The sequence below is a fragment of the Struthio camelus genome, unplaced genomic scaffold (assembly GCF_040807025.1).
Source record: "Struthio camelus isolate bStrCam1 unplaced genomic scaffold, bStrCam1.hap1 HAP1_SCAFFOLD_48, whole genome shotgun sequence".
NCBI classification, from domain to species: Eukaryota; Metazoa; Chordata; class Aves; order Struthioniformes; family Struthionidae; genus Struthio; species Struthio camelus.
The window spans coordinates 883849-953116 of record NW_027182705.1 but is presented as its reverse complement, the minus strand read 5'-3'; the positions used below and the strand labels follow the sequence as shown (position 1 = coordinate 953116).

Genomic DNA, 69268 nt, shown 5'->3' with positions numbered 1-69268 from the left:
AGCTGTGTTGCCATGTGGTGCTAGGAAATGCAACCTAGGATTTCACTGACCATGAGGGGAACGAAAAGAGTGTGTGGCTAGGTGCTTATGGAGTCCTTTAAGACATCACTGTAACACAGCTGTGTGTCTTTGCAGCTGGTTCTCTAAGGGAAGCAGGTGGGACTTGGGGCACAGGAGCTGTAACGCTCAGCTACAGAGGCGAGGGGAAAAGGGTTCGATGTTAACAAGAGCGAAGTAGGTCCCCAGGGGCTGATGGGAGAGCTGGCCGGGCTGGGGAGGGGAGGAGGAAGGTTGTCCACACATGTCCCGTACCAGAAATCCTGCCTTTCCTACACATCCAGGTGTCATCAGGAGACCCTCTGAATCAGGAGGAATCCAGCAATGTGGATAACAGGGATTCTCCAAGCTGAAACAAGAAGAAAACTGTGAAAGACAACATCTGATATTTTTTGTTGTTGCTGATGGAAATGTTCCTCTTGTAAGTGCCCTCCTGAGAGCTCTCCACTTAGCCTCACCAGAACTGAGAGCTGACGAAAATGCTGGGGAGTGGCCTGGCTTGTGAGGGCTTCTGGCCTTTGAATCCCCCCTCGAGTGTATGTGGTGCTGAGTCCATGAACCTCAGACACTGAGAGGGAACTGAGAAGAAACACTCAAGAAGGTCAAGTCAGAATTAAGTCCCAAGTTTCGGGGAGTGTTAATGGGTCCCCCTGAGGACCATTCCCAACAAAGCCTCCCCAGGGGCGGATGAGAGCAGAAAGGTGGAGGCACTTGTTGCAGGTTGGCAAAGGAAATGTGCAGGTGGCTGTGACACCAAGTCACCCTTGCTGTGTGTTATCCTACAGCATGGGCCAGCACTGACACCCAGCCCCTGGGTGGGGTGGTGCTTTCGCTCCGACTTGGCTCAGGGCTCTTTGTGGGGGGCAGGGTGAGGGTGGGGGTGTGCAAGGCTGCCTGCAGGATGGGACAGCACCTCCTGGGCTCTGTGGCGGGGTGGGGAGGTAATGAGGACCTGGGGCCGTCAGAAACACAGTGTCTCCTTGGCCTCAGTGGCAGACACCTGCCAAAGCCAAGAGCACCAAGACCTCCGTCCTGTCGGAGGCTTTCAGCCTTGGCAGTGCCCTCGGTCGTCTCCACCCCAGGCTGCCCTCTGCTGTCCCACTCCTGCGTCTGTGTCCCTGCAGCCTGTAGACACCCAACCTGCTTCCCCACTGTGCTCTCCCCCAGCCATCTCACCACCCTTACTGATGGCTCTCTGCCCTCGCTTGCTTTTCATCCAAACACAAAGCCAGGGGCTCCCCACACCTCTGGGTGTCCTGTTGAACCACAGCACAAGTGACATTCCAGTTCCCAAAAGTTCAGCCTGAACTTCTCATAATCCATTTATCTTTCATATCTTTCCTCTTTCTCCTTCTCTTGCTATTTCCTAAAACCAAGAAACTCTCCATCACCTCTGAAACCACCCTTCACGCACTCACAGGCTCCTACTGGAATGCCCTTAGTCTCCCCTGCACCAGGCTAAAGAAGGCCACATCCCTCAGCCTCTCCACAAAGGCCTTGTGCCTCAGGACCCTTCCCCCATCTTGGGAGACCTCCCCTGGACCCTCTCCAAGTCCTCCCCTTTCCTCCACCACTGGGCAGCCCACACTCGGGCACACTCTTCCAGATGTGGCCACACCTGTGCTGAGTCAACAGGGATGAGAACTGCCCTTGCCTGGGGGGCCACGGTCTTCCTGAAGCAGCCCCATATGCAGCTGCCCTGAGTTGTGGTCAACATGCACTGCTGGCTCCTCTGGCATCCCTTGTCATGTCCAGGCCCTACTCCTCAGGGTCACTCCTCTGACGGTCAGCTCTCAGCCTGTCCTGATGCACAGCGTTTTCTCCTCCTCCGATGCAGGACTGGCCACTTTTCCTTGCACAACTCCATGAGGTTTGTGTTGGACAAAACCCCAAGTTCTCAAGGCCCCTCTGGACTCGAGCTCCTTTGTGTCAGCTCTTAATGTGTGTGTGCAGATGGCTCGTCCTGTCTTGCAGTGCCTCTCACAGGATAACAGCAGGAGGCATTGCAGGACACTGCGTATAATAAAAGGAGGTACCAGTGTAAAGGAACTTCTGGCCAAGGTAGAAATGAGCATGGGAACACTCTCAGAAAAGCCAAAGGAGGGTAGAAAGTAAGCATGACCAGGGCCAATGAAGAAAGGAGAAATAGGGGTGATTGTTTGCATGGGAGGGGATCAGAATGGTAAAAGAGAAGACCTCGTCAGGTGGAAAAGAACAAATAATGCAACAAAAGGTGAAGCAGAAGAAATATTGGGACTCTCTGGGGATACCTGCAAAGCCACCCTGAATCTGAATGACTCCGAGTGGAGCAGGACAAGAAACATGCAGTGGATCTGCTCCTACTTTTGTCTAACGCACTGCCATGGTCATGGTGAAACTGAATCTTTTCCCTGTGGTCAGCAAGGAAAGACGTGAGATGGAAGGAAATGCAGAATCCTTCAGGCTGGAAGGGGCCTCAGGAGGTCTCTAGCTGAACCTCCTTCCCACAGCAGGGTCAACTGTCAGATCCTAGCAGGTTGCTCAGGGCTTCATTCATTTAGGAGTTAAAAACTTCTGAGGCTGGAGATGGCACAGCGTCTCTGGGCAACCTGCCCCAGTGCTTCACTGTCTGCAGGGGTAAAAGGTGTTTTCTTCTCTCCAGCCTGAACCACTCTTGTTTCAGCTAGTGCCCATTGGGCCTCCTCCTCCCATTGCGCACAACAGTGAAGGGCCTGCCTCCATCTTCGTGATGACCTCCTGGTGGCTATGGGCAGGCTGTTATTTGATCTCCCCAAAGCCTCCTCTTCTCCAGGCTGAACCAACCCAGCTCCCTCAGCCTCCCATAGGGACAAAGTCAACCTTAGTAATGTGTGCCTCGGATGTTTAAGGCTCTTCCAGTCCTTCTGCATTTTACTGGATCTGCTAAGGACCTTAGGCACATTCCAGTGCAATCACCCTCATGCCATGACTTTCCACATGTGTCACACTCATTGGGCATCGTGTTGTCATGTGCAGGTGTTATATACGGTGAGGAGGGCGTGTTCTGGACAAGAGGTCCCTTATAATTAAGCTTTGAAAACCTTTCAGGCCTAAGAAGCAACCTCACACCACTGGGAGGGGCTGGCTCTGGGGATGCCATATCTGGTGCTAACTCACGTGCAGAAAAGGAATTCATGACTGTAAGAGTCGCCGGGGCTATCATCAGGGATGATAGAGTTATCAGAACCATTCAGGTTGGAAGGCACCTTGAGAGGTTTCTAGGCCAACCTCTTGCTTCCATCGGGAACACCACTGAATTCACATCGAGTTTCACAGGGCTTTGTCCAACAGTGTCCTGAAAGCCTCCCAGAATAGAGAATCCACAACCTCTCTGAACCCTTCTTGATTGCTCTCACTGATTTTTCTCCCTTATATCCAATTTTAGCTGCACTTGTGCCAGCTTGTAACCATTGCCTCTCATTGTCCGGCCATGAATCTCTGCACAAACCTCATTCTTTATCAGTGGTAACCTCGAGTTGGGAAGCTGCGAGGGGTTCTCCCCAAAGCCTTTCCTTCTCCAGGCTGAGCAAGGCCCATTCCCTCAGCCTCTCCTCCCAGGGCAAGTGCTCCGGCCCCCAACCCCCTTGGAGGCCTGACACTCAACTCACTCCATGTCATCAACAGCGTTCTTCTACAGGGGGCCTCAATGGATGCAGGATCTAGATGTGCTCTAACGAGTGCTGAGTGGAGGGGGATGATCACTTCCCTCAGTCTGCTGGCTTTGCTCTTTTTCAGGCAGCCCAGGACACTGGGGCCTCCACTGCTGCCAGGGAACACTGCTGCCTCACATCCAGCTCGCTGCCCACAAGGACTCTCAGTCCTTTTTTGCAGAGCTGATGCCCATGCGGGCACTCCCCAGCCCACATCACTGCAGGGTGTTGGTGGACCCCAGGGGCAGGACCTGGCACTTGTTTCGTTTTGCATTTCACAGTGTTCTGGCAGCCCGTTCCTCCTACCTGCTGAGGTCCCTCTGAAGGGCAGCCCTCAAGCTCATGACTCTTTTCCTGACTAGCTGTCATCTGCCAATGTGAGGAGAGCTGTGTCCTCCACTTGCCAGTGGCTTCCGGGTAAAGCCTGACCCATTCACAAAAACCCTCTGAGCTCCATCATCCAACCAGCTTTTTACCCAGCTGGCTGTCTACACAGCCTATTCTAATGCCTTCCTTGGGTACAAGAATATAGTGTGAGGCAGTGGCAAACTCCTCACTAAAATCATGGTGAATGACATCCACTACTCTCCTCTCCTCCACAAGTACAGCTCTTTTATCAGAGAAGGCAATCAGCTTGCCGAAGAATGAGTTATCTTCAGTACATCCATGCTGACTGTTCCCAGGCACCTTCTTCTCCCTCATGTGCCCACCAAGTGTGATGTGAGAAGATTCATTCCATGACAGCATTCCTTGTCAAAGTGTGGCTGAAGGGCCTGCAGCTCCTTGCGGTGTCCTTGTGGCCTTTTTGCAAGATGGGCACAACATATTCCTTTTTCTGCTCATTGGGACCTCCACAACATTTCCAAGATGATAGCGGGTGGCCTTGTTGTGAGAGCAGCCAGCCCTCTCCCTGGCCTCAGATGCAGCCCATCCAGTCTCTTAGACTCGTGTGGGTTGAGTTCTTGCAAGTCATCCCTCACTCTTCCCTCTTCCACTGCTGCTAGGTTTTTTCCTGCTGGAGTTGTGACTCTAGGCACAGCAGCCTGGCAGACCTTGTTGGTGAAGACTGAAGCCCAGAAGGCCCTGAGCTCCTCAGGCCTACCTGTGTCTGCTCTTCCTAGATTCCCTGACCAATCCAGCAGTGAGCCCACATTTCACTTTTCATTCTTTCACTGCTCCTCTGCTCCTCAGAGCACAGGCCAGGGTCTGTGCTCTGCTGCTATCCCTCCTCACTCCCTTCAGCATCCAGAATGCTACTTTTCATGGCCACCGCAGGCAAGGCAGACACTGACTATCCCGTCCCCGAGCAGTTCCTCCCTCCTGGAAATTCCCACATACAAAGAAGCATCACGAGTCTTGGCCCACTGTGCCTTTGTGCAAAGAAGTTGTCCCTGATGCCCTCCAGAAACCTCCTGGCCTGCTTGCACTCTGCTCTTGGCCCTGCCATTCAATGTCAGTGGGATTAAAGTCCCCTCCCTAAGAACAAGGGCCTAGGATCCTCAGAGGTGCTCACATTGCTTAAAGGAGTCTGCAGCCACCTCCTCACCCTGACTGGGTGGTCCATAACTCCCATTGGGATGTCACCCTGGTCACCCACAAGCTCTCACCCAAACCCTTGCCTTGATGGGTGAGGAGCTCCACACACCCAAGCTGCCCCCTTCACACAGAGGGCATCCCCCTTCCTCACCTTCCCCCTTGGTCTCTCCTGAAGAACTTGTCCCCTAACATCAGGGCTCTCCTATCATGCAAGAGATCCCACCACATCTCCGTTATTCTAGTAATGTTTCAGTCAGATTAGGCATGGTGAAACCTGTTCCCAAGGGCCAAGGACAGTGTGTGTGCGATGGCCCCACTGCAGAGCAGAGACGTGCTGGTAGACACTGCAGGGGGCAATGTAATGGTGAAAGGAGGTTCCCACTGGGAGAGCAAACGCTGCAGTGCCCAAGGCCAGGGAGAAACAGAGCTGGGCCGTGCAGGAGTGGCAGGAGAGGGGTTTGCTGCCTGAGTTGAGTCTGGAGCACACGGGGGCCTGTGACAGAGGTGAATGGATCTCCAGGAAGCACAAGGTGCCACTGAAGAAGTCCCTGGGCCTGCACAGCCTGCGATCCAGCCACCCTGGGGACATCATCAGCACAGGCCCTGTTCATATCACCTGGGGGTGAGCAGAGGGCCAGGGAGAAGAGAACTAGAAGGTGTTAAGAGTGCAGGGCCATGAGTGGAGACCTTGCTGTGATGTGCCTCCCACTAATGCAGCATGCTTGGATGTGGACTGTGGACTGTGGACTATGCCCGAAGGGGACTCCAAAGCACCTTGGGGCCTTTGTCAGAGGTGAAGAGGATGTCCAAGAAGGACAAGCTGCTGCTGAGAAGGTGCCTGGGGTAGGACAGCCTTTGATCTATCCACAGTGGGGACATCGTTAGCCTGGTCACTGTTCAGAGCACTGGGTGCGAAGGTTCAGGAAGAGGAGACCCACCAGGGTTGGAGGGCATAGGCACACGAGTGGAGGTTCTTGCTGTGATGTGCCTCCCAATCCTGTAGCACCCCTGGGTGTAGCTGGGATGGACGTTCCCTGCATGCCCTGGGCTTGGTGTTCAGTTGCTGGCACACAGGCCACAAACCCCTTTCAGAGGCCCTGTGGCATTTGCCCTGAACACCCTGGCTTCCCTGGATGTCCTGTGTGGTCTGTGCCAGACACATGCTGCGCACCCCAGGCACCTGGCACGGCACTAGAGGCCTTTTTATTCCCTGAAAATGAGCGCCCTGAATTAACTGAAGTGTCTGCAATGCCGGGAGGTGCATTGGAAAGGCACCGATGCATGGCTCCTCTGCCCTGTGGGGTCCCAACAAGTCGATCCCAAACACAAGGAAATCCTCTCTCCTGCAGTCCAGGGCGGTGATTCTGCTATTCCTCTTGCCTCTCCACCATCTCCAGGTCACTGCAGTGACAGCCAGGCTCCACATTCACAGCCCCAACCAGGCTGAGCTTCAGGTAAGAAAGAAAGGGGAGGGTGGCACCATCTGCTTAGAGACACAACTGCCGCGGTAGAGAAACCACACGGCAGAAAAGGCACCTTTTTTCCCCTCACCACTGAGGGGATCCAGGCCCTGGACTTTTCTGTGGTTGAAGGTGGATGCAAAGGATTGCCGGTGTAATGCAGATGTGCCTGAGGCAGTGCCTCCCCGGTTGCCCTTACAGTCAAGGGGGAGACACAGGAGAGGGGGTACCGTGAGCTGTGGTGCTGTCCTGGGTCTGGGCATCCTGGCAGGCGGTGCTGTTGGCTGCCACCCCCGAGAGACCCCCGTCCCCACTAGCAGCATGGAGTCCCCTCCACAATCAACCATCAAGAGCTGCTCTGGCTTCAGAGGGGCTGCTGGGAGCACTGGGGCTGGTGCTGGCCACCCTGCACCTGCCACCAGGGTGCCCCTTAGCCTCCCTGGAGCAACCACAGAGCAGAGCCCTGTCTCGCTGGGCTGTGGGGAAATTTGTGGGATTCCAGCAGTGTGAGAGATTCCTGGAGCATCATGGCTCCCATCTGAGCCCCATCTCTGTGGTCCTGCTGCCCTGCACGTGGCCCCATGGTGCCACAGTGCAGGCACCACACAGGACATGGTGCCTTCAGGAGTGAGGAAACATCCCCCCCCAGCATGGTCCCCACAACAGCCCTCAGTGACCTGCCCACCACGGTCCTCCTTTGCAACCTCTCACTAGTTCTCGGCCCCCGCCCAGCCCTGGCCCCGTCCCAGCCAGGGTGAGCAAACAGGCATGCTCTGGGGTCTGCTGGGGTCTGGCCAGAGGGGGTCATTTCCCCTGCGTGGGGCAGTGATTCAGAGGAGGAAATGCAGGTGTTTGGTCTCCGCTGAGAAGGCCTTGGTCGGGAGGGGGATTCAGCTCCCTCCCAGGCATGCCCCAAACCCACCGGAGGTGGGATTCCTCTGGCCTCAGTTTCGGGGTGCCCAAAAGAGCTGCCTGCATGCAAGGCCTTGCCTGAGCTGCCACGACAAGCACTAGGGATGGAGAGGGGAGTCAGCAGCTCACACCCAAACCCCCGGTGACGGCTGAGGTTCCAGGCTTGGTCCAAGTCATGTGTGTGGGTGTCTGCCAGCTGTGATGGAGCAATTCTGAGACCCTCCCCACATCCTGCCTGAGCCTCAGCTGTGGGCCAGACGGGTGGTGGGGCAGGTTCCCTTGGCCACCTGAACCTACACCATATTCTTGGGCCATCAGAACCTTTCCATGGAGCCATGCATTTCCATGGAGCCTGCAGAGCAGTTCAGCTGACCCAAAGGAGGAGTTCACCATGAGGAGAGCCGGGTCGCTCTCTAGACTCCACCAGCTGTACATACTGCAGTACCTGCTACTCACCCTGGACACTGCCCATCTGGAGTGTTGGTCACATCATACAGTGACCCTGCTACTTCTTTAACCAACCCAGACACTCTGCAGCAGAGCTGGCGAGAGACTTTCAGGAGCCACTGGAAACTGCACATCATCTGCAGTACCTGCCAAGATGCTCCTCTGGAAAGAGACTGAGCATTTGCCCACGGGGGATCACAAGACAGTCCTGCTGTGCAGCATCCTGGGAGAAGCCCAGGGAGCAGCTCCGTATCTCATCTCCTTTGCTCTCCCTTGTTGGAAGGGGACAATCCGCACTGGCCTCCCCTGCCTGGGAATGATCCTCCATAATTCCCCTTCCTTGGGCAGAAACGCACTAGACCTTTGCAAAGTGACTCCCGAGTGAGAGAAGTTGCACCAGGACAAAGGCAAAGTCCTGCAGCTGGGCAGGAAGAAGCCCCTGCAGACGGTTCAGGCTGGGGACTGGCTGGCTGGGGAGCAGCTCTGCTGCAAAGGACCTGGCATCTCCATGCACACCAACTGAACGTGAACCAGCAGTGTGCCCTGGCAGCGATGAAAGGCAGCAGCATCCTGGGCTGCCTGAACACAGTAGCGCAGCCAGGAGATCCAGGCGAGTGATGGTCCCCCTCCACTCAGCACTCATTAGACCCTAGCTAGAAGACTGCATTCAGATTTGGGCGCTCCATCCCCGCCCCCCAATAAAAGAAAGCATTAGCAAAGGGTGAGGAGTTCAGCTGAGGACCACCAAGGTGGTCAGGCTCTGAGGCCCAGGCCCTGTGGAGGAGAGGCTGAGGGAAATGCGTTTTTTTCAGCCTGAAGAAGAGACGGCTTTGGGAGGACCTAACAGCAGCCTTCCAGTAACCACAGGGAGGTTGTCAAGGAGACAAAGTCAGGCTCCCACACAGTGGTGCATGGTGGGAAGGCAAGAGCCAGTGGGCCTAGGAGAGAGGAACTTTTTCAGCAGGAGGTCACTCAAGCATTGGATCAGGTGGTGCAGTGAGGTAGTGCCATCTCCATCCTTGGAGGCCTTCAAGACCAGGCTGGATAAAACCCTGAGTAAGCTGGCCTGACCTTGTGACCTGGACTCACCCCTGGAGTGCCCAGCCCCTCCCTGGTCATGTTGCTGGGCTTTCTCCAAAGTATGCCCTCATTTCTGAAGGGTATATAACATTTACCATCTTTAAGTGGGGGACAGGGCAAAGGCAGCATGGGGACCGAGGCAGTCACGGCAGCCCTGCTCTCCCTGGAGACCCCACTGCCCTGAGGAGGACCCAAGTGACAAGGAAGAGCCCAAGCACCAGCCGGACAAAGAGCGCCTGAGAAGATGCTGGCCTGAGCAGCTGGGAGCCAAGAGCCAAGGGGCTGACGAGCTGGCAAGACCTGCACTGGGCAGAGGCACCACCAGCTGTGTGCACACTGGCCAGCGTGCCAAGCTCCAAGGCTGCTGCTTCATGCCTCAAACTCCAACGAGCAGTAGCTCACAAGCAGCGTTCCTCGGGGGGCCCTCCTGGCTCTGACACTGCTCAATACCTTCCAAAGCCACCTGGGCATGGGCATGGACTGCGCCCTCAGCAAGTCTGAGGAGAGCTAGCTCTGCGGAAGGAGGAGCCACCACTAGCAAGACCTCCGCAGGCTGTGCCGCCCAGAACTGCTTGAGCCTTATCAACAACCAATGGAAAGGTCTGTCCCTGGCACGGCCGCATCGCAAGCAGCAGCAGCAGCAGCACAGGCTGTGGCCGGATGGTCAGGGGCAGAGTGGGGTGGATGTCTTCCAAGGCCAGCAAGGTCACCTGGCTGATGTCTTTAGCCCTGCTGCATGGCAACCCCCTCCTGGGAAACCCCCCCAAACTGCCCTCTGAGGTCATCATGGGCAGCCTCCCCTCCCACCCGCCCTCCGCCGCTGCCTCCCTCCTCCTGCCTCCCCTCCCTCCTGCCTTCCCTCCCTCCCGCCCTCTCTCCACCGCTGCTAACCTCCCTCCTGCCTTCCCTCCTCCATCCAGGAGGGCAGGCAAGAGTGTAAAAACTCCTGGAAATTAGCAAAAGCGGAAACATTTGCAAATCTGAGACCCTGCCATGTCTCTTAAGAAACCTCTGCAGAAAGTGTCTATGGGTCTCCTGGGTGCTGGGCAGGGCGCTGTGGTGGTTCGGCTGCAGCCCCTGGATGCCCACCCCGCTGCCCAGCACAGCACGACAGCCCTGGCCCTGCAGCCCCTCCGCAGCTCCTGCTGCCCCAGCGACAGAGCCGCCTGCCCTGAGCTGGGGCCCCAGGAACCTGATGCTCCTTCTCCTTTTCCAAGAGCCTAAGGGACGCGGGACCCACAGTCTCACCCTGTCTGTACTTGTCCGAGCCTGGCTGTGTGCCCCTGAGCGCCCTTGGTGTCAGTGCCAAAAGAGACCCTGCAAAGGGAAACTCCCCCCATTGCACTGGGGGCATCCGAGGGAGCTCAGACTAGCGGGCTCTGAGGTTCCCCCATCTCTGCAGAGGAAGAGAGACACCTGGCTTCCTGCTTCACCATGGTCTCTGGCTCAGATTCCTGAGAAGTGGCACAAACCAAAAATTTTTTCTTTTAATGAGAATGTATCAGAAAAGGAAGACAAACAAGAAAAGAACAACAGAGAGCCCTGATGCCAAACGCCCTGTGAATGATGAGTGGGTGCACATGGGATGGTTATTGGTGCCCACATTGTACCCACTGAATCACTTTCCTCAGGGCATCCTTGAGCTCCTTGTTCCTCAGGCTGTAGATGAGGGGGTTCACTGCTGGAGGCACCACCGCATACAGAACAGCCACCACCAGATCCAGGGAGGGGGAGGAGAGGGAGGGAGGTTTCAGGTAGGCACACATGCCAGTGCTGACAAAGAGGGAGACCACGGCCAGGTGAGGGAGGCACATGGAGAAGGCTTTGTGTCGGCCCTGCTCTGAGGGGATCCTCAGCACAGCTCTGAAGATCTGCACGTAGGACAGCACAATGAACATGAAACACCCCAAGATTAAACAGGTTGTAATCACAACAACCCCAACTTCCTGGAGGTAGGAGTGTGAGCAGGAGAGCTTGAGGATGTGGGGGATCTCACAGAAGAAGTGCCCCACAGCATTGCCTTGGCAGAGAGGTATGGAAAAGGTGTTGGCAGTGTGCAGGAGAGCGTTGAGAAAGCTGCTGCCCCAGGCAGCTGCTGCCATTTGGACACAAGCTCTGCTGCTCAGGAGGGTCCCGTAGTGCAGGGGTCTGCAGATGGCAACGTAGCGGTCATAAGCCATGACAGTGAGAAGGGAATACTCAGCCAAAATGAAAATGGCAAAAATTAAGACCTGGGCAGCACATCCCGAGTAGGAGATGGTCGTGGTGTTTGTGAGGGAATTGGCCATGGATGTGGGGACAGTGGTGGAGATGGAGGCCACGTCGAGGAGGGAGAGATTAAAGAGGAAGAAGTCCATGGGGGTGTGGAGGCGGTGGTGGCAGGCTATGGTGGTGATGATGAGGCCGTTGGCCAGGAGGGCAGCCAAGTAGATGCCCAGGAAGAGTGCGAAGTGCAAGAGCTGCAGCTGCCGCGTGTCCGCGAATGCCAGGAGGAGGAACTCGTTGAGGGAGCTGCTGTTGGACATGTTGTTCCCTGCAGGCCCGTGGGACTGTGCCAGGAGGAAAAGACAGGGACAAGTCAGGAGAGACTCCTCTGTTCACAGCTCTTTCCCTTTCTCACACACACCCCCCAACACACACACGCACACACACGTGCACACACACACACTCACACACACACACACACACACACACACAGACTGCTTTTCTCCTCGGCAGGACCTTCACTCAGCTCCCTGTCTGCAGCTCCAGCTTGGGCTGGCTGCGTGAGCCATGAGGAGCCGGGACGTGTGCCTGCAGGCTGCAGAGGGGTCGGTGCTGCTGGAGTGTAGGAAGTCTGTTGAGCATCTTCACATGCAGTTTGGAGGCATTTGGAGCACAAAAGCAACAGCTTCCGTGCTGGGGGGACTGTTTGCTTCTTTGTCTGCTCTGCAGGGCTGGACTAGGCAGCCTTTCCGTGGCTCCCAGGGTGAAGACTAGTGAGCCCTGAGAGGCACCAGCTCTCCCTGTGCCCTAGGACACAGCCAGCACACTGGTCTCCACATCTCCACTATGCTTTTTCATCTGCCCACATACAGCCACCCCCAGCAGCACTTCCATCTCCTTAGCACCCCTCTGTGGCTTCTGTGTGGGACATTCAGCAAGCACAAGAGCTGGGCCCTTCTGGAGGGCAGCACACAACTCAGCAGCACACCCCCCGGGAGGGTGAAGGGTCTTAAAGGTGGCATCTCCTGAGTCAGCTCATTCCCCCTTCCTCTGCCGGGTGGGAGAGGAAAGCTGCAGGGGGCTTGCTGGGGGGATAGCGTCTGCATGCTGGGGCTGGCCGAGAACAGTGATGGCAAGGTGAAGTGGGTGCTGTCTGCAGGCTGAGGGCTTGTGTGGGCAATTTCTGTGGTTCCTTGCAAACCTAGTCACCCCTCAGCGTGGTGGTGACCAGGCTTAGTTTCTTGCCTCAACCTGACTGCTGCATTTCCACTCCCACCATGCAGAGGCGAGCCCTCTTGAAAACCCCACTCTCAAAAGGTCCTCCTGGAGAGCTGGAGCTGTGGGCAGCCCTGCTCCACGCAGCACCCTCTCGACGGGAGAATGGACCTGCCCTGCTGGGGGAAACCCCTCTCACCCAGAGCTTCTCCCTGCAGCGCCATGGGGAGCTCCCCGGGCAGGCTGCGTGCTGACCCACGTAGGCGGCAGTCAGTGCCCCAGACACACAGCACCCTGGGGTGCAGGGACACCACTCTGACTGATGAACCTGGGCAGACCTGGGTGCAGAGCCCAGCTTCACACCCCAGCTGCGTCCCTGGGAGAAGGCAGCAGGATGCCCTGTGCCTCTGACGGTGTGGCAGGACATCCTGCTCTGAAGCATCTCCTCCTCCTCCTCCTCCTCCACAATGCAGAAGCTGCAAGAGTGATCCTTAAAATCCCTATCAGTCATGGGATGGGGTGGGTGCAGAAGACCCCTCCAGGAACCTCGGCAGCATTGCCCTGCAGCCAGAGACTTAGCATGCAAAGGGCTGTGCAGATTCCCCCCACAAGGAGCTCTCCTCTCTCCTCCCACTCCACACTGCCTCTCACTTCTCTCCCTCTCGCCTCATCTCCCGTCAGCAGCAGCAGGCAGTGCCCGGAGCCCTGCTGCTCTTGGCAGAGGAGCTGCTCCTGCACACAGCTGGGCACATGGGCACTGCTGCCACGGTGCCACCAGCTCCCTCGGTCCCCGGAGCCTGGCCCCGCTCAGGAGCAGAGGCCCAGCCAAAGGCGTGACTTTCTCTGCCCCCTGGGCTCCCTGGAGATTGTCCTGGGTCTCCAAGGCTGGCAGCTCCTGAGGGGCAGCAGGCTCCCCTCTGGGAAAGGCTCTGGCAGCTGCAATAATCCCCTGCAGTCCCTCTCGGCGCTGTGGAGAGAGACTGATTTCAGCAGGGTGCTTGATCCCCTCAGGCGACAGAGGTGGAGAGGGCTGGACCTGCTCCCCTCTGCCTCCTGCTCTTCCTGTCCCATTGCTGGCCAGGAGACGCAGAGAGTGGCCGAGAGGGGGTCATTACCCCTGCGTGGGGCAGTGATTCAGAGGAGGAAATGCAGGTGTTTGATCTCCGCTCAGAAGGCCTTGGTCGGGAGGGGGATTCAGCTCCCTCCCAGGCATGCCCCAAACCCACCGGAGGTGGGCTTCCTCTGGCCTCAGTTTTGGGGTGCCCAAAAGAGCTGCCTGCATGCAAGGCCTTGCCTGAGCTGCCACGACAAGCACTAGGGATGGAGAGGGGAGTCAGCAGCTCACACCCAAACCCCCGGTGATGGCTGAGGTTCCAGGCTTGGTCCAAGTCATGTGTGTGGGTGTCTGCCAGCTGTGATGGAGCAATTCTGAGACCCTCCCCACATCCTGCCTGAGCCTCAGCTGTGGGCCAGACGGGTGGTGGGGCAGGTTCCCTTGGCCACCTGAACCTACACCATATTCTTGGGCCATCAGAACCTTTCCATGGAGCCATGCATTTCCATGGAGCCTGCAGAGCAGTTCAGCTGACCCAAAGGAGGAGTTCACCATGAGGAGAGCCGGGTCGCTCTCTAGACTCCACCAGCTGTACATACTGCAGTACCTGCTACTCACCCTGGACACTGCCCATCTGGAGTGTTGGTCACATCATACAGTGACCCTGCTACTTCTTTAACCAACCCAGACACTCTGCAGCAGAGCTGGCGAGAGACTTTCAGGAGCCACTGGAAACTGCACATCATCTGCAGTACCTGCCAAGATGCTCCTCTGGAAAGAGACTGAGCATTTGCCCACGGGGGATCACAAGACAGTCCTGCTGTGCAGCATCCTGGGAGAAGCCCAGGGAGCAGCTCCGTATCTCATCTCCTTTGCTCTCCCTTGTTGGAAGGGGACAATCCGCACTGGCCTCCCCTGCCTGGGAATGATCCTCCATAATTCCCCTTCCTTGGACAGAAACGCACTAGACCTTTGCAAAGTGACTCCCGAGTGAGAGAAGTTGCACCAGGACAAAGGCAAAGTCCTGCAGCTGGGCAGGAAGGACCCCCTGCAGACGGTTCAGGCTGGGGACTGGCTGGCTGGGGAGCAGCTCTGCTGCAAAGGACCTGGCGTCTCCATGCACACCAACTGAACGTGAGCCAGCAGTGTGCCCTGGCAGCGATGAAAGGCAACAGCATCCTGGGCTGCCTGAACACAGTAGCGCAGCCAGGAGATCCAGGCGAGTGATGGTCCCCCTCCACTCAGCACTCATTAGAGCCTAGCTAGAAGACTGCATTCAGATTTGGGCGCTCCCCGCCCCCCAATAAAAGAAAGCAAAGGGTGAGGAGTTCAGCTGAGGACCACCAAGGTGGTCAGGCTCTGAGGCCCAGGCCCTGTGGAGGAGAGGCTGAGGGAAATGCGTTTTTTTCAGGCTGAAGAAGAGACGGCTTTGGGAGGACCTAACAGCAGCCTTCCAGTAACCACAGGGAGGTTGTCAAGGAGACAAAGTCAGGCTCCCACACAGTGGTGCATGGTGGGAAGGCAAGAGCCAGTGGGCCTAGGAGAGAGGAACTTTTTCAGCAGGAGGTCACTCAAGCATTGGATCAGGTGGTGCAGTGAGGTAGTGCCATCTCCATCCTTGGAGGCCTTCAAGACCAGGCTGGATAAAACCCTGAGTAAGCTGGCCTGACCTTGTGACCTGGACTCACCCCTGGAGTGCCCAGACCCTCCCTGGTCATGTTGCTGTGCTTTCTCCAAAGTATGCCCTCATTTCTGAAGGGTATATAACATTTACCATCTTTAAGTGGGGGACAGGGCAAAGGCAGCATGGGGACCGAGGCAGTCACGGCAGCCCTGCTCTCCCTGGAGACCCCACTGCCCTGAGGAGGACCCAAGTGACAAGGAAGAGCCCAAGCACCAGCCGGACAAAGAGCGCCTGAGAAGATGCTGGCCTGAGCAGCTGGGAGCCAAGAGCCAAGGGGCTGACGAGCTGGCAAGACCTGCACTGGGCAGAGGCACCACCAGCTGTGTGCACACTGGCCAGCGTGCCAAGCTCCAAGGCTGCTGCTTCATGCCTCAAACTCCAACGAGCAGTAGCTCACAAGCAGCGTTCCTCGGGGGGCCCTCCTGGCTCTGACACTGCTCAATACCTTCCAAAGCCACCTGGGCATGGGCATGGACTGTGCCCTCAGCAAGTCTGAGGAGAGCTAGCTCTGCGGAAGGAGGAGCCACCACTAGCAAGACCTCCGCAGGCTGTGCCGCCCAGAACTGCTTGAGCCTTATCAACAACCAATGGAAAGGTCTGTCCCTGGCACGGCCGCATCGCAAGCAGCAGCAGCAGCAGCACAGGCTGTGGCCGGATGGTCAGGGGCAGAGTGGGGTGGATGTCTTCCAAGGCCAGCAAGGTCACCTGGCTGATGTCTTTAGCCCTGCTGCATGGCAACCCCCTCCTGGGAAACCCCCCCCAAACTGCCCTCTGAGGTCATCATGGGCAGCCTCCCCTCCCACCCGCCCTCCGCCGCTGCCTCCCTCCTCCTGCCTCCCCTCCCTCCTGCCTTCCCTCCCTCCCGCCCTCTCTCCACCGCTGCTAACCTCCCTCCTGCCTTCCCTCCTCCTTCCAGGAGGGCAGGCAAGAGTGTAAAAACTCCTGGAAATTAGCAAAAGCGGAAACATTTGCAAATCTGAGACCCTGCCATGTCTCTTAAGAAAGCTCTGCAGAAAGTGTCTATGGGTCTCCTGGGTGGTGGGCAGGGCGCTGTGGTGGTTCGGCTGCAGCCCCTGGATGCCCACCCTGCTGCCCAGCACAGCACAACAGCCCTGGCCCTGCAGCCCCTCCGCAGCTCCTGCTGCCCCAGCGACAGAGCCGCCTGCCCCGAGCTGGGGCCCCAGGAACCTGATGCTCCTTCTCCTTTTCCAAGAGCCTAAGGGACGCGGGACCCACAGTCTCACTCTGTCTGTACTTGTCCGAGCCTGGCTGTGTGCCCCTGAACGCCCTTGGTGTCAGTGCCAAAAGAGACCCTGCAAAGGGAAACTCCCCTCATTGCACTGGGGGCATCCGAGGGAGCTCAGACTAGCGGGCTCTGAGGTTCCCCCATCTCTGCAGAGGAAGAGAGACACCCGGCTTCCTGCTTCACCATGGTCTCTGGCTCAGATTCCTGAGAAGTGGCACAAACCAAAAATTTTTTCTTTTAGTGGGAATGTATCAGAAAAGGAAGACAAACAAGAAAAGAACAACACAGAGCCCTGATGCCAAACGCCCTGTGAATGATGAGTGGGTGCACATGGGATGGTTATTGGTGCCCACATTGTACCCACTGAATCACTTTCCTCAGGGCATCCTTGAGCTCCTTGTTCCTCAGGCTGTAGATGAGGGGGTTCACTGCTGCAGGCACCACTGCGTACAGAACAGCCACCACCAGATCCAGGGAGGGGGAGGAGAGGGAGGGAGGCTTCAGGTAGGCAAACAGGACAGTGCTGACAAAGAGGGAGACCACGGCCAGGTGAGGGAGGCACATGGAGAAGGCTTTGTGTCGGCCCTGCTCTGAGGGGATCCTCAGCACAGCTTTGAAGATCTGCACGTAGGACAGCACAATGAAAACAAAACACCCCAAGATTAAACAGGTTGTAATCACAACCACCCCAACTTCCCGGAGGTGGGAGTGTGAGCAGGAGAGCTTGAGGATGTGGGGGATCTCACAGAAGAACTGCCCCACAGCATTGCCTTGGCAGAGAGGTATGGAAAAGGTGTTGGCAGTGTGCAGGAGAGCGTTGAGAAAGCTGCTGCCCCAGGCAGCTGCTGCCATTTGGACACAAGCTCTGCTGCTCAGGAGGGTCCCGTAGTGCAGGGGTCTGCAGATGGCAACGTAGCGGTCATAAGCCATGACAGTGAGAAGGGAATACTCAGCCAAAATGAAAATGGCAAAAATTAAGACCTGGGCAGCACATCCCGAGTAGGAGATGGTCGTGGTGTTTGTGAGGGAATTGGCCATGGATGTGGGGACAGTGGTGGAGATGGAGGCCACGTCGAGGAGGGAGAGATTAAAGAGGAAGAAGTCCATGGGGGTGTGGAGGCGGTGGTGGCAGGCTATGGTGGTGATGATGAGGCCGTTGGCCAGGAGGGCAGCCAAGTAGATGCCCAGGAAGAGTGCGAAGTGCAAGAGCTGCAGCTGCCGCGTGTCCGCGAATGCCAGGAGGAGGAACTCGTTGAGGGAGCTGCTGTTGGACATGTTGTTCCCTGCAGGCCCGTGGGACTGTGCCAGGAGGAAAAGACAGGGACAAGTCAGGAGAGACTCCTCTGTTCACAGCTCTTTCCCTTTCTCACACACACCCCCCAACACACACACGCACACACACGTGCACACACACACACTCACACACACACACACACACACACACACAGACTGCTTTTCTCCTCGGCAGGACCTTCACTCAGCTCCCTGTCTGCAGCTCCAGCTTGGGCTGGCTGCGTGAGCCATGAGGAGCCGGGACGTGTGCCTGCAGGCTGCAGAGGGGTCGGTGCTGCTGGAGTGTAGGAAGTCTGTTGAGCATCTTCACATGCAGTTTGGAGGCATTTGGAGCACAAAAGCAACAGCTTCCGTGCTGGGGGGACTGTTTGCTTCTTTGTCTGCTCTGCAGGGCTGGACTAGGCAGCCTTTCCGTGGCTCCCAGGGTGAAGACTAGTGAGCCCTGAGAGGCACCAGCTCTCCCTGTGCCCTAGGACACAGCCAGCACACTGGTCTCCACATCTCCACTATGCTTTTTCATCTGCCCACATACAGCCACCCCCAGCAGCACTTCCATCTCCTTAGCACCCCTCTGTGGCTTCTGTGTGGGACATTCAGCAAGCACAAGAGCTGGGCCCTTCTGGAGGGCAGCACACAACTCAGCAGCACACCCCCCGGGAGGGTGAAGGGTCTTAAAGGTGGCATCTCCTGAGTCAGCTCATTCCCCCTTCCTCTGCCGGGTGGGAGAGGAAAGCTGCAGGGGGCTTGCTGGGGGGATAGCGTCTGCATGCTGGGGCTGGCCGAGAACAGTGATGGCAAGGTGAAGTGGGTGCTGTCTGCAGGCTGAGGGCTTGTGTGGGCAATTTCTGTGGTTCCTTGCAAACCTAGTCACCCCTCAGCGTGGTGGTGACCAGGCTTAGTTTCTTGCCTCAACCTGACTGCTGCATTTCCACTCCCACCATGCAGAGGCGAGCCCTCTTGAAAACCCCACTCTCAAAAGGTCCTCCTGGAGAGCTGGAGCTGTGGGCAGCCCTGCTCCACGCAGCACCCTCTCGACGGGAGAATGGACCTGCCCTGCTGGGGGAAACCCCTCTCACCCAGAGCTTCTCCCTGCAGCGCCATGGGGAGCTCCCCGGGCAGGCTGCGTGCTGACCCACGTAGGCGGCAGTCAGTGCCCCAGACACACAGCACCCTGGGGTGCAGGGACACCACTCTGACTGATGAACCTGGGCAGACCTGGGTGCAGAGCCCAGCTTCACACCCCAGCTGCGTCCCTGGGAGAAGGCAGCAGGATGCCCTGTGCCTCTGACGGTGTGGCAGGACATCCTGCTCTGAAGCATCTCCTCCTCCTCCTCCTCCTCCACAATGCAGAAGCTGCAAGAGTGATCCTTAAAATCCCTATCAGTCATGGGATGGGGTGGGTGCAGAAGACCCCTCCAGGAACCTCGGCAGCATTGCCCTGCAGCCAGAGACTTAGCATGCAAAGGGCTGTGCAGATTCCCCCCACAAGGAGCTCTCCTCTCTCCTCCCACTCCACACTGCCTCTCACTTCTCTCCCTCTCGCCTCATCTCCCGTCAGCAGCAGCAGGCAGTGCCCGGAGCCCTGCTGCTCTTGGCAGAGGAGCTGCTCCTGCACACAGCTGGGCACATGGGCACTGCTGCCACGGTGCCACCAGCTCCCTCGGTCCCCGGAGCCTGGCCCCGCTCAGGAGCAGAGGCCCAGCCAAAGGCGTGACTTTCTCTGCCCCCTGGGCTCCCTGGAGATTGTCCTGGGTCTCCAAGGCTGGCAGCTCCTGAGGGGCAGCAGGCTCCCCTCTGGGAAAGGCTCTGGCAGCTGCAATAATCCCCTGCAGTCCCTCTCGGCGCTGTGGAGAGACACTGATTTCAGCAGGGTGCTTGATCCCCTCAGGCGACAGAGGTGGAGAGGGCTGGACCTGCTCCCCTCTGCCTCCTGCTCTTCCTGTCCCATTGCTGGCCAGGAGACGCAGAGAGTGGCCGAGAGGGGGTCATTACCCCTGCGTGGGGCAGTGATTCAGAGGAGGAAATGCAGGTGTTTGATCTCCGCTCAGAAGGCCTTGGTCGGGAGGGGGATTCAGCTCCCTCCCAGGCATGCCCCAAACCCACCGGAGGTGGGCTTCCTCTGGCCTCAGTTTTGGGGTGCCCAAAAGAGCTGCCTGCATGCAAGGCCTTGCCTGAGCTGCCACGACAAGCACTAGGGATGGAGAGGGGAGTCAGCAGCTCACACCCAAACCCCCGGTGATGGCTGAGGTTCCAGGCTTGGTCCAAGTCATGTGTGTGGGTGTCTGCCAGCTGTGATGGAGCAATTCTGAGACCCTCCCCACATCCTGCCTGAGCCTCAGCTGTGGGCCAGACGGGTGGTGGGGCAGGTTCCCTTGGCCACCTGAACCTACACCATATTCTTGGGCCATCAGAACCTTTCCATGGAGCCATGCATTTCCATGGAGCCTGCAGAGCAGTTCAGCTGACCCAAAGGAGGAGTTCACCATGAGGAGAGCCGGGTCGCTCTCTAGACTCCACCAGCTGTACATACTGCAGTACCTGCTACTCACCCTGGACACTGCCCATCTGGAGTGTTGGTCACATCATACAGTGACCCTGCTACTTCTTTAACCAACCCAGACACTCTGCAGCAGAGCTGGCGAGAGACTTTCAGGAGCCACTGGAAACTGCACATCATCTGCAGTACCTGCCAAGATGCTCCTCTGGAAAGAGACTGAGCATTTGCCCACGGGGGATCACAAGACAGTCCTGCTGTGCAGCATCCTGGGAGAAGCCCAGGGAGCAGCTCCGTATCTCATCTCCTTTGCTCTCCCTTGTTGGAAGGGGACAATCCGCACTGGCCTCCCCTGCCTGGGAATGATCCTCCATAATTCCCCTTCCTTGGGCAGAAACGCACTAGACCTTTGCAAAGTGACTCCCGAGTGAGAGAAGTTGCACCAGGACAAAGGCAAAGTCCTGCAGCTGGGCAGGAAGGACCCCCTGCAGACGGTTCAGGCTGGGGACTGGCTGGCTGGGGAGCAGCTCTGCTGCAAAGGACCTGGCGTCTCCATGCACACCAACTGAACGTGAGCCAGCAGTGTGCCCTGGCAGCGATGAAAGGCAACAGCATCCTGGGCTGCCTGAACACAGTAGCGCAGCCAGGAGATCCAGGCGAGTGATGGTCCCCCTCCACTCAGCACTCATTAGAGCCTAGCTAGAAGACTGCATTCAGATTTGGGCGCTCCCCGCCCCCCAATAAAAGAAAGCAAAGGGTGAGGAGTTCAGCTGAGGACCACCAAGGTGGTCAGGCTCTGAGGCCCAGGCCCTGTGGAGGAGAGGCTGAGGGAAATGCGTTTTTTTCAGGCTGAAGAAGAGACGGCTTTGGGAGGACCTAACAGCAGCCTTCCAGTAACCACAGGGAGGTTGTCAAGGAGACAAAGTCAGGCTCCCACACAGTGGTGCATGGTGGGAAGGCAAGAGCCAGTGGGCCTAGGAGAGAGGAACTTTTTCAGCAGGAGGTCACTCAAGCATTGGATCAGGTGGTGCAGTGAGGTAGTGCCATCTCCATCCTTGGAGGCCTTCAAGACCAGGCTGGATAAAACCCTGAGTAAGCTGGCCTGACCTTGTGACCTGGACTCACCCCTGGAGTGCCCAGACCCTCCCTGGTCATGTTGCTGTGCTTTCTCCAAAGTATGCCCTCATTTCTGAAGGGTATATAACATTTACCATCTTTAAGTGGGGGACAGGGCAAAGGCAGCATGGGGACCGAGGCAGTCACGGCAGCCCTGCTCTCCCTGGAGACCCCACTGCCCTGAGGAGGACCCAAGTGACAAGGAAGAGCCCAAGCACCAGCCGGACAAAGAGCGCCTGAGAAGATGCTGGCCTGAGCAGCTGGGAGCCAAGAGCCAAGGGGCTGACGAGCTGGCAAGACCTGCACTGGGCAGAGGCACCACCAGCTGTGTGCACACTGGCCAGCGTGCCAAGCTCCAAGGCTGCTGCTTCATGCCTCAAACTCCAACGAGCAGTAGCTCACAAGCAGCGTTCCTCGGGGGGCCCTCCTGGCTCTGACACTGCTCAATACCTTCCAAAGCCACCTGGGCATGGGCATGGACTGTGCCCTCAGCAAGTCTGAGCAGAGCTAGCTCTGCGGAAGGAGGAGCCACCACTAGCAAGACCTCCGCAGGCTGTGCCGCCCAGAACTGCTTGAGCCTTATCAACAACCAATGGAAAGGTCTGTCCCTGGCACGGCCGCATCGCAAGCAGCAGCAGCAGCAGCACAGGCTGTGGCCGGATGGTCAGGGGCAGAGTGGGGTGGATGTCTTCCAAGGCCAGCAAGGTCACCTGGCTGATGTCTTTAGCCCTGCTGCATGGCAACCCCCTCCTGGGAAACCCCCCCCAAACTGCCCTCTGAGGTCATCATGGGCAGCCTCCCCTCCCACCCGCCCTCCGCCGCTGCCTCCCTCCTCCTGCCTCCCCTCCCTCCTGCCTTCCCTCCCTCCCGCCCTCTCTCCACCGCTGCTAACCTCCCTCCTGCCTTCCCTCCTCCTTCCAGGAGGGCAGGCAAGAGTGTAAAAACTCCTGGAAATTAGCAAAAGCGGAAACATTTGCAAATCTGAGACCCTGCCATGTCTCTTAAGAAAGCTCTGCAGAAAGTGTCTATGGGTCTCCTGGGTGGTGGGCAGGGCGCTGTGGTGGTTCGGCTGCAGCCCCTGGATGCCCACCCTGCTGCCCAGCACAGCACAACAGCCCTGGCCCTGCAGCCCCTCCGCAGCTCCTGCTGCCCCAGCGACAGAGCCGCCTGCCCCGAGCTGGGGCCCCAGGAACCTGATGCTCCTTCTCCTTTTCCAAGAGCCTAAGGGACGCGGGACCCACAGTCTCACTCTGTCTGTACTTGTCCGAGCCTGGCTGTGTGCCCCTGAACGCCCTTGGTGTCAGTGCCAAAAGAGACCCTGCAAAGGGAAACTCCCCTCATTGCACTGGGGGCATCCGAGGGAGCTCAGACTAGCGGGCTCTGAGGTTCCCCCATCTCTGCAGAGGAAGAGAGACACCCGGCTTCCTGCTTCACCATGGTCTCTGGCTCAGATTCCTGAGAAGTGGCACAAACCAAAAATTTTTTCTTTTAGTGGGAATGTATCAGAAAAGGAAGACAAACAAGAAAAGAACAACACAGAGCCCTGATGCCAAACGCCCTGTGAATGATGAGTGGGTGCACATGGGATGGTTATTGGTGCCCACATTGTACCCACTGAATCACTTTCCTCAGGGCATCCTTGAGCTCCTTGTTCCTCAGGCTGTAGATGAGGGGGTTCACTGCTGCAGGCACCACTGCGTACAGAACAGCCACCACCAGATCCAGGGAGGGGGAGGAGAGGGAGGGAGGCTTCAGGTAGGCAAACAGGACAGTGCTGACAAAGAGGGAGACCACGGCCAGGTGAGGGAGGCACATGGAGAAGGCTTTGTGTCGGCCCTGCTCTGAGGGGATCCTCAGCACAGCTTTGAAGATCTGCACGTAGGACAGCACAATGAAAACAAAACACCCCAAGATTAAACAGGTTGTAATCACAACCACCCCAACTTCCCGGAGGTGGGAGTGTGAGCAGGAGAGCTTGAGGATGTGGGGGATCTCACAGAAGAACTGCCCCACAGCATTGCCTTGGCAGAGAGGTATGGAAAAGGTGTTGGCAGTGTGCAGGAGAGCATTGAGAAAGCTGCTGCCCCAGGCAGCTGCTGCCATTTGGACACAAGCTCTGCTGCTCAGGAGGGTCCCGTAGTGCAGGGGTCTGCAGATGGCAACGTAGCGGTCATAAGCCATGACAGTGAGAAGGGAATACTCAGCCAAAATGAAAATGGCAAAAATTAAGACCTGGGCAGCACATCCCGAGTAGGAGATGGTCGTGGTGTTTGTGAGGGAATTGGCCATGGATGTGGGGACAGTGGTGGAGATGGAGGCCACGTCGAGGAGGGAGAGATTAAAGAGGAAGAAGTCCATGGGGGTGTGGAGGCGGTGGTGGCAGGCTATGGTGGTGATGATGAGGCCGTTGGCCAGGAGGGCAGCCAAGTAGATGCCCAGGAAGAGTGCGAAGTGCAAGAGCTGCAGCTGCCGCGTGTCCGCGAATGCCAGGAGGAGGAACTCGTTGAGGGAGCTGCTGTTGGACATGTTGTTCCCTGCAGGCCCGTGGGACTGTGCCAGGAGGAAAAGACAGGGACAAGTCAGGAGAGACTCCTCTGTTCACAGCTCTTTCCCTTTCTCACACACACCCCCCAACACACACACGCACACACACACACACACACACACACTCACACACACACACACACACACACACACAGACTGCTTTTCTCCTCGGCAGGACCTTCACTCAGCTCCCTGTCTGCAGCTCCAGCTTGGGCTGGCTGCGTGAGCCATGAGGAGCCGGGACGTGTGCCTGCAGGCTGCAGAGGGGTCGGTGCTGCTGGAGTGTAGGAAGTCTGTTGAGCATCTTCACATGCAGTTTGGAGGCATTTGGAGCACAAAAGCAACAGCTTCCGTGCTGGGGGGACTGTTTGCTTCTTTGTCTGCTCTGCAGGGCTGGACTAGGCAGCCTTTCCGTGGCTCCCAGGGTGAAGACTAGTGAGCCCTGAGAGGCACCAGCTCTCCCTGTGCCCTAGGACACAGCCAGCACACTGGTCTCCACATCTCCACTATGCTTTTTCATCTGCCCACATACAGCCACCCCCAGCAGCACTTCCATCTCCTTAGCACCCCTCTGTGGCTTCTGTGTGGGACATTCAGCAAGCACAAGAGCTGGGCCCTTCTGGAGGGCAGCACACAACTCAGCAGCACACCCCCCCGGGAGGGTGAAGGGTCTTAAAGGTGGCATCTCCTGAGTCAGCTCATTCCCCCTTCCTCTGCCGGGTGGGAGAGGAAAGCTGCAGGGGGCTTGCTGGGGGGATAGCGTCTGCATGCTGGGGCTGGCCGAGAACAGTGATGGCAAGGTGAAGTGGGTGCTGTCTGCAGGCTGAGGGCTTGTGTGGGCAATTTCTGTGGTTCCTTGCAAACCTAGTCACCCCTCAGCGTGGTGGTGACCAGGCTTAGTTTCTTGCCTCAACCTGACTGCTGCATTTCCACTCCCACCATGCAGAGGCGAGCCCTCTTGAAAACCCCACTCTCAAAAGGTCCTCCTGGAGAGCTGGAGCTGTGGGCAGCCCTGCTCCACGCAGCACCCTCTCGACGGGAGAATGGACCTGCCCTGCTGGGGGAAACCCCTCTCACCCAGAGCTTCTCCCTGCAGCGCCGTGGGGAGCTCCCCGGGCAGGCTGCGTGCTGACCCACGTAGGCGGCAGTCAGTGCCCCAGACACACAGCACCCTGGGGTGCAGGGACACCACTCTGACTGATGAACCTGGGCAGACCTGGGTGCAGAGCCCAGCTTCACACCCCGGCTGCGTCCCTGGGAGAAGGCAGCAGGATGCCCTGTGCCTCTGACGGTGTGGCAGGACATCCTGCTCTGAAGCATCTCCTCCTCCTCCTCCTCCTCCACAATGCAGAAGCTGCAAGAGCGATCCTTAAAATCCCTATCAGTCATGGGATGGGGTGGGTGCAGAAGACCCCTCCAGGAACCTCGGCAGCATTGCCCTGCAGCCAGAGACTTAGCATGCAAAGGGCTGTGCAGATTCCCCCCACAAGGAGCTCTCCTCTCTCCTCCCACTCCACACTGCCTCTCACTTCTCTCCCTCTCGCCTCATCTCCCGTCAGCAGCAGCAGGCAGTGCCCGGAGCCCTGCTGCTCTTGGCAGAGGAGCTGCTCCTGCACACAGCTGGGCACATGGGCACTGCTGCCACGGTGCCACCAGCTCCCTCGGTCCCCGGAGCCTGGCCCCGCTCAGGAGCAGAGGCCCAGCCAAAGGCGTGACTTTCTCTGCCCCCTGGGCTCCCTGGAGATTGTCCTGGGTCTCCAAGGCTGGCAGCTCCTGAGGGGCAGCAGGCTCCCTTCTGGGAAAGGCTCTGGCAGCTGCAATAATCCCCTGCAGTCCCTCTCGGCGCTGTGGAGAGAGACTGATTTCAGCAGGGTGCTTGATCCCCTCAGGGGACAGAGGTGGAGAGGGCTGGACCTGCTCCCCTCTGCCTCCTGCTCTTCCTGTCCCATTGCTGGCCAGGAGACGCAGAGAGTGGCCGAGAGGGGGTCATTACCCCTGCGTGGGGCAGTGATTCAGAGGAGGAAATGCAGGTGTTTGATCTCCGCTCAGAAGGCCTTGGTCGGGAGGGGGATTCAGCTCCCTCCCACGCATGCCCCAAACCCACCGGAGGTGGGCTTCCTCTGGCCTCAGTTTTGGGGTGCCCAAAAGAGCTGCCTGCATGCAAGGCCTTGCCTGAGCTGCCACGACAAGCACTAGGGATGGAGAGGGGAGTCAGCAGCTCACACCCAAACCCCCGGTGATGGCTGAGGTTCCAGGCTTGGTCCAAGTCATGTGTGTGGGTGTCTGCCAGCTGTGATGGAGCAATTCTGAGACCCTCCCCACATCCTGCCTGAGCCTCAGCTGTGGGCCAGACGGGTGGTGGGGCAGGTTCCCTTGGCCACCTGAACCTACACCATATTCTTGGGCCATCAGAACCTTTCCATGGAGCCATGCATTTCCATGGAGCCTGCAGAGCAGTTCAGCTGACCCAAAGGAGGAGTTCACCATGAGGAGAGCCGGGTCGCTCTCTAGACTCCACCAGCTGTACATACTGCAGTACCTGCTACTCACCCTGGACACTGCCCATCTGGAGTGTTGGTCACATCATACAGTGACCCTGCTACTTCTTTAACCAACCCAGACACTCTGCAGCAGAGCTGGCGAGAGACTTTCAGGAGCCACTGGAAACTGCACATCATCTGCAGTACCTGCCAAGATGCTCCTCTGGAAAGAGACTGAGCATTTGCCCACGGGGGATCACAAGACAGTCCTGCTGTGCAGCATCCTGGGAGAAGCCCAGGGAGCAGCTCCGTATCTCATCTCCTTTGCTCTCCCTTGTTGGAAGGGGACAATCCGCACTGGCCTCCCCTGCCTGGGAATGATCCTCCATAATTCCCCTTCCTTGGACAGAAACGCACTAGACCTTTGCAAAGTGACTCCCGAGTGAGAGAAGTTGCACCAGGACAAAGGCAAAGTCCTGCAGCTGGGCAGGAAGGACCCCCTGCAGACGGTTCAGGCTGGGGACTGGCTGGCTGGGGAGCAGCTCTGCTGCAAAGGACCTGGCGTCTCCATGCACACCAACTGAACGTGAACCAGCAGTGTGCCCTGGCAGCGATGAAAGGCAACAGCATCCTGGGCTGCCTGAACACAGTAGCGCAGCCAGGAGATCCAGGCGAGTGATGGTCCCCCTCCACTCAGCACTCATTAGAGCCTAGCTAGAAGACTGCATTCAGATTTGGGCGCTCCCCGCCCCCCAATAAAAGAAAGCAAAGGGTGAGGAGTTCAGCTGAGGACCACCAAGGTGGTCAGGCTCTGAGGCCCAGGCCCTGTGGAGGAGAGGCTGAGGGAAATGCGTTTTTTTCAGGCTGAAGAAGAGACGGCTTTGGGAGGACCTAACAGCAGCCTTCCAGTAACCACAGGGAGGTTGTCAAGGAGACAAAGTCAGGCTCCCACACAGTGGTGCATGGTGGGAAGGCAAGAGCCAGTGGGCCTAGGAGAGAGGAACTTTTTCAGCAGGAGGTCACTCAAGCATTGGATCAGGTGGTGCAGTGAGGTAGTGCCATCTCCATCCTTGGAGGCCTTCAAGACCAGGCTGGATAAAACCCTGAGTAAGCTGGCCTGACCTTGTGACCTGGACTCACCCCTGGAGTGCCCAGCCCCTCCCTGGTCATGTTGCTGGGCTTTCTCCAAAGTATGCCCTCATTTCTGAAGGGTATATAACATTTACCATCTTTAAGTGGGGGACAGGGCAAAGGCAGCATGGGGACCGAGGCAGTCACGGCAGCCCTGCTCTCCCTGGAGACCCCACTGCCCTGAGGAGGACCCAAGTGACAAGGAAGAGCCCAAGCACCAGCCGGACAAAGAGCGCCTGAGAAGATGCTGGCCTGAGCAGCTGGGAGCCAAGAGCCAAGGGGCTGACGAGCTGGCAAGACCTGCACTGGGCAGAGGCACCACCAGCTGTGTGCACACTGGCCAGCGTGCCAAGCTCCAAGGCTGCTGCTTCATGCCTCAAACTCCAACGAGCAGTAGCTCACAAGCAGCGTTCCTCGGGGGGCCCTCCTGGCTCTGACACTGCTCAATACCTTCCAAAGCCACCTGGGCATGGGCATGGACTGTGCCCTCAGCAAGTCTGAGCAGAGCTAGCTCTGCTGAAGGAGGAGCCACCACTAGCAAGACCTCCGCAGGCTGTGCCGCCCAGAACTGCTTGAGCCTTATCAACAACCAATGGAAAGGTCTGTCCCTGGCACGGCCGCATCGCAAGCAGCAGCAGCAGCAGCACAGGCTGTGGCCGGATGGTCAGGGGCAGAGTGGGGTGGATGTCTTCCAAGGCCAGCAAGGTCACCTGGCTGATGTCTTTAGCCCTGCTGCATGGCAACCCCCTCCTGGGAAACCCCCCCCAAACTGCCCTCTGAGGTCATCATGGGCAGCCTCCCCTCCCACCCGCCCTCCGCCGCTGCCTCCCTCCTCCTGCCTCCCCTCCCTCCTGCCTTCCCTCCCTCCCGCCCTCTCTCCACCGCTGCTAACCTCCCTCCTGCCTTCCCTCCTCCTTCCAGGAGGGCAGGCAAGAGTGTAAAAACTCCTGGAAATTAGCAAAAGCGGAAACATTTGCAAATCTGAGACCCTGCCATGTCTCTTAAGAAACCTCTGCAGAAAGTGTCTATGGGTCTCCTGGGTGCTGGGCAGGGCGCTGTGGTGGTTCGGCTGCAGCCCCTGCATGCCCACCCTGCTGCCCAGCACAGCACAACAGCCCTGGCCCTGCAGCCCCTCCGCAGCTCCTGCTGCCCCAGCGACAGAGCCGCCTGCCCCGAGCTGGGGCCCCAGGAACCTGATGCTCCTTCTCCTTTTCCAAGAGCCTAAGGGACGCGGGACCCACAGTCTCACCCTGTCTGTACTTGTCCGAGCCTGGCTGTGTGCCCCTGAACGCCCTTGGTGTCAGTGCCAAAAGAGACCCTGCAAAGGGAAACTCCCCTCATTGCACTGGGGGCATCCGAGGGAGCTCAGACTAGCGGGCTCTGAGGTTCCCCCATCTCTGCAGAGGAAGAGAGACACCCGGCTTCCTGCTTCACCATGGTCTCTGGCTCAGATTCCTGAGAAGTGGCACAAACCAAAAATTTTTTCTTTTAGTGGGAATGTATCAGAAAAGGAAGACAAACAAGAAAAGAACAACACAGAGCCCTGATGCCAAACGCCCTGTGAATGATGAGTGGGTGCACATGGGATGGTTATTGGTGCCCACATTGTACCCACTGAATCACTTTCCTCAGGGCATCCTTGAGCTCCTTGTTCCTCAGGCTGTAGATGAGGGGGTTCACTGCTGCAGGCACCACTGCGTACAGAACAGCCACCACCAGATCCAGGGAGGGGGAGGAGAGGGAGGGAGGCTTCAGGTAGGCAAACAGGACAGTGCTGACAAAGAGGGAGACCACGGCCAGGTGAGGGAGGCACATGGAGAAGGCTTTGTGTCGGCCCTGCTCTGAGGGGATCCTCAGCACAGCTTTGAAGATCTGCACGTAGGACAGCACAATGAAAACAAAACACCCCAAGATTAAACAGGTTGTAATCACAACCACCCCAACTTCCCGGAGGTGGGAGTGTGAGCAGGAGAGCTTGAGGATGTGGGGGATCTCACAGAAGAACTGCCCCACAGCATTGCCTTGGCAGAGAGGTATGGAAAAGGTGTTGGCAGTGTGCAGGAGAGCGTTGAGAAAGCTGCTGCCCCAGGCAGCTGCTGCCATTTGGACACAAGCTCTGCTGCTCAGGAGGGTCCCGTAGTGCAGGGGTCTGCAGATGGCAACGTAGCGGTCATAAGCCATGACAGTGAGAAGGGAATACTCAGCCAAAATGAAAATGGCAAAACTTAAGACCTGGGCAGCACATCCCGAGTAGGAGATGGTCGTGGTGTTTGTGAGGGAATTGGCCATGGATGTGGGGACAGTGGTGGAGATGGAGGCCACGTCGAGGAGGGAGAGATTAAAGAGGAAGAAGTCCATGGGGGTGTGGAGGCGGTGGTGGCAGGCTATGGTGGTGATGATGAGGCCGTTGGCCAGGAGGGCAGCCAAGTAGATGCCCAGGAAGAGTGCGAAGTGCAAGAGCTGCAGCTGCCGTGTGTCTGTGAATGCCAGGAGGAGGAACTCGTTGAGGGAGCTGCTGTTGGACATCATGCTCTCTCCGTGTTTGGGGGACTGTCCAAAGAGGAAGAGACATGAAGAAATTAGGAGAGACTTTTCAAAAAAACCCCAAATGTTCCAATTCATCATCCAAGCCCTTGTACTGCTTCTCTCTTTACGGAGAGCATCTGGGCGCATCACCCTTGCCTGAGGTCTACTGCACACTGGCTGGGCATACTGTGAGGAGCAGGGAGCTCTGCCCATGGGCTCCAGGGCAGTCTGTCCATCCTGCTGTAGGGCAGTGGGGACATGGGAGTGGGGCTGACTAGCTCTGACAGTCACAAGGTCTGTCAGGTGAAAGCCACTGGGCAGGTGGAAGGAATATTTCAGCATCTTCACCACCACTTCTGAAGAATGAGGGTTGAGGAACAGAGCTTTAGGGATTTCTTCCTAATGTTTATTGTCTGTGAGATACCCCTGTGCCCCCTGGGCAGTCTTCCTCAAAAGGCAGAAAGTCTCAGCGTTTCTGCTGGGACTCCTGAGAAAGACCAATTTCCTGTCCCTGGGTGCCGAGGGAGGACAGCTTGACTGTCTACTAGTCTTGTTCTCAGCTGTCCTGTGCTCGCAGCTCTTTGAGCTGCAGGATGGTCACTCTCATCTGTTGCCGGAGAAAGTATCCAGCCCCTGCTGAGAGCAGACGAGCCCAGGTCCCAAGTGCACGTCTCCAACCTTCTCTCCCTTCCTCAGGGCACCAGAGCGACGTCTCCACGCTCCCCCTTCCAGCCAAGCACACACAGGGCTCTTTTCAGCTGCCCACATACAGCTTCCCAACACCATCTCCATACACCCAGCATCTCTGAAGACTCTTCACCCCTCCCTCACACAGCACGGAGATGGTGGTAGGAGGCAGCGGTGCCCTTCTGGAGGGCAGCCCCAAGCCTGCCACGACACCACAGGGAAATGATGCAAGGACTGTTAGGACTGCAGATGGGCTCTCCTTCTGGGACAGTCAGCTCCATTCCCCTCCCCACCCACTGCATGTCCTGGAGCTGCACCGGTCAGAAGGGGGCTGCGGACACCTCACTCCCAAGCAGAGACCTCCGTGGCACAACTCTCCGGGCAGGTGTCTGAGCTGCAGCTGAAAACCCACCACCCCCAGGGAGCCCGAGAGAAGAACAAGGGCAGCACGGAGAGGAGGGGAAACAAGGAGCAACACCACGATCCTGCTGCCACGGGAGGCAAGGAGAGACGGACAGATGGGCACTCGGGAAAGCCTTCACCTCCTCAGGTGGGCATGCTACCCCAAAGACAGTGACATTGCAGGACAAGCGCTCTCAGCCCCTTTGTCGGGCAGCACAAAACGGGCCCGTGGCAGGAGAGATGCCCCTCTCCTCTGCTGCAGGTCTGCCTGCAGAGCAGGTGGCTCATGCCCTGGACTCCACAGCTGTGAGGGCAGAGGCTCTGCTGGGTGGGAGAGGAGACATGGGGGCCTGGCTCGGAGCAAGCTGTCTGCCTTGCAGGGACTCATCAACACTTGCCCAAATCCATCCTCCTGTGGTGTTTCTGTTAGCAGTTCTCTCGCATTCCCTGCCCATCTCTGCTGCCTGGAGCTGCCTCTGCTGGGAGCTCTTGCTCTCTCCCAATGTCTTTTCCTTGCTGGTGCTCACAGACCCCATCCCACCCTCTGCACACTCACTTCTGCCCTACAGAAACCTGCCAGGGCAGGGCACTGGGCAGCGGTAGCTCTGTGCTCACAGGTCCCAAGGAGCAGGTCAGAAAAACCCTCATGAGGCAATAAAGGTGCTGCTGGTGCTGCCTGCAGGCTGAGGTGGGATCAAAAGGGTTTGCTGAAGTTTCTCACAGACCTAGCAATCTCCGAGAGTGAAGGTTTGGGAGTCCAAGTTCCTTGACAAACCAGAAGAACGTTTCCTTTTTCACTCCATGCCAAAATTAGGATCTGAGTTTTCTAGTTTTATTGGGACTAACTAGCTTTTACTAGAAGGAAAGCTCCTTCCCTTTCAATCAGCCTTTCTTTCACCTGCCTCTGAAAAGACCTTTTGGACATGTCCTCTGCATGAGCTAGAGCTGTTAGCACCCCGGACCCCCATAGGGCCCTCTCGATGGGAGAAGGATGGGAGACTTCTGTCCTGCCAGGAGTCACTCAATGCATCAGAATCTTCCAGTCATGGGATGGGGTGGGTGCAGAAGACCCCTCCAGAAACCTCGGCAGCGTTGCCCTGCAGCCAGAGACTTACCATGCAAAGGGCTGTGCAGATTTCCCCCACAAGGAGCACTCAGCCGTCCTCCCACTCCACACTGCCTCTCACTTCTCTCCCTCTCGCCTCATCTCCCGTCAGCAGCAGCAGGCAGTGCCCGGAGCCCCGCTGCTCTTGGCAGAGGAGCTGCTGCTGCCCACAGCTGTCTCGGGGCCGTGCTGCCCGGTTGCCAGCAGCTCCCTCGGTCCCCGCAGCCTGGCCCCGCTCAGGAGCAGAGGCCCAGCTGAAGGCCTGATGTTCTCTCTCCCCTGGGCTCCCTCCTCCTGGGAAATGTTCACTGAGGTAGGCAAAAATAATGACCTCTTGTCCCTCTCTAAACCACGCAGAGACACTGATTTCAGCGTTGCCACTTGTTTCATCAGAAGACAGTCATCTATGAGAGATGGAAACGTCCTACCCTGGAAGACCCCATTCCCCTCCCTTAACTAGGCAGGACACCTAGAAAAAGGGCCAGAGGAGAGCTCGTTTACCCATGGTTCCCTACCTCTGCCCAAACAACTGAATCCCACCTCTGCCTTTAGGCAAAGGCCATCCCGCCTACATTCCAGCAGGCTGCATTAACGGCACGTACATCACACCAAGATCTCGACGCACGTCCCTGCCCTTTTACAACCTTCCAGAACTCCTTCCCCTGAATCTCTTCTCACTCCCCAGATGACAGGAACAGGCACTATGCTGATGATGTCCCCAGGGTGCATGGATCACAGGCTCTCAAAGGCCCAGGTGCCGGCCAAGGCAGAGGCAGGCATGCCTCTCTGGCCTTTGCCACCAGCCAGGGCAGGTGCCAGCCTTTTATCCCTGGCCTTTCTCCTCTGCTAAGGAGGAGGCACAGAGCCGGACAAGGGCCTGGAGGGGCTGGCTGAAGTCTCAGCTGGGCCACCTCCTGTTGGAGGCTGCCTGTTGGTGCTGGAGGGGCTGTGGTTGATTTGGGGGGCCTGGATTTGGAAGGCAGAGAAAGGGGATGGTGCTGGTGGGATACAGGAGGTGTTTGAGGAGTGGGCACTGCTGGGTGTCTCTCCCGCACGGAGGAGCTGCCAAGCCCACGGCAGCTTGCTGTCTGAGTGGCTGCGGCAGGCAGGAGGGAGGTGCTTTTGGGAAGGCTGCATGAGTGCAGGGAGGGGAGGCAGAAGTGGTAGGGGGGTGTGTGGGGGTGCAGGAAAAGGGTTGCTTTCAGTGGGAAGGGGTGTGTGACTGACCAACAACCCCTACAATGGGAGAAGGCTCAGAGGGCCAGGTGCCCCAGGAAGCTCAGCAACAGTGTAGGATGGGCTTGTTAATCCTTGCTGTTGCACAGAAGACTGACTTTATCTCCACACAAAGGGGGCCAGAGGGTGACCTTTGTGTTAGATAAGCAGCCATACCCGTTAGTTGGGCCTGGTGTGAATGTTTCTCCAGTTGTTCAAAGCAATGGGAAGGTCTCCCTGAGATTAGCCAGCCCAGCATGGGGGAAGTGTGTATGTGGCTCAGCCCAACACAGAGCATAAAACCTCAACAACTAACTAAGGAATTCTGGAGAGAGCAACGGGCTTGAGCTGGCATCAACCCACGTGATTCCTTCCTGGCGACTGGGGATGCCCAGCATCATGACGGTGAGCACATTTGAGACCGGTATTGGCAATCACATTGGTATCGTGACTGAACTGTGTATTGCAATTGCTAGAGTTTGTCAAGTGTAGACACTGGAGTTGTGATTCCAGTATATTGCTGAATCACTCTGCTAAACCAAAAATCCCATGTAACATCCAAGTCCCTCAGAATAAACTTTGATCTTAAACATTGCCCTCTCCCTACGCGTGGAATAGCTAAAGGAACCTGGTCGGAGAGTACTGCACCCTGACACTGCCCCTGTCTCCCGGTTCCAGAGAAGTGATGTGTTAACCTCAGACAAATTCTTTTCACAACATCTCCATGTACAGTCACTGCTCCTGGATCCCGCCAGCCTATGGCAGGTTGTGAACATCTGGGATGGCCAGTCCACTGTTAAGTACTGACGGATCTCATCTTCCTCCATCATCCGAGCCAGGATCTTCAATGTGGCTGAGCTGCCTGGAGTGGATTTATTTGCAAGGGACATGAAACATCGACATGCTGAAGCTTTTCTCCTCTTTCACACATCTACGCTTTGGCTCCCAAAACCTTCATTTCCTCAAATTCCTTCATTTCCATACTCAGCCTTCTTGCTCCTGAGAGCTGGAAAACCAGCAGCACATGCCTCCATCTGATGGAAGTGTTGCACTCAGGGAAGCCTGGCAGTAAAACCTCTCACTGGGAACAAGATCTGGAGCTGTTGGCCACGTCATACAGTGACCCTGCTACTTCTTTAACCAACCCAGACACTCTGCAGCAGAGCGGGGGCTGGGGGGAATGGAACCCGGGCTCAAGCTGACGGAGAGACTTTCAGGAGCCCCTGGAAGCTGCACATCATCTGCAGTACCTGCCAAGAGGCTCCTCTGGAAAGAGACATTTGTCCACGGGGGATCACAAGACAGTCCTGCTGTGCAGCATCCTGGGAGATGCCCAGGGAGCAGCTCCATGCTCCGTATCTCATCTCCTTTGCTCTCCCTTGTTGGAAGGGGACAATCCGCACTGGCCTCCCCTGCCTGGGAATGATCCTCCATAATTCCCCTTTCTTGGGCAGAAACACACTAGACCTTTGCAAAGTGACTCCCAAGTGAGAGAAGTTGCACCAGGACAAAGGCAAAGTCCTGCAGCTGGGCAGGAAGGACCCCCTGCAGAGGGTTCAGGCTGGGGACTGGCTGGCTGGGGAGCAGCTCTGCTGCAAAGGACCTGGCATCTTCATGCACACCAACTGAACGTGAACCAGCAGTGTGCCCTGGCAGCGATGAAAGGCAGCAGCATCCTGGGCTGCCTGAACACAGTAGCGCAGCCAGGAGATCCAGGCGAGTGATGGTCCCCCTCCACTCAGCACTCATTAGACCCTAGCTAGAAGACTGCATTCAGATTTGGGCCCCCTCCGCCCCCCAATAAAAGAAAGCATTAGCAAACGGTGAGGAGTTCAGCTGAGGACCACCAAGGTGGTCAGGCTCTGAGGCACAGGCCCTGTGGAGGAGAGGCTGAGGGAAATGCGTTTTTTTCAGCCTGAAGAAGAGACGGCTTTGGGAGGACCTAACAGCAGCCTTCCAGTAACCACAGGGAGGTTGTCAAGGAGACAAAGTCAGGCTCCCACACAGTGGTGCATGGTGGGAAGGCAAGAGCCAGTGGGCCTAGGAGAGAGGAACTTTTTCAGCAGGAGGTCACTCAAGCATTGGATCAGGTGGTGCAGTGAGGTAGTGCCATCTCCATCCTTGGAGGCCTTCAAGACCAGGCTGGATAAAACCCTGAGTAAGCTGGCCTGACCTTGTGACCTGGACTCACCCCTGGAGTGCCCAGCCCCTCCCTGGTCATGTTGCTGGGCTTTCTCCAAAGTATGCCCTCATTTCTGAAGGGTATAACATTTACCATCTTTAAGTGGGGGACAGGGCAAAGGCAGCATGGGGACCGAGGCAGTCACGGCAGCCCTGCTCTCCCTGGAGACCCCACTGCCCTGAGGAGGACCCAAGTGACAAGGAAGAGCCCAAGCACCAGCCGGACAAAGAGCGCCTGAGAAGATGCTGGCCTGAGCAGCTGGGAGCCAAGAGCCAAGGGGCTGACGAGCTGGCAAGACCTGCACTGGGCAGAGGCACCACCAGCTGTGTGCACACTGGCCAGCGTGCCAAGCTCCAAGGCTGCTGCTTCATGCCTCAAACTCCAACGAGCAGTAGCTCACAAGCAGCGTTCCTCGGGGGGCCCTCCTGGCTCTGACACTGCTCAATACCTTCCAAAGCCACCTGGGCATGGGCATGGACTGCGCCCTCAGCAAGTCTGAGGAGAGCTAGCTCTGCGGAAGGAGGAGCCACCACTAGCAAGACCTCCGCAGGCTGTGCCGCCCAGAACTGCTTGAGCCTTATCAACAACCAATGGAAAGGTCTGTCCCTGGCACGGCCGCATCGCAAGCAGCAGCAGCAGCAGCACAGGCTGTGGCCGGATGGTCAGGGGCAGAGTGGGGTGGATGTCTTCCAAGGCCAGCAAGGTCACCTGGCTGATGTCTTTAGCCCTGCTGCATGGCAACCCCCTCCTGGGAAACCCCCCCAAACTGCCCTCTGAGGTCATCATGGGCAGCCTCCCCTCCCACCCGCCCTCCGCCGCTGCCTCCCTCCTCCTGCCTCCCCTCCCTCCTGCCTTCCCTCCCTCCCGCCCTCTCTCCACCGCTGCTAACCTCCCTCCTGCCTTCCCTCCTCCATCCAGGAGGGCAGGCAAGAGTGTAAAAACTCCTGGAAATTAGCAAAAGCGGAAACATTTGCAAATCTGAGACCCTGCCATGTCTCTTAAGAAAGCTCTGCAGAAAGTGTCTATGGGTCTCCTGGGTGGTGGGCAGGGCGCTGTGGTGGTTCGGCTGCAGCCCCTGGATGCCCACCCCGCTGCCCAGCACAGCACGACAGCCCTGGCCCTGCAGCCCCTCCGCAGCTCCTGCTGCCCCAGCGACAGAGCCGCCTGCCCCGAGCTGGGGCCCCAGGAACCTGATGCTCCTTCTCCTTTTCCAAGAGCCTAAGGGACGCGGGACCCACAGTCTCACCCTGTCTGTACTTGTCCGAGCCTGGCTGTGTGCCCCTGAGCGCCCTTGGTGTCAGTGCCAAAAGAGACCCTGCAAAGGGAAACTCCCCTCATTGCACTGGGGGCATCCGAGGGAGCTCAGACTAGCGGGCTCTGAGGTTCCCCCATCTCTGCAGAGGAAGAGAGACACCTGGCTTCCTGCTTCACCATGGTCTCTGGCTCAGATTCCTGAGAAGTGGCACAAACCAAACATTTTTTCTTTTAATGAGAATGTATCAGAAAAGGAAGACAAACAAGAAAAGAACAACAGAGAGCCCTGATGCCAAACGCCCTGTGAATGATGAGTGGGTGCACATGGGATGGTTATTGGTGCCCACATTGTACCCACTGAATCACTTTCCTCAGGGCATCCTTGAGCTCCTTGTTCCTCAGGCTGTAGATGAGGGGGTTCACTGCTGGAGGCACCACCGCATACAGAACAGCCACCACCAGATCCAGGGAGGGGGAGGAGAGGGAGGGAGGTTTCAGGTAGGCACACATGCCAGTGCTGACAAAGAGGGAGACCACGGCCAGGTGAGGGAGGCACATGGAGAAGGCTTTGTGTCGGCCCTGCTCTGAGGGGATCCTCAGCACAGCTCTGAAGATCTGCACGTAGGACAGCACAATGAACATGAAACACCCCAAGATTAAACAGGTTGTAATCACAACAACCCCAACTTCCTGGAGGTAGGAGTGTGAGCAGGAGAGCTTGAGGATGTGGGGGATCTCACAGAAGAAGTGCCCCACAGCATTGCCTTGGCAGAGAGGTATGGAAAAGGTGTTGGCAGTGTGCAGGAGAGCGTTGAGAAAGCTGCTGCCCCAGGCAGCTGCTGCCATTTGGACACAAGCTCTGCTGCTCAGGAGGGTCCCGTAGTGCAGGGGTCTGCAGATGGCAACGTAGCGGTCATAAGCCATGACAGTGAGAAGGGAATACTCAGCCAAAATGAAAATGGCAAAACTTAAGACCTGGGCAGCACATCCCGAGTAGGAGATGGTCGTGGTGTTTGTGAGGGAATTGGCCATGGATGTGGGGACAGTGGTGGAGATGGAGGCCACGTCGAGGAGGGAGAGATTAAAGAGGAAGAAGTCCATGGGGGTGTGGAGGCGGTGGTGGCAGGCTATGGTGGTGATGATGAGGCCGTTGGCCAGGAGGGCAGCCAAGTAGATGCCCAGGAAGAGTGCGAAGTGCAAGAGCTGCAGCTGCCGCGTGTCCGCGAATGCCAGGAGGAGGAACTCGTTGAGGGAGCTGCTGTTGGACATGTTGTTCCCTGCAGGCCCGTGGGACTGTGCCAGGAGGAAAAGACAGGGACAAGTCAGGAGAGACTCCTCTGTTCACAGCTCTTTCCCTTTCTCACACACACCCCCCAACACACACACGCACACACACACACACACACACACACTCACACACACACACACACACACACACACACAGACTGCTTTTCTCCTCGGCAGGACCTTCACTCAGCTCCCTGTCTGCAGCTCCAGCTTGGGCTGGCTGCGTGAGCCATGAGGAGCCGGGACGTGTGCCTGCAGGCTGCAGAGGGGTCGGTGCTGCTGGAGTGTAGGAAGTCTGTTGAGCATCTTCACATGCAGTTTGGAGGCATTTGGAGCACAAAAGCAACAGCTTCCGTGCTGGGGGGACTGTTTGCTTCTTTGTCTGCTCTGCAGGGCTGGACTAGGCAGCCTTTCCGTGGCTCCCAGGGTGAAGACTAGTGAGCCCTGAGAGGCACCAGCTCTCCCTGTGCCCTAGGACACAGCCAGCACACTGGTCTCCACATCTCCACTATGCTTTTGCAGCTGCCCACATACTGCCACCCCCAGCAGCACTTCCATCTCCTTAGCACCCCTCTGTGGCTTCTGTGTGGGACATTCAGCAAGCACAAGAGCTGGGCCCTTCTGGAGGGCAGCACACAACTCAGCAGCACACCCCCCCGGGAGGGTGAAGGGTCTTAAAGGTGGCATCTCCTGAGTCAGCTCATTCCCCCTTCCTCTGCCGGGTGGGAGAGGAAAGCTGCAGGGGGCTTGCTGGGGGGATAGCGTCTGCATGCTGGGGCTGGCCGAGAACAGTGATGGCAAGGTGAAGTGGGTGCTGTCTGCAGGCTGAGGGCTTGTGTGGGCAATTTCTGTGGTTCCTTGCAAACCTAGTCACCCCTCAGCGTGGTGGTGACCAGGCTTAGTTTCTTGCCTCAACCTGACTGCTGCATTTCCACTCCCACCATGCAGAGGCGAGCCCTCTTGAAAACCCCACTCTCAAAAGGTCCTCCTGGAGAGCTGGAGCTGTGGGCAGCCCTGCTCCACGCAGCACCCTCTCGACAGGAGAATGGACCTGCCCTGCTGGGGGAAACCCCTCTCACCCAGAGCTTCTCCCTGCAGCGCCGTGGGGAGCTCCCCGGGCAGGCTGCGTGCTGACCCACGTAGGCGGCAGTCAGTGCCCCAGACACACAGCACCCTGGGGTGCAGGGACACCACTCTGACTGATGAACCTGGGCAGACCTGGGTGCAGAGCCCAGCTTCACACCCCAGCTGCGTCCCTGGGAGAAGGCAGCAGGATGCCCTGTGCCTCTGACGGTGTGGCAGGACATCCTGCTCTGAAGCATCTCCTCCTCCTCCTCCTCCTCCACAATGCAGAAGCTGCAAGAGTGATCCTTAAAATCCCTATCAGTCATGGGATGGGGTGGGTGCAGAAGACCCCTCCAGGAACCTCGGCAGCATTGCCCTGCAGCCAGAGACTTAGCATGCAAAGGGCTGTGCAGATTCCCCCCACAAGGAGCTCTCCTCTCTCCTCCCACTCCACACTGCCTCTCACTTCTCTCCCTCTCGCCTCATCTCCCGTCAGCAGCAGCAGGCAGTGCCCGGAGCCCTGCTGCTCTTGGCAGAGGAGCTGCTCCTGCACACAGCTGGGCACATGGGCACTGCTGCCACGGTGCCACCAGCTCCCTCGGTCCCCGGAGCCTGGCCCCGCTCAGGAGCAGAGGCCCAGCCAAAGGCGTGACTTTCTCTGCCCCCTGGGCTCCCTGGAGATTGTCCTGGGTCTCCAAGGCTGGCAGCTCCTGAGGGGCAGCAGGCTCCCCTCTGGGAAAGGCTCTGGCAGCTGCAATAATCCCCTGCAGTCCCTCTCGGCGCTGTGGAGAGACACTGATTTCAGCAGGGTGCTTGATCCCCTCAGGCGACAGAGGTGGAGAGGGCTGGACCTGCTCCCCTCTGCCTCCTGCTCTTCCTGTCCCATTGCTGGCCAGGAGACGCAGAGAGTGGCCGAGAGGGGGTCATTACCCCTGCGTGGGGCAGTGATTCAGAGGAGGAAATGCAGGTGTTTGATCTCCGCTCAGAAGGCCTTGGTCGGGAGGGGGATTCAGCTCCCTCCCAGGCATGCCCCAAACCCACCGGAGGTGGGCTTCCTCTGGCCTCAGTTTTGGGGTGCCCAAAAGAGCTGCCTGCATGCAAGGCCTTGCCTGAGCTGCCACGACAAGCACTAGGGATGGAGAGGGGAGTCAGCAGCTCACACCCAAACCCCCGGTGATGGCTGAGGTTCCAGGCTTGGTCCAAGTCATGTGTGTGGGTGTCTGCCAGCTGTGATGGAGCAATTCTGAGACCCTCCCCACATCCTGCCTGAGCCTCAGCTGTGGGCCAGACGGGTGGTGGGGCAGGTTCCCTTGGCCACCTGAACCTACACCATATTCTTGGGCCATCAGAACCTTTCCATGGAGCCATGCATTTCCATGGAGCCTGCAGAGCAGTTCAGCTGACCCAAAGGAGGAGTTCACCATGAGGAGAGCCGGGTCGCTCTCTAGACTCCACCAGCTGTACATACTGCAGTACCTGCTACTCACCCTGGACACTGCCCATCTGGAGTGTTGGTCACATCATACAGTGACCCTGCTACTTCTTTAACCAACCCAGACACTCTGCAGCAGAGCTGGCGAGAGACTTTCAGGAGCCACTGGAAACTGCACATCATCTGCAGTACCTGCCAAGATGCTCCTCTGGAAAGAGACTGAGCATTTGCCCACGGGGGATCACAAGACAGTCCTGCTGTGCAGCATCCTGGGAGAAGCCCAGGGAGCAGCTCCGTATCTCATCTCCTTTGCTCTCCCTTGTTGGAAGGGGACAATCCGCACTGGCCTCCCCTGCCTGGGAATGATCCTCCATAATTCCCCTTCCTTGGGCAGAAACGCACTAGACCTTTGCAAAGTGACTCCCGAGTGAGAGAAGTTGCACCAGGACAAAGGCAAAGTCCTGCAGCTGGGCAGGAAGGACCCCCTGCAGACGGTGCAGGCTGGGGACTGGCTGGCTGGGGAGCAGCTCTGCTGCAAAGGACCTGGCATCTCCATGCACACCAACTGAACGTGAGCCAGCAGTGTGCCCTGGCAGCGATGAAAGGCAGCAGCATCCTGGGCTGCCTGAACACAGTAGCGCAGCCAGGAGATCCAGGCGAGTGATGGTCCCCCTCCACTCAGCACTCATTAGAGCCTAGCTAGAAGACTGCATTCAGATTTGGGCGCTCCATCCCCGCCCCCCAATAAAAGAAAGCATTAGCAAAGGGTGAGGAGTTCAGCTGAGGACCACCAAGGTGGTCAGGCTCTGAGGCCCAGGCCCTGTGGAGGAGAGGCTGAGGGAAATGCCTTTTTTTCAGCCTGAAGAAGAGACGGCTTTGGGAGGACCTAACAGCAGCCTTCCAGTAACCACAGGGAGGTCGTCAAGGAGACAAAGTCAGGCTCCCACACAGTGGTGCATGGTGGGAAGGCAAGAGCCAGTGGGCCTAGGAGAGAGGAACTTTTTCAGCAGGAGGTCACTCAAGCATTGGATCAGGTGGTGCAGTGAGGTTGTGCCATCTCCATCCTTGGAGGCCTTCAAGACCAGGCTGGATAAAACCCTGAGTAAGCTGACCTGACCTTGTGACCTGGACTCACCCCTGGAGTGCCCAGACCCTCCCTGGTCATGTTGCTGGGCTTTCTCCAAAGTATGCCCTCATTTCTGAAGGGTATATAACATTTACCATCTTTAAGTGGGGGACAGGGCAAAGGCAGCATGGGGACCGAGGCAGTCACGGCAGCCCTGCTCTCCCTGGAGACCCCACTGCCCTGAGGAGGACCCAAGTGACAAGGAAGAGCCCAAGCACCAGCCGGACAAAGAGCGCCTGAGAAGATGCTGGCCTGAGCAGCTGGGAGCCAAGAGCCAAGGGGCTGACGAGCTGGCAAGACCTGCACTGGGCAGAGGCACCACCAGCTGTGTGCACACTGGCCAGCGTGCCAAGCTCCAAGGCTGCTGCTTCATGCCTCAAACTCCAACGAGCAGTAGCTCACAAGCAGCGTTCCTCGGGGGGCCCTCCTGGCTCTGACACTGCTCAATACCTTCCTAAGCCACCTGGGCATGGGCATGGACTGTGCCCTCAGCAAGTCTGAGCAGAGCTAGCTCTGCTGAAGGAGGAGCCACCACTAGCAAGACCTCCGCAGGCTGTGCCGCCAAGAACTGCTTGAGCCTTATCAACAACCAATGGAAAGGTCTGTCCCTGGCACGGCCGCATCGCAAGCAGCAGCAGCAGCAGCACAGGCTGTGGCCGGATGGTCAGGGGCAGAGTGGGGTGGATGTCTTCCAAGGCCAGCAAGGTCACCTGGCTGATGTCTTTAGCCCTGCTGCATGGCAACCCCCTCCTGGGAAACCCCCCCCAAACTGCCCTCTGAGGTCATCATGGGCAGCCTCCCCTCCCACCCGCCCTCCGCCGCTGCCTCCCTCCTCCTGCCTCCCCTCCCTCCTGCCTTCCCTCCCTCCCGCCCTCTCTCCACCGCTGCTAACCTCCCTCCTGCCTTCCCTCCTCCTTCCAGGAGGGCAGGCAAGAGTGTAAAAACTCCTGGAAATTAGCAAAAGCGGAAACATTTGCAAATCTGAGACCCTGCCATGTCTCTTAAGAAACCTCTGCAGAAAGTGTCTATGGGTCTCCTGGGTGCTGGGCAGGGCGCTGTGGTGGTTCGGCTGCAGCCCCTCCATGCCCACCCTGCTGCCCAGCACAGCACAACAGCCCTGGCCCTGCAGCCCCTCCGCAGCTCCTGCTGCCCCAGCGACAGAGCCGCCTGCCCCGAGCTGGGGCCCCAGGAACCTGATGCTCCTTCTCCTTTTCCAAGAGCCTAAGGGACGCGGGACCCACAGTCTCACCCTGTCTGTACTTGTCCGAGCCTGGCTGTGTGCCCCTGAACGCCCTTGGTGTCAGTGCCAAAAGAGACCCTGCAAAGGGAAACTCCCCTCATTGCACTGGGGGCATCCGAGGGAGCTCAGACTAGCGGGCTCTGAGGTTCCCCCATCTCTGCAGAGGAAGAGAGACACCCGGCTTCCTGCTTCACCATGGTCTCTGGCTCAGATTCCTGAGAAGTGGCACAAACCAAACATTTTTTCTTTTAGTGGGAATGTATCAGAAAAGGAAGACAAACAAGAAAAGAACAACACAGAGCCCTGATGCCAAACGCCCTGTGAATGATGAGTGGGTGCACATGGGATGGTTATTGGTGCCCACATTGTACCCACTGAATCACTTTCCTCAGGGCATCCTTGAGCTCCTTGTTCCTCAGGCTGTAGATGAGGGGGTTCACTGCTGCAGGCACCACTGCGTACAGAACAGCCACCACCAGATCCAGGGAGGGGGAGGAGAGGGAGGGAGGCTTCAGGTAGGCAAACAGGACAGTGCTGACAAAGAGGGAGACCACGGCCAGGTGAGGGAGGCACATGGAGAAGGCTTTGTGTCGGCCCTGCTCTGAGGGGATCCTCAGCACAGCTTTGAAGATCTGCACGTAGGACAGCACAATGAAAACAAAACACCCCAAGATTAAACAGGTTGTAATCACAACCACCCCAACTTCCCGGAGGTGGGAGTGTGAGCAGGAGAGCTTGAGGATGTGGGGGATCTCACAGAAGAAGTGCCCCACAGCATTGCCTTGGCAGAGAGGTATGGAAAAGGTGTTGGCAGTGTGCAGGAGAGCATTGAGAAAGCTGCTGCCCCAGGCAGCTGCTGCCATTTGGACACAAGCTCTGCTGCTCAGGAGGGTCCCGTAGTGCAGGGGTCTGCAGATGGCAACGTAGCGGTCATAAGCCATGACAGTGAGAAGGGAATACTCAGCCAAAATGAAAATGGCAAAAATTAAGACCTGGGCAGCACATCCCGAGTAGGAGATGGTCGTGGTGTTTGTGAGGGAATTGGCCATGGATGTGGGGACAGTGGTGGAGATGGAGGCCACGTCGAGGAGGGAGAGATTAAAGAGGAAGAAGTCCATGGGGGTGTGGAGGCGGTGGTGGCAGGCTATGGTGGTGATGATGAGGCCGTTGGCCAGGAGGGCAGCCAAGTAGATGCCCAGGAAGAGTGCGAAGTGCAAGAGCTGCAGCTGCCGTGTGTCTGTGAATGCCAGGAGGAGGAACTCGTTGAGGGAGCTGCTGTTGGACATCATGCTCTCTCCGTGTTTGGGGGACTGTCCAAAGAGGAAGAGACATGAAGAAATTAGGAGAGACTTTTCAAAAAAACCCCAAATGTTCCAATTCATCATCCAAGCCCTTGTACTGCTTCTCTCTTTACGGAGAGCATCTGGGCGCATCACCCTTGCCTGAGGTCTACTGCACACTGGCTGGGCATACTGTGAGGAGCAGGGAGCTCTGCCCATGGGCTCCAGGGCAGTCTGTCCATCCTGCTGTAGGGCAGTGGGGACATGGGAGTGGGGCTGACTAGCTCTGACAGTCACAAGGTCTGTCAGGTGAAAGCCACTGGGCAGGTGGAAGGAATATTTCAGCATCTTCACCACCACTTCTGAAGAATGAGGGTTGAGGAACAGAGCTTTAGGGATTTCTTCCTAATGTTTATTGTCTGTGAGATACCCCTGTGCCCCCTGGGCAGTCTTCCTCAAAAGGCAGAAAGTCTCAGCGTTTCTGCTGGGACTCCTGAGAAAGACCAATTTCCTGTCCCTGGGTGCCGAGGGAGGACAGCTTGACTGTCTACTAGTCTTGTTCTCAGCTGTCCTGTGCTCGCAGCTCTTTGAGCTGCAGGATGGTCACTCTCATCTGTTGCCGGAGAAAGTATCCAGCCCCTGCTGAGAGCAGACGAGCCCAGGTCCCAAGTGCACGTCTCCAACCTTCTCTCCCTTCCTCAGGGCACCAGAGCGACGTCTCCACGCTCCCCCTTCCAGCCAAGCACACACAGGGCTCTTTTCAGCTGCCCACATACAGCTTCCCAACACCATCTCCATACGCCCAGCATCTCTGAAGACTCTTCACCCCTCCCTCACACAGCACGGAGATGGTGGTAGGAGGCAGCGGTGCCCTTCTGGAGGGCAGCCCCAAGCCTGCCACGACACCACAGGGAAATGATGCAAGGACTGTTAGGACTGCAGATGGGCTCTCCTTCTGGGACAGTCAGCTCCATTCCCCTCCCCACCCACTGCATGTCCTGGAGCTGCACCGGTCAGAAGGGGGCTGCGGACACCTCACTCCCAAGCAGAGACCTCCGTGGCACAACTCTCCGGGCAGGTGTCTGAGCTGCAGCTGAAAACCCACCACCCCCAGGGAGCCCGAGAGAAGAACAAGGGCAGCACGGAGAGGAGGGGAAACAAGGAGCAACACCACGATCCTGCTGCCACGGGAGGCAAGGAGAGACGGACAGATGGGCACTCGGGAAAGCCTTCACCTCCTCAGGTGGGCATGCTACCCCAAAGACAGTGACATTGCAGGACAAGCGCTCTCAGCCCCTTTGTCGGGCAGCACAAAACGGGCCCGTGGCAGGAGAGATGCCCCTCTCCTCTGCTGCAGGTCTGCCTGCAGAGCAGGTGGCTCATGCCCTGGACTCCACAGCTGTGAGGGCAGAGGCTCTGCTGGGTGGGAGAGGAGACATGGGGGCCTGGCTCGGAGCAAGCTGTCTGCCTTGCAGGGACTCATCAACACTTGCCCAAATCCATCCTCCTGTGGTGTTTCTGTTAGCAGTTCTCTCGCATTCCCTGCCCATCTCTGCTGCCTGGAGCTGCCTCTGCTGGGAGCTCTTGCTCTCTCCCAATGTCTTTTCCTTGATGGTGCTCACAGACCCCATCCCACCCTCTGCACACTCACTTCTGCCCTACAGAAACCTGCCAGGGCAGGGCACTGGGCAGCGGTAGCTCTGTGCTCACAGGTCCCAAGGAGCAGGTCAGAAAAACCCTCATGAGGCAATAAAGGTGCTGCTGGTGCTGCCTGCAGGCTGAGGTGGGATCAAAAGGGTTTGCTGAAGTTTCTCACAGACCTAGCAATCTCCGAGAGTGAAGGTTTGGGAGTCCAAGTTCCTTGACAAACCAGAAGAACGTTTCCTTTTTCACTCCATGCCAAAATTAGGATCTGAGTTTTCTAGTTTTATTGGGACTAACTAGCTTTTACTAGAAGGAAAGCTCCTTCCCTTTCAATCAGCCTTTCTTTCACCTGCCTCTGAAAAGACCTTTTGGACATGTCCTCTGCATGAGCTAGAGCTGTTAGCACCCCGGACCCCCATAGGGCCCTCTCGATGGGAGAAGGATGGGAGACTTCTGTCCTGCCAGGAGTCACTCAATGCATCAGAATCTTCCAGTCATGGGATGGGGTGGGTGCAGAAGACCCCTCCAGAAACCTCGGCAGCGTTGCCCTGCAGCCAGAGACTTACCATGCAAAGGGCTGTGCAGATTTCCCCCACAAGGAGCACTCAGCCGTCCTCCCACTCCACACTGCCTCTCACTTCTCTCCCTCTCGCCTCATCTCCCGTCAGCAGCAGCAGGCAGTGCCCGGAGCCCCGCTGCTCTTGGCAGAGGAGCTGCTGCTGCCCACAGCTGTCTCGGGGCCGTGCTGCCCGGTTGCCAGCAGCTCCCTCGGTCCCCGCAGCCTGGCCCCGCTCAGGAGCAGAGGCCCAGCTGAAGGCCTGATGTTCTCTCTCCCCTGGGCTCCCTCCTCCTGGGAAATGTTCACTGAGGTAGGCAAAAATAATGACCTCTTGTCCCTCTCTAAACCACGCAGAGACACTGATTTCAGCGTTGCCACTTGTTTCATCAGAAGACAGTCATCTATGAGAGATGGAAACGTCCTACCCTGGAAGACCCCATTCCCATCCCTTAACTAGGCAGGACACCTAGAAAAAGGGCCAGAGGAGAGCTCGTTTACCCATGGTTCCCTACCTCTGCCCAAACAACTGAATCCCACCTCTGCCTTTAGGCAAAGGCCATCCCGCCTACATTCCAGCAGGCTGCATTAACGGCACGTACATCACACCAAGATCTCGACGCACGTCCCTGCCCTTTTACAACCTTCCAGAACTCCTTCCCCTGAATCTCTTCTCACTCCCCAGATGACAGGAACAGGCACTATGCTGATGATGTCCCCAGGGTGCATGGATCACAGGCTCTCAAAGGCCCAGGTGCCGGCCAAGGCAGAGGCAGGCATGCCTCTCTGGCCTTTGCCACCAGCCAGGGCAGGTGCCAGCCTTTTATCCCTGGCCTTTCTCCTCTGCTAAGGAGGAGGCACAGAGCCGGACAAGGGCCTGGAGGGGCTGGCTGAAGTCTCAGCTGGGCCACCTCCTGTTGGAGGCTGCCTGTTGGTGCTGGAGGGGCTGTGGTTGATTTGGGGGGCCTGGATTTGGAAGGCAGAGAAAGGGGATGGTGCTGGTGGGATACAGGAGGTGTTTGAGGAGTGGGCACTGCTGGGTGTCTCTCCCGCACGGAGGAGCTGCCAAGCCCACGGCAGCTTGCTGTCTGAGTGGCTGCGGCAGGCAGGAGGGAGGTGCTTTTGGGAAGGCTGCATGAGTGCAGGGAGGGGAGGCAGAAGTGGTAGGGGGGTGTGTGGGGGTGCAGGAAAAGGGTTGCTTTCAGTGGGAAGGGGTGTGTGACTGACCAACAACCCCTACAATGGGAGAAGGCTCAGAGGGCCAGGTGCCCCAGGAAGCTCAGCAACAGTGTAGGATGGGCTTGTTAATCCTTGCTGTTGCACAGAAGACTGACTTTATCTCCACACAAAGGGGGCCAGAGGGTGACCTTTGTGTTAGATAAGCAGCCATACCCGTTAGTTGGGCCTGGTGTGAATGTTTCTCCAGTTGTTCAAAGCAATGGGAAGGTCTCCCTGAGATTAGCCAGCCCAGCATGGGGGAAGTGTGTATGTGGCTCAGCCCAACACAGAGCATAAAACCTCAACAACTAACTAAGGAATTCTGGAGAGAGCAACGGGCTTGAGCTGGCATCAACCCACGTGATTCCTTCCTGGCGACTGGGGATGCCCAGCATCATGACGGTGAGCACATTTGAGACCGGTATTGGCAATCACATTGGTATCGTGACTGAACTGTGTATTGCAATTGCTAGAGTTTGTCAAGTGTAGACACTGGAGTTGTGATTCCAGTATATTGCTGAATCACTCTGCTAAACCAAAAATCCCATGTAACATCCAAGTCCCTCAGAATAAACTTTGATCTTAAACATTGCCCTCTCCCTACGCGTGGAATAGCTAAAGGAACCTGGTCGGAGAGTACTGCACCCTGACACTGCCCCTGTCTCCCGGTTCCAGAGAAGTGATGTGTTAACCTCAGACAAATTCTTTTCACAACATCTCCATGTACAGTCACTGCTCCTGGATCCCGCCAGCCTATGGCAGGTTGTGAACATCTGGGATGGCCAGTCCACTGTTAAGTACTGACGGATCTCATCTTCCTCCATCATCCGAGCCAGGATCTTCAGTGAGGCTGAGCTGCCTGGAGTGGATTTATTTGCAAGGGACATGAAACATCGACATGCTGAAGCTTTTCTCCTCTTTCACACATCTACGCTTTGGATCCCACAACCTTCATTTCCTAAAAATTCCTTCATTTCCATACCCACTCTTCTTGCTCCTGAGAGCTGGAAAACCAGCAGCACATGCCTCCATCTGATGGAAGTGTTGCACTCAGGGAAGCCTGGCAGTAAAACCTCTCACTGGGAACAAGATCTGGAGCTGTTGGCCACGTCATACAGTGACCCTGCTACTTCTTTAACCAACCCAGACACTCTGCAGCAGAGCGGGGGCTGGGGGGAATGGAACCCGGGCTCAAGCTGACGGAGAGACTTTCAGGAGCCCCTGGAAGCTGCACATCATCTGCAGTACCTGCCAAGAGGCTCCTCTGGAAAGAGACATTTGTCCACGGGGGATCACAAGACAGTCCTGCTGTGCAGCATCCTGGGAGATGCCCAGGGAGCAGCTCCATGCTCCGTATCTCATCTCCTTTGCTCTCCCTTGTTGGAAGGGGACAATCCGCACTGGCCTCCCCTGCCTGGGAATGATCCTCCATAATTCCCCTTTCTTGGGCAGAAACACACTAGACCTTTGCAAAGTGACTCCCAAGTGAGAGAAGTTGCACCAGGACAAAGGCAAAGTCCTGCAGCTGGGCAGGAAGGACCCCCTGCAGAGGGTTCAGGCTGGGGACTGGCTGGCTGGGGAGCAGCTCTGCTGCAAAGGACCTGGCATCTTCATGCACACCAACTGAACGTGAGCCAGCAGTGTGCCCTGGCAGCGATGAAAGGCAACAGCATCCTGGGCTGCCTGAACACAGTAGCGCAGCCAGGAGATCCAGGCGAGTGATGGTCCCCCTCCACTCGCACTCATTAGAGCCTAGCTAGAAGACTGCATTCAGATTTGGGCCCCCCCCGCCCCCCAATAAAAGAAAGCATTAGCAAAGGGTGAGGAGTTCAGCTGAGGACCACCAAGGTGGTCAGGCTCTGAGGCCCAGGTCCTGTGGAGGAGAGGCTGAGGGAAATGTGCTTTTTTCAGCCTGAAGAAGAGACGGCTTTGGGAGGACCTAACAGCAGCCTTCCAGTAACCACAGGGAGGTTGTCAAGGAGACAAAGTCAGGCTCCCACACAGTGGTGCATGGTGGGAAGGCAAGAGCCAGTGGGCCTAGGAGAGAGGAACTTTTTCAGCAGGAGGTCACTCAAGCATTGGATCAGGTGGTGCAGTGAGGTAGTGCCATCTCCATCCTTGGAGGCCTTCAAGACCAGGCTGGATAAAACCCTGAGTAAGCTGGCCTGACCTTGTGACCTGGACTCACCCCTGGAGTGCCCAGACCCTCCCTGGTCATGTTGCTGTGCTTTCTCCAAAGTATGCCCTCATTTCTGAAGGGTATATAACATTTACCATCTTTAAGTGGGGGACAGGGCAAAGGCAGCATGGGGACCGAGGCAGTCACGGCAGCCCTGCTCTCCCTGGAGACCCCACTGCCCTGAGGAGGACCCAAGTGACAAGGAAGAGCCCAAGCACCAGCTGGACACAGAGCGCCTGAGAAGATGCTGGCCTGAGCAGCTGGGAGCCAAGAGCCAAGGGGCTGACGAGCTGGCAAGACCTGCACTGGGCAGAGGCACCACCAGCTGTGTGCACACTGGCCAGCGTGCCAAGCTCCAAGGCTGCTGCTTCATGCCTCAAACTCCAACGAGCAGTAGCTCACAAGCAGCGTTCCTCGGGGGGCCCTCCTGGCTCTGACACTGCTCAATACCTTCCTAAGCCACCTGGGCAAGGGCATGGACTGCGCCCTCAGCAAGTCTGAGCAGAGCTAGCTCTGCTGAAGGAGGAGCCACCACTAGCAAGACCTCAGCAGGTTGTACTGCCCAGAACTGCTTGAGCCCTGCCCCAGAGGACATGACACGCAAGAGCCTGGTAGAGGAGGAGGTGGGTAATGCCACAGCAGCTTGCCCGGGTGACCAAGTGAGCTGGCTCTCTGGGCTCACCAGCGCTCCTGCGCGGGTGTGCCGGGAGGGTTCAGGCTTGGGGTGGGGACTAAGCCACAGGGGTTCTCTCTCCCAGGCTGTATGGCAACCCCCTCCTGGGAAACCCCCCAGACCGCCCTCTGAGGTCATCATGGGCAGCCTCCCCTCCCACCCGCCCTCCGCCGCTGCCTCCCTCCTCCTGCCTCCCCTCCCTCCTGCTTCCCCTCCCTCCTGCCTTCCCTCCCTCCCGCCCTCTCTCCACCACTGCTAACCTCCCTCCTGCCTTCCCTCCTCCATCCAGGAGGGCAGGCAAGAGAGTAAAAACTCCTGGAAATTAGCAAAAATGGAAACATTTGCAAATCTGAGACCCTGCCATGTCTCTCAAGAAAGCTCTGCAGAAAGTGTCTATGGGTCTCCTCGGTGCTGGGCAGGGTGCTGTGGTGGTTCGGCTGCAGCCCCTCCATGCCCACCCCGCTGCCCAGCACAGCACGACAGCCCTGGCCCTGCAGTTCCTCTGCAACTCCTGCTGCCCCAGCGACAGAGCCGCCTGCCCCGAGCTGGTGCCCCCAGGAACCTGATGCTCCTTCTCCTTTTCCATCGCGGACTGCTGCCCTGCTTTGCTCCTGCAACGTCCCTGCTGCCCAAAGAGCCTTTCCCCAGGTCAGGGGAAAGGAGATCCCCTGCTGGAGATCCCCTGAGCTCTCCTGAGGGCTCCGATGCCCCTCCAGATGGACGGGCATCTCTCATCAGCACTGTCACCTGAGGGACTGCCCCAGGCAGGCAATTCAGAGACCATTCCCCATCTCTGCAGGCACTGGACACCGAGAACTGAGCCCCAAATTCAGTCTTTGGTCCCTAACAGATCACACGGGGACTCTGAGCTCACCCCCCGGCTCCCATGGAGTTCCCCAGCACAGCAGTGGGCCCTTTAGTGGTGCACTCCCTTGGGAGTATTTGGGACTCCATCTTGTGAAGAAAGGCCAGACTTCAGGTGTGTCACACAGGAGATCCCCTTTTATTAGGGAAATACTAAAGTCCTGCTGCTGTTGGTGGATGTGTCTCCAGGAAAGCTGCAGCTGCCATGCAAGGCTGCAGCCAGGAAATGCCCACTGTGGCTGTGATGGGAAGGTTGTGAGGAGCACAGGGTCTGTCCCCACAGCCAGCATCCAGACCCTCTTCCCCTCCACTCCTGCTCCCCTGCGAGCATTGGAGTGCTGCAGAGGGAAGGGAGGAGCCCGCGGGGACAGCTGGCTGCCACCCTTGCAGGAGAGGGCTGTGAGATCCCACCCTGCCTGTGGCCAGGGGAGCTGAGCTCTCCTAAGGCACGCGGGACCCACAGTCTCACCCTGTCTGTACTTGTCCGAGCCTGACTGTGTGCCCCTGAGCGCCCTTGGTGTCAGTGCCAAAAGAGACCCTGCAAAGGGAAACTCCCCTCATTGCACTGGGGGCACCTGAGGGAGCTCAGACTAGCGGGCTCTGAGGTTCCCCCATCTCTGCGGAGGAAGGGAGACACCTGGCTTCCTGCTTCACCATGGTCTCTCAGTCCGATTCAGGAGAGGAGAAAAAGAGGAGAAGCAGGATGAACCCAAACATTTTCCTTTCAAAATGAACATAATACAGAAAAGTAAGAGAGAGCGAAATGAGCAATTCATAGCCTTGACCAAAAACCCCCTGGGAATGATGAGATGATGAAGCACATGGGACAGTTATTGGTGCCCACATTGTACCCATTGAATGAGTTTCTTCAGAGCATCCTTGAGCTCCTTGTTCCTCAGGCTGTAGATGAGGGGGTTCACTGCTGGAGGCACCACCGCGTACAGAACAGCCACCACCACATCCAGGGAGGGGGAGGAGATGGAAGGGAGCTTCAAGTAGGCAAACAGGACAGTGCTGACAAAGAGGGAGACCACGGCCAGGTGAGGGAGGCACATGGAGAAGGCTTTGTGCCGGCCCTGCTCCGAGGGGATCCTCAGCACAGCTTTGAAGATCTGTACATACGAGAGCACAATGAAAATGAAACACCCCAAGATTAAACAGGCAGTAATCACAACCACCCCAACTTCCCGGAGGTAGGAGTGTGAGCAGGAGAGCTTGAGGATGTGGGGGATCTCACAGAAGAAGTGCCCCACAGCATTGCCTTGGCAGAGAGGTATGGAAAAGGTGTTGGCAGTGTGCAGGAGAGCATTGGGAAAACCGCTGCCCCAGGCAGCTGCTGCCATTTGGACACAAGCTCTGCTGCTCAGGAGGGTCCCGTAGTGCAGGGGTCTGCAGATGGCAACGTAGCGGTCATAGGCCATGACAGTGAGAAGAGAAAACTCTCCTCCAAACAAGAAGACAACCCAGAAGACCTGGGCAGCACATCCCGAGTAGGAGATGGTCGTGGTGTTTGTGAGGGAATTGGCCATGGATGTGGGGACAGTGGTGGAGATGGAGCCTACATCGAGGAGGGAGAGATTAAAGAGGAAGAAGTCCATGGGGGTGTGGAGGCGGTGGTCACAGGCTATGGCGGTGATGATGAAGCTGTTGCCCAGCAGGGCAGCCAGGTAGATGCCCAGGAAGAGCGCGAAGTGCAAGAGCTGCAGCTCCCGTGTGTCTGTGAATGCCAGGAGGAGGAACTCGTTGAGGGAGCTGCTGTTGGACATCATGCTCTCTCCGTGTTTGGGGGACTGTCCAAAGAGGAAGAGACATGAAGAAATTAGGAGAGACTTTTGAAAAGAAACCCCAAATGTTCCAATTCATCATCCAAGCCCTTGTACTGCTTCTCTCTTTACGGAGAGCATCTGGGCGCATCACCCTTGACTGAGGTCTACTGCGCACTGGCTGAGTGTGCTGTGAGGAGCAGGGAGCTCTGCCCATGGGCTCCAGGGCAGTCTGTCCATCCTGCTGTAGGGCAGTGGGGACATGGGAGTGGGGCTGACTAGCTCTGACAGTCACAAGGTCTGTCAGGTGAAAGCCACTGGGCAGGTGGAAGGGCTTTTCAGCATCTTCACCACCTGTTCTGAAGAATGAGGGTTGAGGAGCAGAGCTTTAGGGATTTCTTCCTAATGTTTATTGTCTGTGAGATGCCCCTGTGCCCCCTGGGCAGTCTTCCTCAAAGGCAGAAATTCTCAGCATTTCTGCTGGGACTCCTGAGAAAAAAACAATTTCCTGTCCCTGGGTGCCGAGGGAGGACAGCTTGACTGTCTACTAGTCTTGTTCTCAGCTGTCCTGTGCTCGCAGCTCTTTGAGCTGCAGGATGGTCACTCTCATCTGTTGCCGGAGAAAGTATCCAGCCCCTGCTGAGAGCAGATGAGCCCAGGTCCCAAGTGCACGTCTCCAACCTTCTCTCCCTTCCTCAGGGCACCAGAGCGACGTCTCCACGCTCCCCTTCTAGCCAAGCACACACACGGCTCTTTTCAGCTGCCCACATACAGCTTCCCAACACCATCTCCATACGCCCAGCATCTCTGAAGACTCTTCACCCCTCCCTCACACAGCACAGAGATGGTGGTATGAGGCAGCGGTGCCCTTCTGGAGGGCAGCCCCAAGCCTGCCAGGACACCACAGGGAAATGGTCCAAGGACTGTTAGGACTGCAGATGGGCTCTCCTTCTGGGACAGTCAGCTCCACTCCCCTCCCCACCCACTGCATGTCCTGGAGCTGCACCGGTCACAAGGGGGCTGCGGACACCTCACTCCCAAGCAGAGACCTCCGTGGCACAACTCTCCGGGCAGGTGTCTGAGCTACAGCTGAAAACCCACCACCCCCAGGGAGCCCGAGAGAAGAACAAGGGCAGCACGGAGAGGAGGGGAAACAAGGAGTAACACCACAATCCTGCTGCCACGGGAGGCAAGGAGAGAGGGGCAGATGGGCACTCGGGAAAGCCTTCACCTCCTCAGGTGGGCATGCTACCCCAAAGACAGTGACATTGCAGGACAAGCGCTCTCAGCCCCTTTGTTGGGCAGCACAAAACGGGCCCGTGGCAGGAGAGAGGCCCCTCTCCTCTGCTGCAGGTCTTGCTGCAGAGCAGGTGGCTCATGCCCTGGACTCCACAGCTGTGAGGGCAGAGGCTCTGCTGGGTGGGAGAGGAGACATGGCGGGCTGGCTCGGAGCAAGCTGTCTGCCTTGCAGGGACTGATTAAGATGTACTCAAATCCATCCTCCCATGACGACTCTGTTTGCAGTTCCCTCTTATTCCCTACCCGTCTCTGATGCCCGGAGCTGTCTCTGCTGAGAGCTCTTGATCTCTCTCCCAATGTCTTTTCCTTGATGGTGCTCACAGACCCCATCCCACCCTCTGCACACTCACTTCTGCCCTACAGAAACCTGCCAGGACAGGGCACTGGGCAGCGGTAGCTCCGTGCTCACAGGTCCCAAGGAGCAGGTCAGAAAAACCCTCATGAGGCAATAAAGGTGCTGCTGGTGCTGCCTGCAGGCTGAGGTGGGATCAAAAGGGTTTGCTGAAGTTTCTCACAGACATAGCGATCTCCGAGAGTGAAGGTTTGGGAGTCCTAGTTCCTTGACAAACCAGAAGAACGTTTCCTTTTTCACTCCATGCCAAAATTAGGATCTGAGTTTTCTAGTTTTATTGGGACTAACTAGCTTTTACTAGAAGGAAAGCTCCTTCCCTTTCACTCAGCCTTTCTTTCACCTGCCTCTGAAAAGACCTTTTGGACATGTCCTCTGCATGAGCTAGAGCTCTTAGCACCCGGGACCCCCATAGGGCCCTATCGATGGGAGAAGGATGGGAGACTTCTGTCCTGCCAGGAGTCACTCAATGCATCAGAATCTTCCAGTCATGGGATGGGGTGGGTGCAGAAGACCCCTCCAGGAACCTCGGCAGTGTTGCCCTGCAGCCAGAGACTTACCATGCAAAGGGCTGTGCAGATTTCCCCCACAAGGAGCACTCAGCCGTCCTCCCACTCCACACTGCCTCTCGCTTCTCTCCCTCTCGCCTCATCTCCCGTCAGCAGCAGCAGGCAGTGCCCGGAGCCCCGCTGCTCTTGGCAGAGGAGCTGCTCCTGCCCACAGCTGTCTCGGGGCTGTGCTGCCCGGTTGCCAGCAGCTCCCTCGGTCCCCGCAGCCTGGCCCCGCTCAGGAGCAGAGGCCCAGCTGAAGGCCTGATGTTCTCTCTCCCCTGGGCTCCCTCCTCCTGGGAAATGTTCACTGAGGTAGGCAAAAATAATGACCTCTTGTCCCTCTCTAAACCACGCAGAGACACTGATTTCAGCGTTGCCACTTGTTTCATCAGAAGACAGTCATCTATGAGAGATGGAAACGTCCCGCCCTGGAAGACCCCATTCCCATCCCTTAACTAGACAGGACACCTAGAAAAAGGGCCAGAGGAGAGCTTGTTTACCCATGGTTCAGGTTTGGATTCACATGAGTCCATCTGGGCATTGCAGGGCACTTTAGAAGCCCCTGGGGTGGGGTGGGATTCAGCTCTCTCCCACCAACTCCCCCAAAACACCGGAGGTGGGATGCCCCTTGCCCAAGCTGAAGTGGGCACAACAGAGGTGTCTGCATGCGAGCTCCTTGCCTACGCTCCCACTGTAACCAAGAGAGATGGAGGGTGGCAGTCAGTTGGTCGCACACCAACACCTGGTAACAGCTGAAGAGGCAGAGGAGGTCCAAGGCACGTGCCAGTGTCTGCTGGCTCGGATGGAGTAACTGAGAGAGCCAAGCCTGGGGCTCAGGTAGGCAATTTCCTTGGCCCTCGGGAATGACACCAGATGCCTAATGCTGCTGCAGCCCCACTCATCATGAAGCTGAGGAGCAAGCAGATCCCTACGCTGTAAAGAGTTGATGGAAGTCAGTGCAGACACTTGATTTAATGATGTAAAAATGGGCTGGCAGGGCCCTGTCAGATGCGAGGGATTTTTAGCAGAATCACATGTTTCTAGCAGATAGCGCATGGGACCTACAGGAAAGCCTTATGCTTTTGGACTGGTTGCTGGGCAAGTGCCCCAGAGCACCTCAGGTTCCCTACCTCTGCCCAAACAACTGAATCCCACCTCTGCCTTTAGGCAAAGGCCATCCCGCCTACATTCCAGCAGGCTGCATTAATGGCACGTACATCACACCAAGATCTCGACGCACGTCCCTGCCCTTTTACAGCCTTCCAGAACTCCTTCCCCTGAATCTCTTCTCACTCCCCAGATGACAGGAACAGGGACTATGCTGATGGTGTCCCCAGGGTGCATGGATCACAGGCTCTCAAAGGCCCAGGTGCTGGCCAAGGCAGAGGCAGGCATGCCTCTCTGGCCTTTGCCACCAGCCAGGGCAGGTGCCAGCCTTTTATCCCTGGCCTCCCTCCTCTGCTAAGGAGGAGGCGGAGAGCCGGACAAGGGCCTGGAGGGGCTGGCTGAAGTCCCAGCTGGGCCACCTCCTGTTGGAGGCCGCCCGTTGGTGTTGGAGGGGCTGTGGTTGATTTGGGGGGCCTGGATTTGGAAGGCAGAGAAAGGGGATGGTGCTGGTGGGATACAGGAGGTGTTTGAGGAGTGGGCACTGCTGGGTGTCTCTCCCACACGGAGGAGCTGCCAAGCCCACGGCAGCTTGCTGCCTGAGTGGCTGTGGCAGGCAGGAGGGAGGTGGTTTTGGGAAGGCTGCATGAGTGCAGGGAGGGGAGGCAGAAGTGGTAGGGGGGTGTGGGGGTGCAGGAAAAGGGTTGCTTTCAGTGGGAAGGGGTGTGACTGACCAACAACCCCTACAATGGGAGAAGGCTCAGAGGGCCAGGTGCCCCAGGAAGCTCAGCAACAGTGTAGGATGCGGCTCGTTAATCCTTGCTGTCGCACAGAGGACTGACTTTATCTCCACACAAAGGGGGCCAGAGGGTGACCTTTGTGTTAGATAAGCAGCCATATCCGTTAGTTGGGCCTGGTGTGAATGTTTCTCCAGTTGTTCAAAGCAATGGGAAGGTCTCCCCGAGATTAGCCAGACCAGCATGGGGGAAGTGTGTATGTGGCTCAGCCCAACACAGAGCATAAAACCTCAACAGCTAACTAAGGAATTCTGGAGAGAGCAACGGGCTTGAGCTGGCATCAACCCACGTGATTCCTTCCTGGCGACTGGGGATGCCCAGCATCATGACGGTGAGCACATTTGAGACCGGTATTGGCAATCACATTGGTATCGTGACTGAACTGTGTATTGCAATTGCTAGAGTTTGTCAAGTGTAGACACTGGAGTTGTGATTCCAGTATATTGCTGAATCACTCTGCTAAACCAAAAATCCCATGTAACATCCAAGTCCCTCAGAATAAACTTTGATCTTAAACATTGCCCTCTCCCTACGCGTGGAATAGCTAAAGGAACCTGGTCGGAGAGTACTGCACCCTGGCACTGCCCCTGTCTCCCGGTTCCAGAGAAGTGATGTGTTAACCTCAGACAAATTCTTTTCACAACATCTCCATGTACAGTCACTGCTCCTGGATCCCGCCAGCCTATGGCAGGTTGTGAACATCTGGGATGGTCAGTCCACTGTTAAGTACTGACGGATCTCATCTTCCTCCATCATCCGAGCCAGGATCTTCAATGTGGCTGAGCTGCCTGGAGTGGATTTATTTGCAAGGGACATAAAACATCGACATGCTGAAGCTTTTCTCCTCTTTCAGACATCTACGCTTTGGCCCCCAAAACCTTCATTTCCTCAAATTCCTTCATTTCCATACTCAGCCTTCTTGCTCCTGAGAGCTGGAAAACCAGCAGCACACGCCTCCATCTGATGGATGATGGAAGAGAGGAGTTCAAGGCCACAAAAATACCTGCTACTCACCCTGGACACTGCCCATCTGGAGCTGTTGGCCACATCATACAGTGACCCTGCTACTTCTTTAACCAACCCAGACACTCTGCAGCAGAGCTGGCGAGAGACTTTCAGGAGCCACTGGAAACTGCACATCATCTGCAGTACCTGCCAAGATGCTCCTCTGGAAAGAGACTGAGCATTTGTCCACGGGGGATCACAAGACAGTCCTGCTGTGCAGCATCCTGGGAGATGCCCAGGGAGGAGCTCCGTATCTCATCTCCTTTGCTCTCCCTTGTTGGAAGGGGACAATCCGCACTGGCCTCCCCTGCCTGGGAATGATCCTCCATAATTCCCCTTCCTTGGGCAGAAACGCACTAGACCTTTGCAAAGTGACTCCCGAGTGAGAGAAGTTGCACCAGGACAAAGGCAAAGTCCTGCAGCTGGGCAGGAAGGACCCCCTGCAGACGGTGCAGGCTGGGGACTGGCTGGCTGGGGAGCAGCTCTGCTGCAAAGGACCTGGCGTCTCCATGCACACCAACTGAACGTGAGCCAGCAGTGTGCCCTGGCAGCGATGAAAGGCAACAGCATCCTGGGCTGCCTGAACACAGTAGCGCAGCCAGGAGATCCAGGCGAGTGATGGTACCCCTTCACTCAGCACTCATTAGACCCTAGCTAGAAGACTGCATTCAGATTTGGGCCCCCTCCGCCCCCCAATAAAAGAAAGCATTAGCAAAGGGTGAGGAGTTCAGCTGAGGACCACCAAGGTGGTCAGGCTCTGAGGCACAGGCCCTGTGGAGGAGAGGCTGAGGGAAATGCGTTTTTTTCAGCCTGAAGAAGAGACGGCTTTGGGAGGACCTAACAGCAGCCTTCCAGTAACCACAGGGAGGTTGTCAAGGAGACAAAGTCAGGCTCCCACACAGTGGTGCATGGTGGGAAGGCAAGAGCCAGTGGGCCTAGGAGAGAGGAACTTTTTAAGCAGGAGGTCACTCAAGCATTGGATCAGGTGGTGCAGTGAGGTAGTGCCATCTCCATCCTTGGAGGCCTTCAAGACCAGGCTGGATAAAACCCTGAGTAAGCTGGCCTGACCTTGTGACCTGGACTCACCCCTGGAGTGCCCAGACTCTCCCTGGTCATGTTGCTGTGCTTTCTCCAAAGTATGCCCTCATTTCTGAAGGGTATATAACATTTACCATCTTTAAGTGGGGGACAGGGCAAAGGCAGCATGGGGACCGAGGCAGTCACGGCAGCCCTGCCCTCCCTGGAGACCCCACTGCCCTGAGGAGGACCCAAGTGACAAGGAAGAGCCCAAGCACCAGCTGGACACAGAGCGCCTGAGAAGATGCTGGCCTGAGCAGCTGGGAGCCAAGAGCCAAGGGGCTGACGAGCTGGCAAGACCTGCACTGGGCAGAGGCACCACCAGCTGTGTGCACACTGGCCAGAGTGCCAAGCTCCAAGGCTGCTGCTTCATGCCTCAAACTCCAACGAGCAGTAGCTCACAAGCAGCGTTCCTCGGGGGGCCCTCCTGGCTCTGACACTGCTCAATACCTTCCTAAGCCACCTGGGCATGGGCATGGACTGCGCCCTCAGCAAGTCTGAGCAGAGCTAGCTCTGCTGAAGGAGGAGCCACCACTAGCAAGACCTCAGCAGGTTGTACTGCCCAGAACTGCTTGAGCCCTGCCCCAGAGGACATGACACGCAAGAGCCTGGTAGAGGAGGAGGTGGGTAATGCCACAGCAGCTTGCCCGGGTGACCAAGTGAGCTGGCTCTCTGGGCTCACCAGCGCTCCTGCGCGGGTGTGCCGGGAGGGTTCAGGCTTGGGGTGGGGACTAAGCCACAGGGGTTCTCTCTCCCAGGCTGTATGGCAACCCCCTCCTGGGAAACCCCCCAGACCGCCCTCTGAGGTCATCATGGGCAGCCTCCCCTCCCACCCGCCCTCCGCCGCTGCCTCCCTCCTCCTGCCTCCCCTCCCTCCTGCTTCCCCTCCCTCCTGCCTTCCCTCCCTCCCGCCCTCTCTCCACCACTGCTAACCTCCCTCCTGCCTTCCCTCCTCCATCCAGGAGGGCAGGCAAGAGAGTAAAAACTCCTGGAAATTAGCAAAAATGGAAACATTTGCAAATCTGAGACCCTGCCATGTCTCTCAAGAAAGCTCTGCAGAAAGTGTCTATGGGTCTCCTGGGTGCTGGGCAGGGCGCTGTGGTGGTTCGGCTGCAGCCCCTGCATGCCCACCCCGCTGCCCAGCACAGCACGACAGCCCTGGCCCTGCAGTTCCTCCGCAACTCCTGCTGCCCCAGCGACAGAGCCGCCTGCCCCGAGCTGGTGCCCCCAGGAACCTGATGCTCCTTCTCCTTTTCCATCGCGGACTGCTGCCCTGCTTTGCTCCTGCAACGTCCCTGCTGCCCAAAGAGCCTTTCCCCAGGTCAGGGGAAAGGAGATCCCCTGCTGGAGATCCCCTGAGCTCTCCTGAGGGCTCCGATGCCCCTCCAGATGGACGGGCATCTCTCATCAGCACTGTCACCTGAGGGACTGCCCCAGGCAGGCAATTCAGAGACCATTCCCCATCTCTGCAGGCACTGGACACCGAGAACTGAGCCCCAAATTCAGTCTTTGGTCCCTAACAGATCACACGGGGACTCTGAGCTCACCCCCCGGCTCCCATGGAGTTCCCCAGCACAGCAGTGGGCCCTTTAGTGGTGCACTCCCTTGGGAGTATTTGGGACTCCATCTTGTGAAGAAAGGCCAGACTTCAGGTGTGTCACACAGGAGATCCCCTTTTATTAGGGAAATACTAAAGTCCTGCTGCTGTTGGTGGATGTGTCTCCAGGAAAGCTGCAGCTGCCATGCAAGGCTGCAGCCAGGAAATGCCCACTGTGGCTGTGATGGGAAGGTTGTGAGGAGCACAGGGTCTGTCCCCACAGCCAGCATCCAGACCCTCTTCCCCTCCACTCCTGCTCCCCTGCGAGCATTGGAGTGCTGCAGAGGGAAGGGAGGAGCCCGCGGGGACAGCTGGCTGCCACCCTTGCAGGAGAGGGCTGTGAGATCCCACCCTGCCTGTGGCCAGGGGAGCTGAGCTCTCCTAAGGCACGCGGGACCCACAGTCTCACCCTGTCTGTACTTGTCCGAGCCTGGCTGTGTGCCCCTGAGCGCCCTTGGTGTCAGTGCCAAAAGAGACCCTGCAAAGGGAAACTCCCCTCATTGCACTGGGGGCACCTGAGGGAGCTCAGACTAGCGGGCTCTGAGGTTCCCCCATCTCTGCGGAGGAAGGGAGACACCTGGCTTCCTGCTTCACCATGGTCTCTCAGTCCGATTCAGGAGAGGAGAAAAAGAGGAGAAGCAGGATGAACCCAAACATTTTCCTTTCAAAATGAACATAATACAGAAAAGTAAGAGAGAGCGAAATGAGCAATTCATAGCCTTGACCAAAAACCCCCTGGGAATGATGAGATGATGAAGCACATGGGACAGTTATTGGTGCCCACATTGTACCCATTGAATGAGTTTCTTCAGAGCATCCTTGAGCTCCTTGTTCCTCAGGCTGTAGATGAGGGGGTTCACTGCTGGAGGCACCACTGCATACAGAACAGCCACCACCACATCCAGGGAGGGGGAGGAGATGGAAGGGAGCTTCAAGTAGGCAAACAGGACAGTGCTGACAAAGAGGGAGACCACGGCCAGGTGAGGGAGGCACATGGAGAAGGCTTTGTGCCGGCCCTGCTCTGAGGGGATCCTCAGCACAGCTTTGAAGATCTGTACATACGAGAGCACAATGAAAATGAAACACCCAAAGATTAAACAGGCAGTAATCACAACCACCCCAACTTCCCGGAGGTAGGAGTGTGAGCAGGAGAGCTTGAGGATCTGGGGGATCTCACAGAAGAACTGCCCCACAGCATTGCCTTGGCAGAGAGGTATGGAAAAGGTGTTGGCAGTGTGCAGGAGAGCATTGAGAAAACCGCTGCCCCAGGCAGCTGCTGCCATTTGGACACAAGCTCTGCTGCCACCCAGGAGGGTCCCGTAGTGCAGGGGTCTGCAGATGGCAACGTAGCGGTCATAGGCCATGACAGTGAGAAGAGAAAACTCTCCTCCAAACAAGAAGACAACCCAGAAGACCTGGGCAGCACATCCCGAGTAGGAGATGGTCGTGGTGTTTGTGAGGGAATTGGCCATGGATGTGGGGACAGTGGTGGAGATGGAGCCTACGTCGAGGAGGGAGAGATTAAAGAGGAAGAAGTCCATGGGGGTGTGGAGGCGGTGGTCACAGGCTATGGCGGTGATGATGAAGCTGTTGCCCAGCAGGGCAGCCAGGTAGATGCCCAGGAAGAGCGCGAAGTGCAAGAGCTGCAGCTCCCGTGTGTCTGTGAATGCCAGGAGGAGGAACTCGTTGAGGGAGCTGCTGTTGGACATCATGCTCTCTCCGTGTTTGGGGGACTGTCCAAAGAGGAAGAGACATGAAGAAATTAGGAGAGACTTTTCAAAAAAACCCCAAATGTTCCAATTCATCATCCAAGCCCTTGTACTGCTTCTCTCTTTACGGACAGCATCTGGGCGCATCACCCTTGACTGAGGTCTACTGCGCACTGGCTGAGTGTGCTGTGAGGAGCAGGGAGCTCTGCCCATGGGCTCCAGGGCAGTCTGTCCATCCTGCTGTAGGGCAGTGGGGACATGGGAGTGGGGCTGACTAGCTCTGACAGTCACAAGGTCTGTCAGGTGAAAGCCACTGGGCAGGTGGAAGGGCTTTTCAGCATCTTCACCACCTGTTCTGAAGAATGAGGGTTGAGGAGCAGAGCTTTAGGGATTTCTTCCTAATGTTTATTGTCTGTGAGATGCCCCTGTGCCCCCTGGGCAGTCTTCCTCAAAGGCAGAAATTCTCAGCATTTCTGCTGGGACTCCTGAGAAAAAAACAATTTCCTGTCCCTGGGTGCCGAGGGAGGACAGCTTGACTGTCTACTAGTCTTGTTCTCAGCTGTCCTGTGCTCGCAGCTCTTTGAGCTGCAGGATGGTCACTCTCATCTGTTGCCGGAGAAAGTATCCAGCCCCTGCTGAGAGCAGATGAGCCCAGGTCCCAAGTGCACGTCTCCAACCTTCTCTCCCTTCCTCAGGGCACCAGAGCAACGTCTCCACGCTCCCCTTCTAGCCAAGCACACACACGGCTCTTTTCAGCTGCCCACATACAGCTTCCCAACACCATCTCCATACGCCCAGCATCTCTGAAGACTCTTCACCCCTCCCTCACACAGCACAGAGATGGTGGTAGGAGGCAGCGGTGCCCTTCTGGAGGGCAGCCCCAAGCCTGCCAGGACACCACAGGGAAATGGTCCAAGGACTGTTAGGACTGCAGATGGGCTCTCCTTCTGGGACAGTCAGCTCCACTCCCCTCCCCACCCACTGCATGTCCTGGAGCTGCACCGGTCACAAGGGGGCTGCGGACACCTCACTCCCAAGCAGAGACCTCCGTGGCACAACTCTCCGGGCAGGTGTCTGAGCTGCAGCTGAAAACCCACCACCCCCAGGGAGCCCGAGAGAAGAACAAGGGCAGCACGGAGAGGAGGGGAAACAAGGAGTAACACCACAATCCTGCTGCCACGGGAGGCAAGGAGAGAGGGGCAGATGGGCACTCGGGAAAGCCTTCACCTCCTCAGGTGGGCATGCTACCCCAAAGACAGTGACATTGCAGGACAAGCGCTCTCAGCCCCTTTGTTGGGCAGCACAAAACGGGCCCGTGGCAGGAGAGAGGCCCCTCTCCTCTGCTGCAGGTCTGCCTGCAGAGCAGGTGGCTCATGCCCTGGACTCCACGGCTGTGAGGGCAGAGGCTCTGCTGGGTGGGAGAGGAGACATGGCGGGCTGGCTCGGAGCAAGCTGTCTGCCTTGCAGGGACTGATTAAGATGTACTCAAATCCATCCTCCCATGACGACTCTGTTTGCAGTTCCCTCTTATTCCCTACCCGTCTCTGATGCCCGGAGCTGTCTCTGCTGAGAGCTCTTGATCTCTCTCCCAATGTCTTTTCCTTGATGGTGCTCACAGACCCCATCCCACCCTCTGCACACTCACTTCTGCCCTACAGAAACCTGCCAGGACAGGGCACTGGGCAGCGGTAGCTCTGTGCTCACAGGTCCCAAGGAGCAGGTCAGAAAAACCCTCATGAGGCAATAAAGGTGCTGCTGGTGCTGCCTGCAGGCTGAGGTGGGATCAAAAGGGTTTGCTGAAGTTTCTCACAGACATAGCGATCTCCAAGAGTGAAGGTTTGGGAGTCCTAGTTCCTTGACAAACCAGAAGAACGTTTCCTTTTTCACTCCATGCCAAAATTAGGATCTGAGTTTTCTAGTTTTATTGGGACTAACTAGCTTTTACTAGAAGGAAAGCTCCTTCCCTTTCAATCAGCCTTTCTTTCACCTGCCTCTGAAAAGACCTTTTGGACATGTCCTCTGCATGAGCTAGAGCTCTTAGCACCCGGGACCCCCATAGGGCCCTCTCGATGGGAGAAGGATGGGAGACTTCTGTCCTGCCAGGAGTCACTCAATGCATCAGAATCTTCCAGTCATGGGATGGGGTGGGTGCAGAAGACCCCTCCAGGAACCTCGGCAGTGTTGCCCTGCAGCCAGAGACTTACCATGCAAAGGGCTGTGCAGATTTCCCCCACAAGGAGCACTCAGCCGTCCTCCCACTCCACACTGCCTCTCGCTTCTCTCCCTCTCGCCTCATCTCCCGTCAGCAGCAGCAGGCAGTGCCCGGAGCCCCGCTGCTCTTGGCAGAGGAGCTGCTCCTGCCCACAGCTGTCTCGGGGCTGTGCTGCCCGGTTGCCAGCAGCTCCCTCGGTCCCCGCAGCCTGGCCCCGCTCAGGAGCAGAGGCCCAGCTGAAGGCCTGATGTTCTCTCTCCCCTGGGCTCCCTCCTCCTGGGAAATGTTCACTGAGGTAGGCAAAAATAATGACCTCTTGTCCCTCTCTAAACCACGCAGAGACACTGATTTCAGCGTTGCCACTTGTTTCATCAGAAGACAGTCATCTATGAGAGATGGAAACGTCCCGCCCTGGAAGACCCCATTCCCATCCCTTAACTAGACAGGACACCTAGAAAAAGGGCCAGAGGAGAGCTTGTTTACCCATGGTTCAGGTTTGGATTCACATGAGTCCATCTGGGCATTGCAGGGCACTTTAGAAGCCCCTGGGGTGGGGTGGGATTCAGCTCTCTCCCACCAGCTCCCCCAAAACACCGGAGGTGGGATGCCCCTTGCCCAAGCTGAAGTGGGCACAACAGAGGTGTCTGCATGCGAGCTCCTTGCCTACGCTCCCACTGTAACCAAGGGAGATGGAGGGTGGCAGTCAGTTGGTCGCACACCAACACCTGGTAACAGCTGAAGAGGCAGAGGAGGTCCAAGGCACGTGCCAGTGTCTGCTGGCTCGGATGGAGTAACTGAGAGAGCCATGTCTGGGGCTCAGGTAGGCAATTTCCTCGGCCCTCGGGAATGACACCAGATGCCTAATGCTCCTGCAGCCCCACTCATCATGAAGCTGAGGAGCAAGCAGATCCCTACGCTGTAAAGAGTTGATGGAAGTCAGTGCAGACACTTGATTTAATGATGTAAAAATGGGCTGGCAGGGCCCTGTCAGATGCGAGGGATTTTTAGCAGAATCACATGTTTCTAGCAGATAGCGCATGGGACCTACAGGAAAGCCTTATGCTTTTGGACTGGTTGCTGGGCAAGTGCCCCAGGGCACCTCAGGTTCCCTACCTCTGCCCAAACAACTGAATCCCACCTCTGCCTTTAGGCAAAGGCCATCCCGCCTACATTCCAGCAGGCTGCATTAATGGCACGTACATCACACCAAGGTCTCGACGCACGTCCCTGCCCTTTTACAACCTTCCAGAACGCCTTCCCCTGAATCTCTTCTCACTCCCCAGATGACAGGAACAGGGACTATGCTGATGATGTCCCCAGGGTGCATGGATCACAGGCTCTCAAAGGCCCAGGTGCTGGCCAAGGCAGAGGCAGGCATGCCTCTCTGGCCTTTGCCACCAGCCAGGGCAGGTGCCAGCCTTTTATCCCTGGCCTTCCTCCTCTGCTAAGGAGGAGGCGGAGAGCCGGACAAGGGCCTGGAGGGGCTGGCTGAAGTCCCAGCTGGGCCACCTCCTGTTGGAGGCTGCCTGTTGGTGCTGGAGGGGCTGTGGTTGATTTGGGGGGCCTGGATTTGGAAGGCAGAGAAAGGGGATGGTGCTGGTGGGATACAGGAGGTGTTTGAGGAGTGCGCACTGCTGGGTGTCTTTCCCGCACGGAGGAGCTGCCAAGCCCACGGCAGCTTGCTGCCTGAGTGGCTGTGGCAGGCAGGAGGGAGGTGGTTTTGGGAAGGCTGCATGAGTGCAGGGAGGGGAGGCAGAAGTGGTAGGGGAGTGTGTGGGGGTGCAGGAAAAGGGTTGCTTTCAGTGGGAAGGGGTGTGACTGACCAACAACCCCTACAATGGGAGAAGGCTCAGAGGGCCAGGTGCCCCAGGAAGCTCAGCAACAGTGTAGGATGCGGCTCGTTAATCCTTGCTGTCGCACAGAGGACTGACTTTATCTCCACACAAAGGGGGCCAGAGGGTGACCTTTGTGTTAGATAAGCAGCCATACCCGTTAGTTGGGCCTGGTGTGAATGTTTCTCCAGTTGTTCAAAGCAATGGGAAGGTCTCCCTGAGATTAGCCAGACCAGCATGGGGGAAGTGTGTATGTGGCTCAGCCCAACACAGAGCATAAAACCTCAACAACTAACTAAGGAATTCTGGAGAGAGCAACGGGCTTGAGCTGGCATCAACCCACGTGATTCCTTCCAGGCGACTGGGGATGCCCAGCATCATGACGGTGAGCACATTTGAGACCGGTATTGGCAATCACATTGGTATCGTGACTGAACTGTGTATTGCAATTGCTAGAGTTTGTCAAGTGTAGACACTGGAGTTGTGATTCCAGTATATTGCTGAATCATTCTGCTAAACCAAAAATCCCATGTAACATCCAAGTCCCTCAGAATAAACTTTGATCTTAAACATTGCCCTCTCCCTACGCGTGGAATAGCTAAAGGAACCTGGTCGGAGAGTACTGCACCCTGACACTGCCCCTGTCTCCCGGTTCCAGAGAAGTGATGTGTTAACCTCAGACAAATTCTTTTCACAACATCTCCATGTACAGTCACTGCTCCTGGATCCCGCCAGCCTATGGCAGGTTGTGAACATCTGGGATGGCCAGTCCACTGTTAAGTACTGACGGATCTCATCTTCCTCCATCATCCGAGCCAGGATCTTCAATGTGGCTGAGCTGCCTGGAGTGGATTTATTTGCAAGGGACATAAAACATCGACATGCTGAAGCTTTTCTCCTCTTTCACACATCTACGCTTTGGCTCCCAAAACCTTCATTACCTCAAATTCCTTCATTTCCATACTCAGCCTTCTTGCTCCTGAGAGCTGAACAACCAGTAGCACATGCCGACATCTGATGGATGCGTTGCACTCAGGGAAGCCTGGCAGTAAAACCTCTCACTGGGAACAAGATCTGGAGCTGATGGCCACATCATACAGTGACCCTGCTACTTCTTTAACCAACCCAGACACTCTGCAGCAGAGCGGGGGCTGAGCAAAATGGAACCAGGGCTCAAGCTGACGGAGAGACTTTCAGGAGCCACTGGAAGCTGCACATCATCTGCAGTACCTGCCAAGATGCTCCTCTGGAAAGAGACTGAGCATTTGTCCACGGGGGATCACAAGACAGTCCTGCTGTGCAGCATCCTGGGAGATGCCCAGGGAGCAGCTCCATGCTCCGTATCTCATCTCCTTTGCTCTCCCTTGTTGGAAGGGGACAATCCGCACTGGCCTCCCCTGCCTGGGAATGATCCTCCATAATTCCCCTTCCTTGGGCAGAAACGCACTAGACCTTTGCAAAGTGACTCCCAAGTGAGAGAAGTTGCACCAGGACAAAGGCAAAGTCCTGCAGCTGGGCAGGAAGGACCCCCTGCAGACGGTGCAGGCTGGGGACTGGCTGGCTGGGGAGCAGCTGTGCTGCAAAGGACCTGGCGTCTCCATGCACACCAACTGAACGTGAGCCAGCAGTGTGCCCTGGCAGCGATGAAAGGCAACAGCATCCTGGGCTGCCTGAACACAGTAGCGCAGCCAGGAGATCCAGGCGAGTGATGGTCCCCCTCCACTCAGCACTCATTAGACCCTAGCTAGAAGACTGCATTCAGATTTGGGCCCCCTCCGCCCCCCAATAAAAGAAAGCATTAGCAAACGGTGAGGAGTTCAGCTGAGGACCACCAAGGTGGTCAGGCTCTGAGGCACAGGCCCTGTGGAGGAGAGGCTGAGGGAAATGCGCTTTTTTCAGCCTGAAGAAGAGACGGCTTTGGGAGGACCTAACAGCAGCCTTCCAGTAACCACAGGGAGGTCGTCAACGAGACAAAGTCAGGCTCCCACACAGTGGTGCATGGTGGGAAGGCAAGAGCCAGTGGGCCTAGGAGAGAGGAACTTTTTCAGCAGGAGGTCACTCAAGCATTGGATCAGGTGGTGCAGTGAGGTTGTGCCATCTCCATCCTTGGAGGCCTTCAAGACCAGGCTGGATAAAACCCTGAGTAAGCTGGCCTGACCTTGTGACCTGGACTCACCCCTGGAGTGCCCAGACCCTCCCTGGTCATGTTGCTGTGCTTTCTCCAAAGTATGCCCTCATTTCTGAAGGGTATAACATTTACCATCTTTAAGTGGGGGACAGGGCAAAGGCAGCATGGGGACCGAGGCAGTCATGGCAGCCCTGCTCTCTCTGGAGACCCCACTGCCCTGAGGAGGACCCAAGTGACAAGGAAGAGCCCAAGCACCAGCCGGACAAAGAGCGCCTGAGAAGATGCTGG

The 69268-nt window shown here is 57.1% G+C and overlaps 3 protein-coding genes across 3 annotated transcripts; all 3 read right to left on the bottom strand.

Moving 5' to 3' along the window:
• Positions 1 to 34635: 34635 nt before the first annotated feature.
• On the bottom strand, positions 34636 to 38262 carry LOC138065210 (olfactory receptor 14C36-like). The gene is made up of 2 exons (XM_068929425.1): positions 37372 to 38262; positions 34636 to 34728 (listed from the first exon to the last, which is right to left on the bottom strand). The coding sequence occupies exons 1-2, from the start codon at positions 38260 to 38262 to the stop codon at positions 34636 to 34638; spliced, it is 984 nt and encodes a 327-aa protein (XP_068785526.1).
• A 14125-nt stretch (positions 38263 to 52387) lies between these two features.
• On the bottom strand, positions 52388 to 53323 carry LOC138065209 (olfactory receptor 14C36-like). Its single transcript, XM_068929423.1, has one exon. It carries the CDS (start codon positions 53321 to 53323, stop codon positions 52388 to 52390), a length of 936 nt encoding a protein of 311 aa, XP_068785524.1.
• Positions 53324 to 61869: 8546 nt separating this feature from the next.
• On the bottom strand, positions 61870 to 62808 carry LOC138065208 (olfactory receptor 14J1-like). Its single transcript, XM_068929422.1, has one exon. It carries the CDS (start codon positions 62806 to 62808, stop codon positions 61870 to 61872), a length of 939 nt encoding a protein of 312 aa, XP_068785523.1.
• Positions 62809 to 69268: the final 6460 nt, after the last annotated feature.

Bases quoted from the DNA above. Each gene is read 5' to 3' on its own strand.
- LOC138065210 (XM_068929425.1), bottom strand. From the start codon at position 38,262: ATGTCCAACAGCAGCTCCCTCAACGAGTTCCTCCTCCTGGCATTCGCG. The intron at 34,729-37,371 runs GCCCTGAGGAAA...CATTCCCCCCAG, and splicing joins GGAACAAGGAGCTCAAGGAT to CCCCCGCTCTGCTGCAGAGT.
- LOC138065209 (XM_068929423.1), bottom strand. From the start codon at position 53,323: ATGTCCAACAGCAGCTCCCTCAACGAGTTCCTCCTCCTGGCATTCACA.
- LOC138065208 (XM_068929422.1), bottom strand. From the start codon at position 62,808: ATGTCCAACAGCAGCTCCCTCAACGAGTTCCTCCTCCTGGCATTCACA.